At 40.9% G+C, this 72,089-nt stretch overlaps 1 pseudogene; it reads left to right on the top strand.

Moving 5' to 3' along the window:
* Positions 1 to 56,708: 56,708 nt before the first annotated feature.
* On the top strand, positions 56,709 to 59,563 carry LOC140198405 (uncharacterized; annotated as a pseudogene).
* The last annotated feature ends 12,526 nt before the right edge of the window (positions 59,564 to 72,089 follow it).

The raw sequence follows: 72,089 nt of genomic DNA, 5'->3' as shown, positions 1-72,089 counted from the left end.
CTGGATGTGGTACTCTAGTAGAGATACATCTGAGGTACCACACCCCAAAAAGGACAAAAGAGTGGCACATTGGCATAAACCATCTTTCACCCTTTTCCTTGATACCTCCAAGAATTTTTTTCTCAGTTCTCTCTCAAAAAAGAAAATCTTTTTCTTAACCCTTGGTCTCTTGGTCTTTCTCTCAATGCCTGTGAGAGGATTTTACAGAGGCCTGTTGTATATTGTGGCAGTGTGCAGAATGTAAATTACAACAGCTTATAAGTTCAAACTCACAAAAGGAAATTATAGAATTCTTATCAATAATTTGTCTTCACATGAATCAATACCAAGAGGCTGTTATAGAAAGCAATAAGAAAAAAATTACAGGAATCATTCAGGAATCAACTGAATGCTGCGTCCCACAGGTGCCTGTTTCTGAGTGTCATAGGGACGTTGAGTAATATTGCATAGAAACAGGCCCTTTGGTCTAACTTGTCCATGCCAACCATGAAGCCCATCTAAGCTGGTCCTATTTCTGGGTGATATGGATGGAAGTAAATGATTTTTTTCATCTACTATACATCATCTTGTGGTAGGCCACCTTTTTCATATCCACACATATCTCTTTGACTATCTTACAGAAATACTCATGCTTTAACTTCGAGACCTTCTGGAAACTGAGGTAAGACCGCCTGTGTAAATTGTTGTGAGCTGTTCTGAACTAGTCTCAGAAAAGGAAAATCATTGTTGTTATTTTAGATTTTGCAGCTTTAAGTGAAGACAACCATTAATTGTGGTTTATTTTCTTCAACTAAGCAACAAGCATTCACACAAATAATCTAACTTGATAAAACCATGTGACATCGACTCTACGGTAAGAACAATCCACTAACGTTACGTTAGCAATTCTTAAGCAGCTAAAATAGGTAAATATGAGAATAAAAGCAGCTAATATGAGAATAGGTTGAAGGAATTTGCCTTTTTCTCTTTGGAGAAATGGAAGTTGAGAGGTGACTAAATAGACGTGTATAAGATGATGAGGGGCATTGACTGTGTGGATAGCCAGTGGTGTTTTCTCAGGGCTGAAGTGGCTAACTGGAGGGGGCATGGTTTTAAGGTGCTTGGAAGTAGATACAAGGGGGATGTCAGAGGTAAGGTTTTCACACAAAGAGGGGTGGGTGTGTGGAATGCACTGCCAGCAAAGGTGGTGGAGGTAGGTAAAATAGAGTCTTTTAAGAGACTCTTAGATAGGTACATGGAGCTGAGAAAAATAGAGGGCCATGCGCTGGGGAAATTCCAGACAGTCTCTAGAGTAGGTTACATGGTAGGCACAACATTGTGGGCCGAAGGGTCTGTAATATGCTGTAGATTTCTATGTTCTATGTTCTAAAAGAGGTACACCACAATTTGGAACCCCATCCTATTGAGTCAAACAGCAGAAGTCCACTCTTTCAGTGATGTGGTAGCCATATGTGTTGTTCCTTTCACATGTGAGGTCATTTTGAAATAATGGTCAAGAATGAACTTTTCTTTATTACTTAGTGACTACTTTGTAAATAAGGTGGGCAAATGAGTGAGTATTGATCCTAAGGACTGGATAATCTTGTAACATGGTCACAGCTAACCAGAGATTACTGGAGCAACACACACAAAACGCTTAAGAAATTCAGGAGAATAGGCAATATCTATGGAGAAGAATGAACAACTATTTAAAGGTATTGGCCTGAATTGTCAACTGTTTATTCCAATCCATAGGTAATGCCTGAGCAGCATTTTGTGTGTGTTGCTCAAGATTGCCAATATCTGCAGAATTTTGTGCGTCTAAAAGTTTCCGAATCTAGAAGTGAAAGGAAATGTCTTATCAATATGATCATAACACTAACATATCCCATTTAACCCACTTTGTTACTGGTATGTTTTTTTTCCAATCCCCATCTTATTTTCATTTCTGTCTGGATTTCATATCGGGATGACCATTTAGTGATGCAGAATGGTTTTGCTCTGATGCAACCTGTTTTGTATAATTCCCTAAAATATGCACCTACTTAGACAAATCTCTGCTGTGAATTAAGGAAAATTATCTCTCTATAGATTGCAATCAATTGTGTCTATCTTAAAGCAAATTGTAAGTGGTTGACAACTTAAAAGTGAACATATTCTGCTCCAGAACTCTGGTGGATAATTGCAAAAGACACAATTCTCATTTTGTCTGCCCTGCAGAGAAATTCAGATCTCACTTTCTGCTAATACAGTTGAGGTTAAAAAGTCCTTGCAGAAAATAACAGTTTTAGCATATGAGAGAGAAAAAGGGAAAAAAAAAGGTAAGATTTGATCAGTATTTTAATAATATTTCTTTAAAATAAAAACCTTCAAAGTAAACACGGAGACTGCCCCTCAAGTCGACAGCTCTTGTTCAGGTATCCAGCGATTTGTTTTTGTGGGTGATGTACATCCAATTTAGAGAGATTTGTACTGCAGAAGCAAGTTGTTGCACAGAGAGCAACCAAAATGATTGAAAGACCACAGTATGTTCATTGTATAACAATGCACTTTGAACACATGGTTTGAAATGCAAACGGAGTAAAATTTTAGTTTAAATATCATTTATCACTCCTCATCTCATTTTAATGCATAGTATGATATTTAGCCTGGGTTATAGTTCTGAGCACAAAGGGAGATGGGAAAGCATATTGGGGTAGAGGGAGATAGAATGGGGATATGGTAAGACATTGCAATATTGCATCAGCAGGGATCACCACCACCCAGGTCATGTTCTTTTCTCACTGCTGCATCAGGTAGAAGGTACAAAAGCTCAGGACTCACACCACCAAGTTTAAGAATAGTTACTACCCCTCAACCATCAAGTTCTTGAACAATGGGGGGTAACTACACTCACTTGTCCCATCCATTGAGATCTTCCCACAATCAATTAACTTACTTTCAAGGACTTTATATCTCATTATCTCATGTTCTTGTTATTTATTGCTATTTATTTGCATTCGCACAGTTTGTTGTCTTCTGCATTCTGGTTGATCCTTCATTGATCATGTTATGATTACTATTCTATTGATTTGCTGAATATGCTCACAAGAAAATGAATGGATCTCTGGGTTGTATATGGTGACTTATATGTACTTCCATAATAAATGAACTTTAGTGGTCACTGTTCCACAAGGTTCATTTTTTGATCTACATTGTTCCTGCTTAAACGCATAAGTTTATTGGAGCAGATTCTGATGTGCTAAACTGGTTCCTACTGCCCTGCGTTACTGTATTTACATGAAAATACAGGAGAATAGCTGGTATCCTCCACAGTGTTTTTGGTAAGAGAGTTCCAAAATGGCATTTGTGGCATACAATTGCACTGGGCTTATTATTGAGGTCTATGGTCCACGCACATTAAGCATCCAATGAACTGCTAATTTGATCTTGGTTCCCAAACCACCAAGCAAACATTCAGCAATAGTGAACTCACCTCCTCCCCCCCCCAGCATCCTCCCATGATTTAAAAGATTAATCAAGTTTTATCAAGTTGCTTGCTGCTCATCTTTGCTTGAGAGAGTGTGGAGGATATTCATAGGATGCTGTCTGGACTAGAGGACTTTATTAACAAGGAGAGGATGGATAAACTAGGCTTGTTCCTTAGAGAGAAGGTAGCTTGATAGAAGTGAGTAAGATTATGAAAAGCATAGGGTAGATGGTGAAAATTGTTTATCGTGTTAGGTATATCAAAGACAGGAGGCTGCAGGTTTAAGGTGAGAGAAAAGAATTTTAAAGTATTATTTTTATATAGATAGGCTGATATCCAGAATATGGAATTAATGGCTTTGTGGCCAAGTTTGTGAACAATATGAAGATAGGTGGGGGGGCAGTTAGTGTTGAGGAAGCAGAGACGCTACAGAAGGACTTCGACAAATTCAGAGAAGAGGTAAAGAGGTGGCAGATGGAATACAGTTTCAGGAAGTGTATGGTCATGCACTTTGTTGGAAGGAATAAAAGTGTAGACTATTTTCTACATGGAGAGAAAATTTTTCAAAATCTGAGGTGCAAAAGGACTTGGAAGTCCTCATGCAGGATTCCCTAAAGGTCAATTTGCAGGTTCAATAGATTGTAAGTAAGGCAAATGCAATGTCAGTTTACATTTCAAGAGAATAGGAATGTAAAAGCAAGGATGTATTGATGAGGCTTCATGAGGCCTCACTTGAAGTATTGTGAGCAGTTACCTCACTTTATCTAAGAACGGATGTGCTGACATTGGAGACGGTTGAAGGGAGTTTCACAAAAATGATACTGGGATTGAAAGGCTTATCATATGAAGTGTGTTTGATGGCTCTGGGCCTATATTCACTGAAATTCAGAAGAATGACATGTGATCTCATTGAAACCTATCGAAGCCTTCACTTCAAGCACATAATTATCCGCAACTTCCACCGTCTCCAAAGGGAGCCCACTGCCAACTGCATCTTTCCCTTCCCCACGCCTCCCACCCCACTTCCTGCTTTCTGCAGGGATCGCTCCCTACGCGATTCCCTTGTCCATTCATGACTCCCTACTGATCTCCCTCCTGGCATTTATCCTTGCAAGCGGAACAAGTGCTACACCTGCCCCTGCACCTACTCCCTGACTACCATTTGGGCCCCAAACAGTCTTGCTAGGTGAGGCAACACTTCACCTGTGAGTCTGATGGTGTCATTTATTGTATTCGGTGCTCCCTGTGTGGCATCCTGCATATCGATGAGACCTGACACAGATTGGGAGATCGCTTCGCTGAGCACCTACACTCCATTTGCCAGTTCCGCCCATTTTAATTCCACTTCCCATTCCCATTTCAATATGTCTATCCACGGCCTTCTCCACTGTGGTGATGAAGCCACTCTCGGGATGGAGGAACAACACCTTATTTGGGTAGCCTCCATCCTGATGGTATAAATGTCGATTTCTCAAATTTCTAGTTATGTCCCCACTCTCCTTCACCATTCCCCATCCTCTTTTCCCTCTCTCACCTTATCTCCTTGCCCGCCCATCATCTCCCTCTGCATGCTCCTCCCCCTTTTCTTTCTTCCATGGCCTTCTGTCCTGTTCTATTCGGACTCCCCTTCTCCAGCCCTTTATCTCTTTCACCAATCAACCTCCCTGCTCTTTATTTCATCCTTCCACCTCCCGGTTTCATCTATCACCTTGTGTTTCTCCCTGCCCTCCCCCCCATCTTTTAACTCTACTTCTCATCTTTGTGGTGAGATGGTGGTCTTTTCCGTAGATGCTGCTTGGCCTGCTGAGTTCCTCCAGCATTTTGAGTGTGTTGCTTGGATTTCCAGCATCTGCAGATCTTCCCTTGTTTGTGAATGTTAAAAGGCCTCAATAGAGTGGATGTGGAAAGGATGTTTCCTATGGTGGGGGAGTCTAAGACAAGAGGACACAGCCTCAGAATAGAGGGACATCCACTTAGAATGGAGATGAGAAGGAATTTCTTGAGTCAGAGAATGGCAAAACTGTGGAATTCACTGCCTCAGGTGGTTGCGGAGGCCAAATCATTGGGTATTTGGAAGGGCAAATCAAGGTAGGACATACACAGTAAATAGTAGGGCACTGAGGAGTGTGGAGGAACAAGGAAATCTGGGAGTTCAGAAACATAATTCCCTGAAAGTGTCGTCACAGGTAGACAGAGTTATAAAGAAGGCTTTTGGCGTTCTGGCATCCATAGATCAGAGTACTGAGTATGGGAGTTGGGATGTTATGGGGAGGTTGTATAAGACACTGATGAGGCCAAATTTGGAGTATTGTGTACAATTCTGGTCACCTAACTATAGGAGGGATATCAGTAGGATTGAAAGAATGCAGAGAAGATTTACTAGGATGTCGCCAGGTCTTCAGGAGTTGAGTTACAGGGAAAGATTGAACAGTTCAGGACTTTATTTCTTGGAGCATAGAAGAATAAGGGGAGATTTGATAGAGGTTTACAAAATTATGAGGGGTATAGACAGAGTAAATGTGAATAGGCTCTTTCCACTTAGATTAGGAGAGATAAATATGAGAGGACATGGCTTTAGGGTGAAAGGGGAAAGGTTTAGGGGGAACATTAGGGGGAAATTCTTCGCTCAGAGATTGGTGGGAGTGTGGAACAAGCTGCCATCTGACGTGATAAATGTGGGCTCACTCTTAAGTTTTAAGAATAAATTGGATGGGTACATGGATGGGAGATGTCTGGAGGGTTATGGACTGGATGCAGGTCAATGGGACTAGTGGAATAATGTTTCAGCACAGGCTAGAAGGGCTGAGTGGCCTGTTTTCTGTGTTGTAGTGTTCTATGGTTCTATGGTTCTATGGTATATTCAGGCAGGGGATGATAGATTCTTGATTAGACAAGGCATGGAAGGATATATGGAGAAGGCATGAGATTGGGGCTGTGAGGGAAATGAATCAACCATGATGAAATGGTGAGGCAGATTGATGGGCCAAATGGCCTAATTCTACTTCTATATCTTCTGTTATTATGCTGTTATGGTCTAATGAGCTACCAAAAGTGGCTGTGAAATCCATTGCAATCGCAATATTTAACCGACATATCAGACAGGCACTTAAACAGGCAAGGCATAGAAGGTTATGGCCCTAATATGGGCAAATGAGACTAGTTTAGACAGGGAAAGAGGTCAGCATAAATATGATGGGCTGAAGGGCCATTTCTCTGTGGCTCAACTCTATCAATCAATCACTCTTTAATCCTGAAAATGGTCTGCTGTTCTCTATAATGTTCTAAGCATGCGATGGATAAAAAGGAGTGGTGAGGCAGAAACTGAAGCACTTTCGTGGATTGGTGGCATTGTTTGTAATAAGCTCATGATACTCTGGCATGGACTGCTTATTAAATTCACTTCCCAGAAACTGAACCTTAGAATATCATACACTCCCAGATGGCCCTGGTATGCTTCAAGCCATCTGAGTTCTGAACTCTGCTCAGACTGAACCCTTTGGCAGCCTCTAAGAACCAAATAATTGATTTTTTTCCCTTTGCTTTGTTCATAGCAATGAAAAGAAACAACAACAAAATCAGAGGACTTCGATCAGATAGCTCATTCTTCATAACAGATGAAGATTGTTACTTTGAGATTTGACTGTATCTAATGATGTAATTCTTCTGTCTAAAAACAGTCCCTAAATGAGACACTGTTAAAGATAATATTCTGGCTTTCTACTGTCCTAGGTCTAATCTTTGCACCTTTCTTCATCTGTGACATCAAAAGCTGCCATTCCATTTATCCCGTGGTTAGACTTTGCTGTCGATTAATTTATCCTTGAGCAGTAAGATGAGAGATTTGTACTGACATTAGTAACACCTTTTCTCTGAAGGACTTCTTTTTTTGCATGTTATTTTGTCAAGGAAAGTGTCATATACATTCACAAAGATTCGATAATTTATTTCAAGTGGCACATAATACTTCACCAACATGCTGGCAAATGGATCATGTTATCACTAGAAGCATATTACAAAACAGAATGCAAAAACTACAACCATTATTCATGAATAGTTTATGTATAATTACAACCATGATAGCATCATCCAGTGGGTTATGTTTCAGAGGTCAAGCCATGGCAAGCTTCCTAGCAGACCCTCAATATCAAATTCAATAAAAAACTAAAATGAAATGGTTGTTGACTCAATAATAATATACTATAGTTATTAAAGTTCTTTCTCCATAGCAGCTTGTCACTGCCACAAGAAATTATTTTTAATTGAGGGTCTTTCAGTCATTTGATAAACACTAACCACTTTAGCAAGGAATTATGATTTAATCTTAGGAAGTCTTTATAATTTAACATTTCATGCCCAGAGTGCACATCATGATTTGACATGCCATTTACACAATCATATTCTTTTATTTTTAGGGAATTCACAGTTCATAGGCAGCTCAAGCCTGTCATTATGTTTAATCTTTGAAATATTTAGGGGCATCTTGCATCTGCATCTGTCTGCATTTCTGACAAGGTATTTTTCTTTTGAAATGATGGAATGCCCCGGGAGTCTCTTCACAGCCTGAACACTTCAGGGGACTTTAATGTTACATTATGCATTTGAAGCACAAATTGATGCTTAAGAACATTATTTATTACATTTGCAATTTCAAGTTGATTTTTCTTTCCTCAGTGAACACAGTCAATGATCAGAATTTTTAGATTACAGTAATCAACATGCAAAATTGGATGCAGAGTCTATCACTTTTTCTAAGGCATGCATACTTTAGTATACCTGGTTACAACTATCCATTCATCCATTCAACCATCCATCATCAGTCACAGATTGGCCATATCAAGCTCCACTCTCAGGCATTTACTTTGAAATAACCCTGAAACTTATTTTTCTTCACTACCTACTAAATGTTTAAACTAGTACCCATAGCATTCCACAGTCAATTTTTCAACTTTGATAACTAAAGGGAGAATCTCATGAGATCTTCATTACTAAATTTTCTTGTCATTAGTAGACAGCACTCCCTAAATAATTTCCTCTCTTACTCACACTTCCATTCCTTCTTTAAAAGTCATTTATTTTTATTTTTATTTGTTACAAACAAGCAAAAACCCCCACAAAAAACAGCATTCTTAACCCCTCTTCTCCCAGTCGGAATGAAGATAGGATCCCCTTTGTCTTCACCTTCCACCCCCACTACCCTCCATATTCAATAGTCATCCTGCCTAATATCAGTAGGATTCCACTACTAGATATACCTTCACCCTCCTTTCTTCCTTATGAATGGTGTGCTAGCTCCATAATTCCAACCACCCCACGCCCCCCCCCCACTCATACCATTTGTCTAGGCAGCCATAAGTGATGCAATGACTGATAGTTCACCTCTTGTGCTCTCAGTATCAGGGACTCAAACAGTCCTTTCATTCCTTCCAGTTTCATGTTCTGCCTTTGGCTCTCTCAAGGCAGTCTCCTCTACATTATCAAATCAAACATAGACCGGGTGACCACTTTGAAGGGCACCTCTGTTCAATTGCAAAAGATACACTGAGTTTTTAATATTGTGTCAGAATCAGAATCAGGTTTATTATCACATTACAATATGATTACATACCCCATCATATACTGTATGCTACATGGTTCCTTATGGTTGCAGTACTGTGCAAGACATAAAAATTACAATAACTTACAGAAATAACCAAATATTGTAGTTAGGAACAGCGAGGTAGTTAATGTGTTCATGGACCATTTAGAAATCTAACTGCAGAAGGAAAGAAGCTGTTTCTAAAACATTGAAAATGTACCTTAAAGCTGTTCCTGCTCCCTAATGGGACTAACTAGGAGAGGCTACATCCCAGATGGTGAGGGTTGTTAATGATGGATGCCACCTTTTCGAGGCAACCCTCTCGGAGGTGTGATCAATGGTGGGAAAGGTTGCACCCATGATGGAGTAGGCTGAATCTATAATCCACTGCAGCCTCTTTCAATTTGCACTTCCATGGCCATGACACAACCACTGATGCGAATCTAAGAGACTGCTAGACAGGTATATGGAGGAATTTAAAGTGGGGGGTTATATGGGAGGCAGGGTTTAAGGGTCGGCACAACATTGTGGGCCAAAGGGCCTGTACTGTGCTGTACTATTCTGTGTTCTATGTTCTATGTACTTCAGAATACGCTGCACCATACATCTGTAGAAGTTTGCATGAATCTTTAGTAACGTCCCACTCCCACTCTTCCTTCTTTGTCCTCCTGTGTTGTCCCATTAATGCTTAACATACAGTATCCTTGAGAAACAGCACCTCATCTCCAGTCAGGCACATTGTAAGCAATAGGACTAACTTTCTATAATATTCTCTAAGTATTGCAAAAACTCAGAAAGTAGGTAAACTACTGTAGACTAAGAGCAAATAAAATGTGTAGTTATACACACACACACACACACACATTTGATTTATTTGTTTATTCATATATGTACATCAACATAAATCATATTGCTTAACAGGCTAGACAAGAAACAAGGCTGTTGGCAATTTAGTTTTTTTTTCTGTGAATGGAATTCACAAAGCCAGAATTTGCATGAATGAGATCAATTCAGAGAAGTGATGGATGGGAGATAGATGACAAGCAAGAAAAGATGATTCAGGTTTAATGTATGGAGTGCTTTGTGTTGTTAGACAAAATTTGGTTGATAAAGGTACAGGGAGAAAGCAGTAAGATGGAAAGGTGAATTAGAAGAAATAATAGCTGCAGGACAACACACACAAAATGCTGGAGGAACTCAGCAGGTCAGGTGGCATCTATGAAAATGAATATGTAGTCAACGTTTTGGGCCAAACCCCTTCTTCAGGACTGAGAAGGAAGGGGGAAGATGCCAGAATAAAAAGGTGAGGGGAAAGTAAAGGAGGTTAGCTGGAAGGTGATAGGTGAAGGCAGGTGGGTGGGAAAGGTCAATGGCTAGAGTATGTGGAATCTGATAGGAGAGGAGAGTAGACCGACGAGGTAGAGAAGGAGGAGGGGACTCAGGCAGAATCAATAGGCAGCAATAAGAGGTGAAAGGTTAGAGTGGGGAATAGAGAGAGGGGGATTTGTTTACAGGAAGGAGAAATCTATATTCCTGCCATCAGATGTCCTATGAAACTGCTGATGCTGGAACAATAAAATAGAGATAACAAGTATTGAAGGCACTCTGTAGGTTAATCAACACCTGTGGGAAAAGAATTAGAGTAATTACTCCAGGACAAAGTGCCATCAATGAAAAGGGGACAGTGAAAAAATCAAGCTTACTTTAAGATTCAGAGAAAGGGAGGTGGAGAGAACATGGCATGAACTCTTGCACATGATTGGCATATAGAGTTAATTCATTAGTAGACTTTTTCCAGAGAGCAACAGGCAAAACACTGCAATCATTGCCCGTTTAACAAGAATGACCTTCTCACTGTCACTGTTAATGGGGAAGGCAAACTTAGCATAATGAGAAAGGTTCTCAAATAATGGTATTATTATAACGTAAAACCTAATAAAGTATGTGCGCTTTTCCAGCCAAGTGTTGTCCACTTCAGACAAAAGTTGAATGCCAGTGAATCATAACTTGGCAGGTATAAAGTTGCAGATGCTGTAAAATAGGATGAACCAGAAGATTTGGAAGAGCCTGAATCATTTTGGCAAAGATCTAGTACTACAACAGTTTTATGAGATTTTGCTATCCTTACACCGCTTGCTTAAAAAGACGAAAAGTAGCTCTAAGGCAGGGGGTCCCAAATTTTTTATACCATGGATCCCTACCATTAATAGAGGGTCCATGGACCTCAGGATGGACAGCCCTGCTCTCAAGCCTTCAGTTGCATCCTTGATACCATTTGGAGTGCAGTAATTGTTAATTCTCTTATTCCAACACAACTTCATCATTGTTTATCTGTCTTCCAAACCAATCCCAATTGCAGAATATTTATCTAGGATGCCACATAAAGTTTTTGATATAAGTTGTGATATTTTCTTTCTATCTGACAACTAGTGGATGGTGACCTATTAATCATGTTGCTGGAAAATCACAGAAGGATAGACGGTCTGACAAATGTTACAGTAATTCTGCTAATTATCCACATGTGGGTTTGCAACCATTTTTACAATGGAAGATTCTAATTGTTTATTGATCAAGAATATTTGAAGAGGGCACATACAGCGGTCTTCTGCAGAGAAGACATACTTGAGGAGCATAATACAAGGAACATATAGGTTTACATATAAAATTTCAAAGTTGAAAGTAAATTTATTATCAAAATACTGTATAAATGTGTTACATATATTATCTTGAGATTTATTTACAGGAAAAATGAATAATGCATTAGAATTTATATAAAATATACATAAAACAAAAACTGATAAGCAACCAATGAAAGCTCTGCAAATAAAGATAGCTAATACAGAGAATACGAGTTATAAATAGTCCTCAAAAGTGAGTATGCAGGTCAAAGAATGGGTTTAGATTTGTGTTGACTGTAATTATCCATGGTAGTTCATAAGCTTGATGTTTGTAGGGTAATAACTGTTCCTGGACCTGGTCATGTGTGACCTAAGACTTCTGTACCTCCTGGCTGATGGTAGTACCAAGAAGAGTGTCTTTGATGATAGTTGCTGGCTTTCCTGCAGCAATACTCCATGTAAATTAACTCAATGGTGGGAAGGGCTTTGTCTGTGACGGACAGGGCTATATCCACCACTTTCTGTAGTCTTCATTACAGGATGTAATGTGCTTTTGTGTTTCCTTACCATGCCATGATGCAACTAGTTAAGATGCATGATACATCTATAGAAACTTTTCAAAGTTTTTGGTGACATGATAAATTTATGTACACTTCTAAAAATTAGAGGTACTGTCACGTGTCTTTATGATGATACTTACATGCTGCTACAGCACAAAACCTCTAATATGATAAAGCCTAGGAATTTAAAGCTACTGACCCTCTCCACTTCTGATCCTCTAACAAGGAATGGCTCATGGACGTCCAGCTTCTTCCTCATCCAGGAAATAATCAGCTTTTTCATTTTTCTGACATTTACTGTAGAGGTTGTTGATGTGGAACCACTCAACCAGATTTTCAATACGTTTATTGTCAAGAGGTTCATATGCTGGTCAAATATTAATAAAAGTTAGAAGACTCGAAGAGTGTACAATGGGATTACTAAAACTCATAGGTTTGGTAATACCCAATGAGACCACTTCAAAGTGAGGGTCAAATTATGCCAGAGAACTTCTGGTCCTTCTTGATGCTGAGTCTAAGTAGATCAATATTTAAAATAGCAAACGGTACAGTTGCAATTTGCTGGAGGAACTCAGCAAATTGCACAGCATCTGTTGGAAGGAAAGGAATTCTTGATGTTTTGGTCGAGAACCTGCATCAGAAATGATGATGCTGCAGATTTCAGCATTTGCAGTCTCATTAACTTCTTATTCCAATATTGTGTGTTGTCACATTCTGTCACTAGTTTGATTCCAATTGAGCTGTAGAGGCTTGGCAAATTTGAATGATCAGTTTAGAAGAAAAAGTGAAGAGACAACATTTGAAACAGAAGCATGATTTGTATCCTGCCAACTTGCTGGCAAGAGGCAAAGATAACCAGTTCAAACAAAATGAGAAAGGGAGAGTTATTAAGTCTGACAGACAGCTTGACAAGCAGAAGTGAGATGTTGACAGGATAGTACATGTGTGGAGTAGCGAACAGTATTTTGTTTGTAGGAGAAAAGTCAGAAGTGGGTACTTTGACCCAAATAGTTGCAACCAGAACAAGACATATTCCAGAATTCAAACATGCTTCAGGTTAAGCAAGAGCTGTAATGGTAGGCACCCAAACACAGTTAAGAAAGTGTAAGCATCTGAGAAAGGCAGTTAACAAAGCCTGCAATTAACAAAACCTGAAATTAACAGAACCTGAAGTTGTGAAACATTCTTTTCAAAGGGAAAAACAGTGTGGGGAGTTTGTATATAAATATGCAAACAAGTGACATGTGCACAAGAGCCAACAGGAATATCATACTTCAGAATGAGAGAGTGAGAGACCAAAAGACCCAATCACTAACCAAAACTGCACGAAGCACTTGCCCAGACTGCACCAGAGTATGTGGATCCTGGATCAGCCTCTGCAGCCACCTAAGGACTCAGCAAAAGACAAGCCCGTAGGTGAACATCATGCTCCACTCAAGCGATCACTCCACTACTGCATGTGGCATAGGCAGTGGTGATGTTTGTTTGAATGAAAGGAGTTTTCTTGTATCTTTATTTTTTCATTATCTCGAAGGGACTCTACACAAAGATTATACACAAAGGGAGACTTACACAAATAAAGTTCAAGGAAAAACTGGTGTCATGAGTTATGCCACTTAATGTAGCTAAGTGGTTTTACTAGTTCTGTTACCTTTCTGCATCAGTGCAACAGTGAAGTAGATCTACTTTCTCATTGCTCCAGGAATCTGGGTTCAATGCTGACCTATAGTGTTCTCTGTGTAGAGTTTGTACATTCTTTCTGTAGCAGTATGGATTTTCACAAGTTCACCCATTTTCTCCCACATCCCAAGATAGTCAGTTAATTTCTGAGCCCTCCGTCATTCAGAGTCAACCATGAATGTTGCATCCCAGCTGTCTAGATATGTAAAGCCAGGGCAGCAGAATATGGAGAGCAAGCTGTTGCCCATATAGCAAGCTCCTCATCTCCACACATCTAGTGAACACAAAGGAACAGTTGAGACCAATAGAGTTAGGCAACAGCAGCATCACAGCAAGTTGCCTGTCAGCAATGAATTGCCTTATGGACTATAGCTCCAGATTTTTCCCTCGGGATTTACGCCTGAATCCTTCCCGGTGAGTGGGTATAGCTGCAAGGCAACAGAGGTTTGAGATAAGAGTTTCCCTTCTCCTAAATGAACTGCCAACCACAGCTGATAAGCCCCATCTGCCCAAAGCAACTGGTTTTAAGGCACCAGTAACCCACCTTTGCCCCTTCTGCTGTCAGTAGCAACAGTTCCACCAGGCTCAGTAGCTAAATCACACATGAAGGCCAGGAGCTGGACTTGGTTGTCAGAGACTATTTGAGATGCAAGCCATTGGGAGCATTTAATAGGTACTGGGAGCTTGTCCCCATTACCTCAGCCAGCTATAACAACCGTAAAGTTAATAGGACACTCTACATAGTCACTCGTGTGTAGATATAATCTGAAAGGAGTTGATGAGAATATGGGAGGAATAAAATAGGGTAAGTGTAACACTACTGTAATTTTGTTCTTGAATTTCCATGTGGGGTGATAGAGTCATTGAATTATAAAGAGATACAACATGAAAAGGATGCATATGTCCCAATGAATCCACACTGGTTATCAACCATCTGCTTATATTAATCCGACATTAAACATATTATAATTCTCATCATATCAGGCAAGTGTAGATTGGACAGGTTGTTTTCTGGCAAAAGTACTTGGTAGGTGGGAGTCCTTCAAAAGCAAAATTTTGAGAGCACAGAGTTTGTATATTCCTGTCAGAATAAAAGTTAAGGATAACAGGTGAAGGAACATTGGTTTTCAAGACAGACAGAGTTCCTGCTTAACAAAAGAGGGAGGTGCATAGCAAGTGTAGACAGGTAGGAACAAATGAGATGCTTGAGGAGTACAAGAAGTGCAAGAGAACACTTAAGAAGGAAATCAGGAGGGCTAAAAGAAGGCATGAGGTTGCTCTAGCAGACAAGATGAATGAGAATCCTAAGAGCTTCTACAGATAAATGAAGAGCAAATGGATAGCAGGGACAAAATTTGTCCTCTGGAAGATCAGATTGGTAATATATGGGTGGAACCAAAAGAGAAGAGGGTATCTTATATGGTTATTTTTTGCATCTGCATTTACTCAGGAAATGGACACATAGTTTATAGAACAAAGGTAAAACAACAGCAAGACCATAGACCCTGTACTTTTTACAGAGGAGGAAGTGTTTGCTGTCCTGAGATACAGTAAGTTAGGGCGGATAAGTCCCCAGGGCCTGATAAGGTGTTCACTCAGACCCTATAGAGGCTTGTGCAGAAATTGTAGGGGTTCTAGCCGTGATTTAAAAAGAAACTTAGCCACAAGTGAAGTCCTGGAGGATTGGAGGATAGCTAATGTTGATCTGTTATTTAAGAAAGGCTTCAAGAATAAGCCAGAAAATTATAGGCTGGTGAGCCTGACATCAGTGTTGGAAAAGCTATTGGAAGGTATTCTAAAGAAATACACATATAAGTAATTGGATAGATGGGAACAGATTAGATATAGTCAACATGGCTTTGTGTATGATGGGTTGGGTCTAACCAATCTTTTAGAGATTTTTGAGGAAGTTACCAGGAAAGTTAATGAAGGCAAGGCAGTGGATGTTGTCTACATGGACTTTAGCAAAGCCTTTGACAAGGGCCTGCATGGGAGGTTGGACAAGAAGGTTCAGTCACTTCGCATTCAAGATGATGTAGTAAAGTGAATAAGACATTGGCTTAGTTGGAAAAGTCAGAAAGTGGTAGTAGATGGTTGCCTCTCTGACTGAAGGCCTGTGACTAGTGGTGTGTCACAGGGATAGGTGCTGGGTCTGTTGTTATTTGTCATTTATATCAACAATCTGGAATATTATGTGGTAAACTGGATCAGTAAATTTGTGGGTGACACTAAGACACGGGGTATAATGTACAGTGAGTAAACCTATCAAAGCCTGCAGTGGGATTTGGACCAGCTGGAAAAATGTAACGAAAAAATTATGGCTGGAATTTAATGCAGACAAGTGTGAGGTGTTGAATTTTGGGAAGACCTACCAGTGTAGATCTTGCATGGAGAGAGAGGCAGGGCACTAAGATGTGTGGTAGAACAGGAGGACCTGGGAATACAGATCCATAATTCCATGAAAGTAACATCGCAGGTAGAGTTGCAAAGAAAACTTTTGACACATTAGCCTTCATAAGTTAAAGTACTGAGTGCAGGAGATTGGATGTTATGTTGAAATTATATATGACGTTGGTGAGGCCTAATTTGGAATATTGACTGCAATTTTGGTCGCCTACCTACAGGAACAATGTAAATAAGGTGAAAAAGCACAGAGAAAATTTACAAGATTATTGCTGGGACTTAAGGACCTGAACTATAGGGAATGATTGAATAGATTAGGACTTTACTCTATAGAGTATAGAAGATTGAGGGGTGATTTGATAGAGGTATACAAAATTATGAAGGTTATAGATAAAATTCAAGCAGGCTTTTTCCATTGAGTTTGGATGACACTACAACTAGAGGTCATGAGTTAAGGGTGAAATATGTAATGTTTTAGGGGAACTTCTTCATTCAGATGGTAGTTAGAGTGTGGAGCGAGCTGCCAGATCAAGTATGGGTGTAGGTTTGATTTCAACATTGAAGAGAAATTTGGATAGGTATATGGATGTGAAGAGTATGGAGGGCTATGACCCATGAACATATTGAAGGGACTAGGAAGATTAATGGTTTGGCATGGACTGGATGGGTCAAAGGGCTTTTTTCTGTGCTGTAGTGTTTTATGACTGTACAACTCTATATTCTCATCAGCTTCCTCCAGGTTCTATCACTCACTCACCTGCACACTGGGGGAAGCTTACAATAGTCAATTGGCCTTCGAACCCTCATGTCTTCAGGACATGGGAGGAACATGGAACACCAGGGGTAAGTACACACAGACAAAAGGAAACTCTTCAGACTCTACACAGTCACAAACTGTACTCACAATTGAGACTGGGTCTTTGGCTGTGTGAGATAGTGACTCCACCAGTTACATCACTGTAACACTCAAATTTCCTGAGCCAAAGAGCTAATTACATAGAGTGTATCTTGTTGTATATGGCTATTGGAAGAATCATGTTGATTCAAATAAAAATTAAACAAGGATCCAACAACCACAATATTTCACCTCTTTATGAGTTAGCTGCTTTAAACATTGATTCCAAGTTCCATTTGACTTCAGTACTTATTGGCAAAAAGTTGAAACATTCTAAGAAGCTCAAAAAAATGGAAATTGCTTCCTCAAATGGTATTTTATGTCTCAGCAGCTTTGTGTAGGTCCCTGCAGGCAACATTTTGCAATATGCATGAAATGACCTTCATAGGCTGAAGTTCAGAGGAAAAGCTGTAATCACTGACTCTCCAGCTTTCATACTTACTTAGAGAAAGAATGATTCACTTAATCTACCCTGTAAAAGAAACGTTACATCTAATATTTATGATTAGAAAGTTGATCTACTTCTGGAAAACTACCAGTGCTTAGAATATTAATCCCAAATAATTCAGGCAAAAAAAAAGATTTCCAATCATTACTAATTTCTCCTTTAGTCTAGAAATTAAAACAGAGAGTTATGAGTTATTATACAAAGTTATTTGTGAATATTCCTGTAATTTTCCATAGGTAATTGAGAATTTGGACTGTTTTCTTCAATTTTCATTCACTTTAAATTGTTGTTTAATATGTAATACTTCCAGAAACAATAAACAATACCTCAACATCATGGAATATGAGGAAACAGTTAGTGACATTATCCTCCATACTTCAAACTTCAGATTTCAGAATCAGAATATGAATCAGGTTTGGTATCACTGGCATATGTCATGAAATACTCTATGCTGCTCTGGGGCAGCAGCACATTGCAATGCATAATAAAAGAAACTGTAAATTAAAAACAAGAAATATACATAAAAAAGAGAACTAAAAAAAGGAAAACAAACAGATCCTGCAACCCACCCTGTTGGTAGGGACATAGTAGAGATGAGCGTTGCACCCGTTGCCTCCATCTCTCACGGTTGTAGGTGAGTGTCTGGGTTGCAGCAAAGCTCTCTCCGATATGGTAGTGTATATGGGTTTCGTGCCCATTCAGAAATCTGGCGTCAGTGGTAAAGAAGCTGTTCCTAAAATGCTGAGTGTGTGTCTTCAGGCTCCTGAGCTTCTTCCTTGATGGCAGAATTGAGAAGAGGGCATGTCCTGAGTGATGAGGGTCCTTAATGTTGGTTGCCAACTTTTTCAGGAATTGTCCTTTGAAGATGTCCTGGATACTATGGAAGCTAGTGCCCATGATGGAGCTGGCTAAGCTTACAATGTTCTGCAGCTTTTTCCGATCCTGTGCAATGGCCCCTCCATACCAGACTGATACGCAACCAGTTAGAATGTTCTCTAGGGTACATTTGTAGAAGTTTGCTAGTGTCATTGGTGACATACCAAGGGTCCTTAGACTCCTAATGAAATATAGCCATTATTATGCCTTCATTGCAATTGTATCAAAATGCTGGGCCCAGGATAGATCTGCAGGGTTGCTGACATCCAGGAATATGAAACTGCTTATCTTTCCACAACTGATCTCTCAATTAGGACTGGTGTGTTTTCCTTCGACTTCCTTTCCTTGAAGTGCACATTCATTTTCTTGGTCTTACTGACATAAAGTGCAAGGTTATTGTTTCAACACCACTCAAACAGCTGATTTATCTCACTCCTCATCACCATCTCAAATTCTACCAACAACAGTTGTGTCATTGGCAAATTGATAGCCGGTGTTTGAGCTGCACCTAGCAACACAGTTATGAGTGTAGAGAGTAGAGCAGTGGGCTAAGTACATATTCTTGAGGTGAGCCAGTGTTGACTGTCAACGAAGAGGAGATTTTTTTTCAAATCTGTGGTGACTATGGTCTCCCAATGAGGAAATCTAGGATCCAGTGACAGAGGGAGGTACCGAAGCCCAGGTTTTGGAACTTGTTGATTAGTACTGAAGGTGTGATGGTCTTGGACACCAAGCTGTAATCACTAAACAGCAACCTGACCTAGCTATACACGGCAGTCCCTGATGTTTCATTTTCCAAAGAATGTACATTCGCTAGCAGGATAATCAGGAGTGGGAGTCTTAGACATCTGCATTTCAAGCTTACCAGTAGCCCAGCATGCCTTCTCCGCTTCCATTTTTGTGAAAGGGAATTGGATTCACATTCTGAGTATGCCGCTCAGGATCGATAGATTTTTTAAAAAATATCATAAAATGATGTTGTTATTGAAGTACCAATGGCTGTGTCTGTGGATTTCAGCTGGTAGTAGTCCTGAATGGGAATATTTAATAATTCCTATCAGCGCTGCATGTAAAGAGCCGCTACTTATTGGAACTATCTTGAGGTATGCTAAGGATAGACAGTCAATATGAAATGCAAAATACCAAAAGAGCTGTCAGAGATTTCCTTTGTACTTCACACTGGACTGCTTGTGATGAAAGGGAGAAGCCACTCAGGGATTTATGCATCTGAAAATGCAGGATGAATTCTAACCAGGCTTGCTCTGAGGTAATCAGCACTATTACCATTTAGAAAATAACAATTTGTAACCTGATGCAAAATATATATTAATTTCTATGCAAGCTGGAGAGACATATGGTAGAGCATCAGGCTGACACAAGCTGTAGCCCAGTTTATGTGTAACCACATCCTTGCACCAGCAATCAGAGGATTTGAACTGGTTGATGTATATTTCATGTTTCAGTAATATTTGAGTAAAATTGTAAATACATTTTTGATGAAGCATTCTTTGTTGCTTACATCATTTGTTAAGGGTTATACGTAAGGAGTACGTGAATGGCACACATCATTACTCCACCATGTCACATGTGCGCATCTTATTTAAAGTAAAAATGAAACTAAGACACGCATTCCCAGCTCTGTGTTTCCTATTAATTAGTCTTATGTTTAGAATAACAGAGAAAATGAGGAAGTTTTAAAATGAACCTGCAACGACAACCTACCGGTTGAGGTGAGAGTAAAAATAACAGCAAAAAATGTTCGAGTGAAAAACAGGACAGAACGTGCTTCTTTAGGTAGGGACAGAGATATTTGAGCTAATGAAAAGGAAGAAAATGAAACAGTAAGTACCAGGTGATAATAATCATAAGTAGAAAAAAGGCAGAAACAGCTAGCTCTATCAGAAAGATAGATGCATTCAATTGCATAACAGATAACTAGATTTTGTATACTGAGCAAATTGAGCAGTATTTTAAAGCAAATGGAATAGCCAATGAGAAGTGAGTACCAGTTTTGCTGAGTGCATTGTGTGGAACAGTTTGCTTAGAAAGATTAACTGCTCCAACCAAATCAGCTGCAATGAGCTATGCTACTAGCAATAACAGGGGAGCTTCCGTTACTGTCTAGTTACATGTCATAGTATAAAGGGCACTGCTTTCTCCAAACTATTCATGAGATTAAACTTTGATTTCACCATCCATCTGAGTCTCAAATTTGAAGCAATAAATCTCCCACATTGTCTAAAAGTTTTGAATATATTTGAGAATATTTGCTTGCAAAAAATGTTCTTCCTGATATTAACGAATATTAAAGTACATATTTGTAAAGACTACTAAAGCTGCTCTGGGGCATCTTCATAGCAATAGTCTTCTAGATTTCCAACACTTGCAGATCTGTAAAGCTTCAGCTTCTGAGAAGAATTCTCGAGAAGTTGTTGTTTTCTTTATTTACAGTTCCTTTTACCTTAAAAAAGTAGATTGGGTATTTCATGAAGTAGAACTTAAACAAGGTGTCACAAAGCATTTATTAATAGCAAGAGAACAGATACTGACAGCTAAATATTTACCATAGACAGACCTTTTCATTCCATATGTTTCAAACTGCAAATGAAGCATTCATGCACGAAAGCAAGAGGATGTGAAAGTAGCTTAGGACATTTTCCTTGAAGCTGATGCATTCCAGATGGCTTCAAGGACAACTAAAGGGAAAAGGAAAAATAATTAACTTTTCAGATGATTTACAGCAGTGAATATGTCATGTAGTGGCATCATGATATTGTGTTGCTAAAATTCATTAAATTAACTTCAATGGAAATAGATTTTTCAGGAAGTGTACAACATACTGATGCATCTTTTGGACTAAAGAAGCTGATGCAGTAACAACGTTTAAAACCAAATTGGGTAGGTTCATGGCCTACAAAGTTTAGATCGATTTGGGCCAAGAGCTGGCAAATGGGATTAGCTTTCATGTAAAGGATGTTTCCATTAGTTGGAGAGTCTAGGATGCAAGCGCATGGCCTCAAAATAACAGGGCTTCCCTTTAAAACTGAGATGAGAAGGAATTTCTTCAGCCAGAATGGATGTGACAATGCACTTTAATGAAGGTTTTTTTACACAGAGACCAATGAGTACATGGATCATTTTGCTGGGGGTAGTTGTAGGGACATTGAAGAATCTCTTCGATAGGCACGTGGAGGGCTGTTCAGGAGGGAAAGGTTAGATTGATCTTAGAATGGATCAGAAGGTTGGCACAACATCACGGAGCAAAGGGGCTGTTCTGTGTGTTGTAGTGTTCTATGTTCTAGAAGGTGGTGAATCTGTGGAATTTGGTGCCACAGAGAGCTGTGGAGGGCAGTCATTAGGCAGAGGATGTCAGATTTTTGATTAGGAGGGTGAGGGGGTGGTTAAAGGTTGTGGGGAGAAGTAGGAGAATGGGAATAAAAACGATATCCGTGATTGAATAGTGGAGCAGACTTGATAGGCCTAATTCTGCTCCCAAATCTTATGTTCTGAGTATCTTGGTCAGCATAGACAGCCTCTGTCTGTTTTGTATAACTCCACGACAAAAATTATCTTTGATAAATTTCTTGGCTAAGCTTTTATCAAAAACTGGAATGGAGAGTGATAAATAAGCCTGTCAAGTGCCGTGATTGTTTCCTGGACTTTCTGTTTTCATTTCAGTTTTGTTTAGTCTGTAACAGTTTTCATTTGTAATTATCATGTTTCTGCTTCTCATTTATTTATTTTGTCAATTGTCGCTACTTTATTTTTCTACCATTCTGTTCTTTAATCTTGCCACAGATGTTGCTGGCTGTATGGATTTTCAGCTTTTATTTTAGTTTAGTTACAGCACTTCCAGTATCTTATTTTTATGTCCTGTACAATGCAATTGCCTGCATTAGTAAGTGTTCTCCTTGGAGTACAATATCACCTGGAAAATATGCCAAACAGAACATACTACTGAGAAGAGAAAAAGAATAGCAGCAGTTCCCAGCAGGAGGACATTTGTGTCCAGTTGTTTATCATGTTAACCTTCCACATACAGTAACTCTCGATGAGGAACCATGTATGAACTGTTTAAATTTTATTATGTGCTTCTTCATTGAAATCCCCTACTTGGTTCTCCTGTAAATGCCACATGATACGTGGGGAATTGTCAGTGTATTTCAAGGTAATTGTCAACAAAAATAAATTACAGAAGTGGGCAGGTTGCTCTCAGGTCATCACCTGATCTTCAAAGGAAACAAATGTTCTGTGTAGCCTGTGATTCTAAGTTGTAAATAGAACTGGTATGTCAACCTAAACATTTGCTCCTTAAACATTTGTCCTTATGGTTCATTGTCTGCCTGTCTTATATACTGAGGGTCCAGTATGGAAGAGCATGTATGGGACTATTCTGCATTGGTTAATTTTTGACTCATCTGTGAAAACTATTACTTTGGAACAGTTCATTCATTGTTCCCAAGCAAAGGCTTTCAACAGCATTGACAGCATGTGACACCTGATGCTGAACTATTTGCATCGTGAAATGTACTGAGACACTCATAAGAAGCATTATGGAACAGGTTTGACACTGAACCAAACAAGGCTTAAGGAAACTTCTGTCTCACGTTGCAAAGACTTCTGATAAAAATTAATACTAGGTATCTCAATCTACCTTCTCATGGCTCTTGCATTTTATTTGTTAATGTGCACTGCGCATTCTCTATGATTGTAATACTATATGCTGATCCTATTTTGTTTTCCTTTTATATGACGCTGATGTATTAATGTATAGAATGATACATCTGGATGGCATGCAAACAAAAGCTTTTCATTCTATCTTGGTACATATGGCAACAATAAACCGATTACAATTACAAGAAGTTACCAGGTACCCAAAAATGTAGAATTGGATTTCAATGAGTGTCTTAACGAAGAGATGAAATTGAGTGTTGGGGAGTTTTAAAGAGGTTAATTCTAGACTTGTATGTAATCGCCATGTTTTTTTTAAAACTGCATTCATCTGTTCATATTGTCACACTCTCTTTCCTACTGCAGTTGTTTGGGAAAATTCTCTATGGAAGAAACCTTCTCTGTCCCTTGAAAATGACTGGGGAAACTAAAGGACTCTGGGCTATTTGCAATTATCCAATGTTTTCATATCCATTGGCACAGATCCAGCTGCCCTTCAGAGATTAACAGGAGGGGCCATAGCACAGAATTCTTGGACATCCCTCTAGTAATCAAACCCTTTGAGAAAACACTTGATATCTACTGCACTGCAGCAATTGAAACAATACTTTATCTGTTAAGTGTGATCACCATGCTGTGTGTACAACTGACCATGTTGAAAATCACTTTAATTTTTTTAGAGTACTGCTTTTTAGATTACAGTGCAATGGCATACAACGGCAATGCCCATGATATGAATTTAGCCCAATCTGTGAATGAATTGTTAGTATCTGTTGTTTAAAAATAGCTACACATTCATAAGATGAAATTTGCCAAAATCTGTGTTGATAATTGTTTCGATTTCAAAAGGTCAGTAAGAAGTGTACTTTTCATAAATACATACATATTTATTGAAAGCTTCCATTTCATACAGAGAGCTCTGCACTGTAGGTAATGTTTTAAGCAGTGAATGTAATAAGACTGCTGGGATCATAAGGGAGGACAGAATTGAAGTGAAAATGCATGTGCACAAATTTAAAATGATGAATTACAGCATTAAGCAATGTTGGTTTCTAGAACAAATTCAAGCATGCCTTAATCTTCAAAAAGAAACTCAGTGAGCCACACATAAAAACAAATTAAACTGCGCAACAGAAGAATTTTAAATAAGAGTACAAGAAGATGAAGCCAATAAAATATATATAATGTCCACATAAAATACTCAGCTCTACTAAAATGTAAAGCCTGAGGTACATTAACCCATGACATAAAACAATGAATGGTTTATAGCAGGATATTTGCAGTGAGTTTTATTTCCATGGTCTACTGTACATAATGGCATTGCTAGCAACCCTGGAATGACACAAAACAATAACCTCGGCATTCTGGGAACTTGCAAGTCACCTAGTTATGATCAAGCAGGCTTCAGTCACATCAAATACATAAGCTGATACAAGAATATTCCTATTGCAGATACTGGAAAGCCGTCCTTTATCTGAACACTCAGCAAAAGCCTGTAGCATTTATAGAGATACTTGAGTCAATGTTGTGGTGGAGAAGGGTTTCGACCTGAAGCATCAACTGCGCTCTTTTCCTGGATGCTGCCTGGCCAGCTGAGTTCCTCCAGCATTTTGTGTATGCCCTCTGTTCAGGGATGGGTTTTCCAGTTTGATAAAGATGTCTTCTTTAACCCTTCTTTCAAACCACCGGTCCTCCCTGTCCACCATGGTTAAGAACTGAAGAAGTTTCTCGAATGAGAGGCAAACGTCTTCCAGACAACATGGCAAGTCCAGTTGCCTTGATTTACAACTGCTTGATATACAATGACCTGGATGACTGAGATCCTTCATAGATATTCCACTTGAATGTTTTTTGGGCTTTAATATACTCCCAAAGCATTAACCCATCTGCTTTTCACATAGGATGATACCTAAAATAGGAGGAGGGAGGGGAGGGAACGTCTACTCAGACCAAGAGAAGCCTGTGTCGGGCATTTTCCTGCCTTACATGGTGCAGATTGGAAATCTGTGTCGGGCGCCACTCCTTACACAGACACTAGAGCAATGTGTGGTTAAGTGCCTTGCTCAAGGACACAAACACATTGCCACAGCTCAGGCTCAAACTAGCGACCTTCAGATCACTAGACAAACTCCTTGACCACCTGGCCACGTGCCCAACACAAATATCTGATAATATTTCAAGTAAATTTAAAGATTGTTGATCTTAGTGGGAATTCAATTAATAACACTCATATTCCTGTGTTTGCGGATCCAGTTTTCAATCTCACTCCAGAGACATGAGTGTACAATCTAATCTAATGCTTTAATGCAGTGCTGAGGAATTGTTTTTTTTCAGTAAAATGAATATGCAAGAGATGGTAAATGTCGGAAATCTGGAGCAACACCCAAAGGTGTTGGAGGAACTCAATGAGCCAAGCAGAATCTATGGAGGGAAATTGACCTTTCATCAGCACTTTTATGTGTTGCTGTCTTTCAGTGTTGTTATTGTATCAGGCTTCGATTGCGTTTGCCCTCTCAAAGTAAAATTAACTATCGCTTAGCTCTTTTTAAAGAGGTTGTAATCTTTGCTATCCGAGTTGATTAATTGGTCAGAATCTAAGTCGCTGTTTCTTGGAGCTTTCTGACTGCAGATTCTTTATTTCAGTTTCAGATTATATCAGTTGACTGCCTTTTAAACTTACTTCACCAAATATAATTTTTCCAGGTGCCATGATGTTGTGGAAACTGCTATAAGAGTTTATAACATACCTTTCATTATATTAGCGTCAAAGCCGATTCTTAGCAATATAATGCAAAAAACCGGAAGCAAAATTTCAACTAATTTTCAGTACAATGGGTCCCCTTTGGTTCAGTGGTAGCATCCTTGCTTCTGAATCAGTTGGATATGCCAAACTGTAAAAACGTGAACTCCTGGCCAATAATGTGAATAGTTGTGGAAGCATTCTCTGTGAAAGCTAGACAACCCAATCACTGGATTGTTTCACTTGTGTGGCAATGGCACATATTTATTTATTTCTTTTCAAATCTTTTTATTATTATTATCTAAAATTAACAAGAGTACATTGGAGTAGGCAACACTTACAATGTCTCAAGAAAAAAAAAACATTGTTTTAAAGATTGAAAAAAATTTGGTGACAGAAAAACCCTACTAAGCAAGAAAAAGTGAGAAAAAAAATCATTAGATGTTCAACCACGAAGCCATGCGTCCTACAAAAAGCTTCTAGAGATAAACATCAAACCGTCAACAAGAAAAAAAAACAAAAATTTGCAATTAGATCATGGAGGAAATCTATCAATTAACTCAAATGATAGTAACGAGCAAGTGAACCCCATCTTTTCTCAAAATCAAACAGAGGTTCAGAAGTTCGACTTCTAATTTTCTCCAAACTAAGACATAGCATCACTTGAGAGAACCATTGTGACAAAATGGGAGCCGATGTATCCTTCCACTTCAACAAGATGGCCCTCTTAGCTATCAATGTAACAAACGCAATAACACGTTGGTCAGACAAAGAGATACCACGGATATTTTGAGGAATTATTCCAAAAAGCACAGTTAACTTGTTAGGTTGTAAATTAATTTTAAGTGCTTTAGAAATTGTAGAAAAAACTGACTTCCAGAACTGTTCCAGTATAGAACAGGACCAAAACATGTGTAGCTATCTCAGTTTTACATCTATCGCAATAACTATCAACATTAGGAAATATTTCAGACAATCTTTCCTTCATCAACTAGTAACAATGTACAATTTTAAATTGAATCAGTGGATGACTAGCGCAGATTGAAGAAGAGTTAACCAGCTTCAGAATCTGCATCCAGTTTTCCATCATAAACGTCAGATTAAGTTCCTTTTTCCAAACTTGTTTAATCTAAAATAAATGACGCTTATCCCATTGTAATAGTAAATTATAAATTCTTCCAGTGGAACCCTTCATCAAAGTGTTCATACTCATAATAATATCTAACAGGTCGGCATCCAATGTGTAAGGAAAATTACTTGAATACTTTTGTAAGATATGTCTAACTTGAAGGTATTGTAAAAAGTGTGAGCATGAAAGAGAATATTTATCAACTAATTGTTCAAAAGACATCAGTCTATCTTCTTTAAATAAATCCAGAAAATAATTAATACCTTTATTTTTCCAAAATAAAAAAATTGGATCACTCAAAGAAGGCTTTAAAAAGTAATTTTGATAGATTAAACTACAAACTTTAAATTTTTTAAGATTAAAAAAATTATGGAACTGGAGCCAAGTTTGTAAAGAATGCTTAATCACAGGGTGTAAATTTAAATTAGCAACTTTGGCTAATTGTATAGGTAAAGCAGCTGCCAATAACGAGGTTAAATAAAACTGTTTCACAGCTTTCAATTCCAAATCTACCCAAATTGGCCGATCGTTCTTATCAACCCAGTGTAACCAAAAGGACATATATTGCACATTAACAGCCCATTTTTAATTATATTCTTAATATATTCTTAAATTAGGCAAAACGAGACCTCCATCCTTTTTTAACTTTTGTAATTGTCATTTACTAATTCTTGCTCTTTTATTATTCCAAATAAAAGATAAAATAATAGAATCAATGCGATCAAAAAAGTCTGAAAAACAGGGATATTCTGAAATAAAAATAAAAATTTTCGTAAAATCGTCATTTTGACTATATGGATGTGACCAACATGTCAAAATGTAAGTGGGTTCCATCTACTAAATAAGTGCTTCATAGAATCTACCAAGGGAACAAAAGTAGCTTTATAAAGATCCTTAAATATTTTAGTGATTATAACACCTAAATATCTGAAGGAATTCGTGACTTTGAAAAGAGTATTATCATATATAGAAACAGATTCATTTAAAGGAAATAATTCACTTTTACTAAAATTTATTTTATATCCTGAAAAATCTCCAAATTCATTAAATAATTTTAGCAAGGCAGGAATAGATTCCTCGGGATTGGGTATATAAACCAGTAATCATCAGCGTAAAGAGAAATCTTATGAATGGTCTCATTCACAAAAGCTCCATAAGTACCTTTAGCTTCACGAAGCGCAATAGCATAGGGGTTCTAGAATTAAATTAAATAACAAAGGACTTAATGGACAACCTTATCTTGTCCCCTGTGAAAGCCGAAAAAAAGGGGATCTACAGTTATTAGTAATAACAGTAGCAATAGGGGTTTTATATATCATTCTAATCCAATTATTAAAACTAACACCAAAGCCAAATTTCTCTAAAACATTAAATAAATATTTCCATTCGACTCGATTGAACGCTTTTTTAGCATCCAAAGAGTCGACGCATTGTGAAGTTTTAAAAGAGGACGAATATATAATATTAAATAATCTCCCAACATTTGAAAAAGAATAATGACCCTTTATAAGGCCTGTTTATTCTTTGAAAATAATTTTACCCAAAATATTCGCCAACTGATTGGCCATTATCTTTGACAGAATCTTAGCATCGACATTCAATAATGAAATAGGTCTATATGAGGCAAAATCAGTAGGATCTTTATCCTTTTTAAGAATTAAAGAAATAGAAGCCTCAGAAAAAGTGGAGGGTAAATCATCATTCACAAAAGAATCCTTAAACATTTCCAACATATATGGAGAAAGCAATTTTCCAAATTTTTTATAAAATTCTACAGGATAGCCATCAAGTCCAGGGGCCTTACCAGATTGCATTGAAAAAATAGCTTTATGAATTTCCGCTTCAGTAATTTGGGCATCAAGAGTTTTTTGATCCTCAACAGAAATTTGAGGAAAAACGATCTTTCGTAAGAAAGCATTCATTTTAGAAGAATCTACTGGACATTGAGATTTTTAAAGTTCAGTGCAAAAATATCGAAACAGAATTGTTAATTTCTTCATATTCCCAAGCCAGGGCACCACCTTTCCTACGGATTTGCAAAATTTGCTTTTTGGCTCTGGCTGTTTTTAATTGAGATCAAGCAGTTTGTTATTTTTATCTCCAAACATATAAAATTGTCTCTTTAGCTTAAGCAAGTAGCCTTCAATAGGATGAGTTAATAATAGATTATATTCTGATTGAAGTTCCACCCTTTGCTTGAATAAATCATTATTAGGGGAGAATGCATAAATATTATTTGTCTTTAATTTGTTTTGAAATCTTATCTAATTCTACTTTAGTCTGCTTTTTAAGCTTAGCTGAATAAGAAATGATCTGACCACGTAAAAATGCTTTAAATGTATCCCATATGATTAATTTAGACATACTCCCTACATCATTAAAAAGAAAAAAATTCTTTTATCTGGGTTTCAATGAAGCTGACAAAGTCAGAGTTCTGCAAAAATGTCTGCGACATGTGCCATGGTGGGCGGACAAGAATGACATCAAATTCGAAAGACAAACTCAGGCGCATGATCAGATATAGCAATAGCGTCATATTCGCAATTCTTAACACTAGGCAAGAAGCGAGGATCGATTATAATATAATCATGTATTTTCCTGGAGTATTTTTTATAAACATGTGAAAAAAAGAATATTCTCTGCTATCAGGATGCAAATATCTCCATAATTCAATCAATCCAAAATCAGTCAAAAAGGAGTTAATAAGTGACGTGGATTTAGAAGTCGCTGGTTGGTAGAGCTCTTGTCAATCAAAGGATTTAAATAACAGTTAAAATCCCCACCCATTATCAACATATATTCATTTAAATCAGGCAGTAAAGCAAATACCTTTTTTAAAAAAAGAAAGATCATCTAAGTTAGGACCGTACAAATTTATTCCCTAATCCATTCTGCCATATCTACGCAGCACACAGAAACTTCAGCACCACTGTTTGTGTCATTTTCTAGTTGAGAACTTAAATTGAGGCCCTTGTACCTGCTGAATGAAATGGAACTCATCCTATTACTCTATTCAAGCATTCCTCTGGTCTTCTGACCAACAATTATCAGTTGTGGTGACGCAGTAAGCATGTTTTAGGCATGACCATGGGTCATATAAAATTGACAACCACATATGTATAAATATGCAACACAGAGTGTCATAGGAAGTCATTCCTGCCTGTGGCCATCAAACTTTACAACTCCTCCCTTGGAGGGTCAGACACCCTGAGCCAATAGGCTGGTCCTGGACTTACTTCCTGACATAATTTACATATTACTATTTAATTATTTTTTGGTTTATTACTATTTAATTATTTATGGTGTAACTGTAATGAAAACCAATTTCCCCCGCGATCAATAAAGTATGACTATGACTATGACTATCAATGTCCTGAGTTTATAGAAAATGCTTTATAACAGCAAACTTTAGCTTTGGAATACTATAGGGTAGAAATTATTCCTAATGATTTGCATTGAATGAAGTGGTTGCAGTTCTTCATGAATTTTGGAACTGGGATAAAGCGTGGGACAGTTGTTTTACGGATGTTTGGCATTTCTGGCCACAGCGGAATTTCTTTCCTATAGCTTTTTCTTCCATTGCTGTCAGAAAGCATTAAAGGTACAATGGTTTTATTTAAAGGAGGACAGGTACTTTGGTAACCATCCCTCTCAGACAACAGCAGAACAATTGAATTATGTGATCACTCATCTCACTTTTGTTTTTGAAATTTGCGTACTGGCTGTGCCCACTTGAAAACAATGAACACTCAAGCACATTCTTTCATACTTTATACTTTATACTTCATACGTATGTTGGTAAATTGAAGTAATCCGTTTGAAGTTGAAGTCTTTTAAAAGGTTTGAAAGACATGGGTTCTTTTTACTCTGATTTGTCAAGAAGGTTAATAAATTAATGATAAAAAGGAATAAGATACTTGAATTTTGAGACAATATTTGATAAAGTTCTGCACATGAGACTTCTAAAGAAATGAATAGAATCAGTGATAAATTAGCTTGCCAAATTGAGTGCTGTCTGGCAACATAGAGCAGAAAGTGGTGATAAATGGACACATCCCTCCACACATATTCACTGGTGGTTCCATGAAAGTTCATTCTGAATCCCATGCTCTGCTCATTACTCATATTCACAATGAGAAGGACATATATCATTATAGAAGCAAATTATGTAGTTGGCTACTGTTGCATTAAAGATTGATTGGAGGATAGATGTATGCATGGGGCTGTAGGGCTTTTGCCCAGGACCCCAAAGCAACGCTGCAGTACCAAAAGAGCACGCACAATTGCTGACTCCGTTTCTTCTGTTTCGTCGTTCATGTTGTGTACATAAAGACAGGCCAATATCTTCTATTAGATAGCAGGAGAGATCTGCAGAACTAAATGTGCATAAGGCCTAAAAATATATAATGTGGCTTCGAAGTTTATTTTAAGTGAAAGGGTTGAAGAGATTTTTTTTGCAAGCATGGCAAATGGATGTATAATATGACTAAAGGAGATGTTATGTATGTTTAGTTTAAATTTCACTGACCTTGAATGCCTAAGAAAGGAAAACATAAATTGAAGGTAAGATTCAGGGCTTTATGGTAATGGGATAAGGATAATATATGCCTTTGAACCAAGTTATATTTGATTATGGTTATTAACTGTGAGACTAAGTACATTCTGTAATCTCTTCATATGTTTTTCAGGTACAAACGTGATTTCAATTGCACGGAGTAAATTAGCATATTGGTTTATTACTGTTACATGTACTGAGTTACAGTGGAAACCTGTCTTGCATACAACCTGTCAGAATGTTCAGAAAAGACACAAGTATGGAGAGAGAGAGAGAGAGAGAGAGAGAGAGAGAGAGAGAGAATGTATACAATATACATCCTGAAATGCTTTTCTTCGCAAACATCCATGAAAACAGACAAGTGCCCAAAAGAATGAATGACAGTTAAACGTGAGAACCCCAAAGTCCCCCCCAGCTCCCCCCTCCTGCGCATAAGCGGCAGCAAGCAACGAGCCCCCCTTCCCCCACCAGCAAAACAAAAGGCGCATGAGATTCTCCCATTTTGACAGCGAGCAGGAGACATAACAACAACCCGCTGGTTTACGATGTTAAAAGTCCATTTCATTGCTTTTTTTGAGCTCTGTGTCCAAAGATCGCAAAGACCTCAGGTCTTTGGGCCCACAATGAAAGATTTTCCAGCCTCCCCGACAACACATGAGTCTCCTGCCGTGACACTGACCCTCGATCCGCCCGTCTCCAGAGCCCCGAGATCTTAGACTTCTGAACATGATCGAGACTCTCAGGCCAAACCCTTGGCATGTCGAATAACGGCAAGACATGGAACCCTGAGAACGGGTCCCATTTCCCAAAGAACCAAAGCCTGCATGTAACTTCAGGTCAGTGTCTTCAAGAGAACCCTGAAAGGGAAAAATAAAGAGATTAAAGGTAGAAATAGAGCTGTTTCCGAAGATGCAAGCAATGAGTCGTCATTAAGCCCTATTATCCCTCCTAAGCTCCGCCTTTAATGCAAATTTTGGAGAATTTTAAGGGAAAGGCAAACAATAAACATCAGGGCCATTAACTAAAACTCTCAAACTGAAAGTAAAATGCCAACACCACAGCTGAAAGCAATATCTAAATACTAAACGAACGCCAGCGTCAGTTGAAACAGTAGTCCTCTTTCTCAGACAAGAACGAAAGTAAGGAAGGAACTTAATTTTACTGCACTTTGCTCGGGTCTCAACAGAGTACAACAAAAAGATGGGAATTAAATTCTGTTATAATGAAACATTAATTAGCTGGCACATGCATATTCATGAGTGCAATTGCTGATCTTGATGCGCTGCCTGCCTGCAGGGGGTGTGAGACCCCAGAGCAGAGTCTGTGGTTGTGATACCACCCATACAGGTCAGTTCATTACAAATATGCATCGTCCTAGTAAAAGGGAGATAAACCAATACACGAAAACAGAACAGTACAGTACAGTGAATGTGCAGTGCAGGTAGACAGACAGATGAAAATTCAGAATTGATTGCTTATGCAATCCAGAAGTGCATGGAAGTGTAAAATCAAATGGAGGAATACAAATGGCATTTGTGCACACGCACACACAGGGTAAAATTCAGTCTCATTGCTGTACAATTACACATCTATCCTCAGAGGCCCTAAAGTTAATTGGCACATCATGTAAATTTGTCATAATTATTAGACACTGGAATTTTTGGTTTGGAATTACCATGGGCTTTCACAAAGAAACCTGGTCTTACCTGTGGGATGAAGACTTGCCAACTGGCTTCATTGTGAACTTGTGACTTGAAGCTCCCAGACCAATAGGAGATTAAACAAAATACATTATTTAACTTCTGACCCCTGAAATGGTAATTGCAGAGCAGAATAGTTCTAAAGCAGAGGAAATACACCACTAACTTACCTGCTCCTCTGTAAATTGTCTATGTACAATAATCCTTCCTCAGTGACCCAGGATGTTCATATTAGCATGCATTTATTACCATCTCTATCTATTATGGTGGAAGGCTCAAATCCAAGATTTACGATTAAGGGCAGATCAACAGTGGCACATTGAATGTGATCAGATTGTCTATAATTATGAAAATTTGCAAGGTAATTATTAGCCCAAAGCCATTCAATAAGAGAAGCATCCAGATGATAGCTTTTCAGAATGCTATGATTTCAGGCTGAGCTAACAGTTTGGATTCTGGAAGACAGTCAATTACGTGGAGTGGAAATAATGGTGAATACTTGCAGTTGTTTGCAGCCACAGTGGGAATTTTCAGGATACTTTATTATGGCAGTGTTGAATGGGGAAGGGTTAATAGAGCATTAGCTTTCAAATCCTCACATTCACTTCTCCATCAGAACAATACCCAGATGGGACACCGACATCCATTTCCTTGAAATAAACAGCAATGAAGCATGACAAAAGAGAAGCAAGCCTACTTTTGTAGATGTAGCCACTGCCAAGGTTGCCTGCTAACCCATTTGCTACATGACTCACTAGGTGTCACGCAGCAGGAACTGAGGAGAATTTTCAATTTCACAAGAAGGCTTAAACATTTGCTTAAGGAATAAAATAAAAACAACTCTGTTGATATAGATAAGGCAACAGGGAGCCATGCAAATTCGCAAAGAGAAGGCATTAGATCATAGGAAGAAGTGTTTCTAGATAGCTTATAATCAAATAAATGACTCTGCAATTAACCATGGGTGATAAGAGTACCTTTCATTTCCATTTAAATTTGTTATGTTTTCGGAATGTACTAGCACATCAAATGCACGCTACAGCAAGCCTTTTGGTGTATGCCAGGTTTTTGTTTCCACATGCCTAGTGTTGGTGGATGGAGCTCTTTGAATGCAAGTGATCCGTCTAGTAAAGTAGCCATACACATAAAGGAGAAGGCTGCAACAAATAATTCAAATATTTCAATTCATGATGTGTAAAGTGAGAAAAAAATCTGTTGACCAGTTGACCATTGCAATGAAGACACAACAGCACCTCGACTTTTCTTAGTTCTTTGTTCAGATTTGGCATATTACCTAAAACTTTGACAGACTCCTATAGATACACAGTGGAGAGTATCCTACCTCGCTGCACCATGGTCTGGTAAGGAAACACCGGTGCCCAGGAATGAAAAATCTCACCGGAAGTGGTGGATGCAGCCCAAGCAATACACACAAAATGCTGGAGGAATTCAGCAGGCCAAGCAGCATAGTACAGTCAATGTTTCGGGCTGAGACCCTTTAGCAGGACTGGAAAGAAAAAGATGAGGAGTCAGAGAAAGAAGGTGGGAGGAGGGAAGGAAGACATACAGAGTGATAGGTGAAACTGGAAGGGGGAGGGGTGAAGTAAAGAGCTGGGAAGTTGATGACTGAGAGAGACACAGGGCTCGAGAAGTGGGCATCTAATAGGAGAGGACAGAAAGCCATGGAAGAAAGAAAAAGGGGGGAGGAGCACTAGAGGGAAGTGAAGGGCAGCCAAGGAGATAAGGTGAGAGAGGGAAAAGGGAATGAGGAATGGGGGGGGGTATTACTTGAAGTTTCAGAAATCAATGTTCATGCCATCAGATTGGAGACTACCCAGATGGAATATAAGGTGTTGTTTCACCTACCTGAGTGTGTCCCCATCACAATAGTAGAGGAGACTATGGATGGACGTTTTGGAATGGGAATGGGAAATGGAATTAAAATAGGTGGCCACTAGGAGACCCCATCTTTTCTGGCAGGTGCTCGGCGGAGTAGTCTCCAATCGACCTCAGGTCTTGCCGATATACAAGAGGGCACACTGAGAGCACTGGATACAATAGATGTCTCCAAGAGACTCACAGGTGAAGTGTCGCCACACTTGGAAGGACCGTTTGTGGTTCTGAATGGTAGTGAGGGAGGAAATACCCAGCTCTTCATTTCACCCTTCGCCCCTCCATGTTTCTCCTATCACCTTGCATTTCTTTCTCCCCTCTCGCCCACCTTCTAACTGTGACTCATCATCTTTTTTCTCCAGTCCTGCTGAAGGGTGTCAGCTCAAAACTTTGACTGTTCTGTTCTTCGGAGTTACTGCCTGGGCTGTTGAGTTTCTCCAGCACTTTTGTGTGCTGCTTGGATTTCCAGCATCTGCAGATTTTCTCTTGTTTGTGAGTGGATACAACCCAGTTCACCACAGGCAAAGTCCTCCCAACCACTGAGCACATTTACAAGGAGCACAGCCACAAGAATAGCATCAATCATCAAGGACAACCACCATCCAGGCCATGCTCTCTTCTTGCTGCTACCATCAGGCAGGAGGTCCAGGAGCTTTAGGTCCCACACCACCGGGTTCAGGAATGGTTATTACACAGCAGCTATCAGACTCCCGAACTGGCATCGATAACTTCACTCAGCTCAAAACTGAACTGACTCCCCAAGTTGCAGGCTCACTCTTAAAGACCCCAGCGCTCATATCCTTGGCATTAGTTATTTGTTATTTGCACAATTTTTCTTCTTTTTCACATTGGTTGGTTGTCAGTCTTTGTCCATTTATAACTTTTCATAACTTCTATTCTGTTTCTTTATTTTCCAATAAGTGCCAGCAAGAAAATGAATCTGAAGATAATATATGGTATTTAGTATATACTTAACCTTGAAAATAAATTTACTTTGACATTGACGTTGACCAAACTGCAAAGATTCGAACAAAGTTTTTCAGCATCCTTGAAGCTGATTTAGTAATGATTTTCCCTTGCAGTGAAATTACTAGCATTCAAAATCAGCAAAGCCAATGCAGCTTTTCTTTCCCGAAGCTGGTCTATAAAATTACAACACCGAGAAGGAAATTAGACTTTATTTATAACAATAAACTACATTGGTTTAATGTCACAGCACACTGCATCAAGACTACATATGGTTCTTATTAGTAGGTCGCACAGTTTCCAGAATGAGTTTTACCTCATATATAAACTCATATGGGCTATCGAGGCAAAGCTAAGGTTAGAAACTGCATCACACAGGAACAGATGTACAAAACGATACAGGGTGGGCGTGTTCCTGCCAGTTTCATCCAAGGCCATGTGAGAGAGCAAGGTTTTATGATTCTGGGGACTTTATCCTAATGACACATAACAAGAATGCACAACTTTAAGAATTGCACAATGCCATTCTGTGGGTGAGGTCACTCTCAAATGGAACCATTACTGCAAATGACATCGACCACATGGCTGGTGATCTGATGTGACTGGGATGGACACGGCATTAGAAGTTCTGCTTCTACGACATTCAAGTAGTTTTCAAGTAATCGATTTCACCAATCTGCTACCTCAGATTCCAGTGATCGGTCTTGGTTTTTGGGTCAGGCTGTCTTTGAAACTGTTAGTGTCAGGATGAGGGTTAGATTAAGTCCTTGAGTTCAGGCTAGATTGAAAAGGCCAGTCCTTTACAAATCCAGAGAAATGCACAAATGCTGGAGGAACTCAACAGGTCATGCAGCATCTATGGAAATGAATGAGCAGCCAACGTCTTGGGCAGAGACCCTTCATTGGGATTGGAAAGCAAGGCGAAGGAAACCAGAATAAAAAGATAGGGGGGAGGGGAAGCAATACAGGTGAAAAGGTAATAGGTGAAAACAACTGAGTAGGGCAGGAAGTATGAAGCAGGGAGGTGATAGTGGAAATGGTAAAGGAGAAGAAAAACCTGATAGGAGTGGAGATTGGACCATGGAAGAAAGAGTAAGAGGAGGAGCAACAGTCGAAGGTGATGGGCAGGTGAGCACAAGAGGAGAGGTGAGAGGTGAACCAAAGTGGGGATGGAATTTACCAGAAGACAGAGAAATCAATGTTCATGCCATCAGATTGGAGGCTACCCAGGTGGAATATGATGTGTTACTCCTTCAACCTGAGATCCATTCACTTAAAGAATTTTATAAATAGATTCACTTCTTTATGAATAAGTAAGTTATTAGTGGAGACCCATAATGGCCATTTCCAATATTCCACATGTCTGGAGGAGGCTGAGATTTTGAATGATGATGGGTGGGTCAGGCACTATATGTATAATACACACAAGGCGTGATTGATAAGTTTGTGGCCTAAGGTAGAAGGAGTCAATTTTAGAAAACTTAGCACATTTATTTTTCAACATAGTCCCCTCCTACATTTACACACTTAGTCCAGCGGTTGTGGAGCATACGGATGTTGGACCTCCAGAAAGTGTCCACAGTAGGGGTGATTGATAAGTTTGTGGCCTAAGGTAGAAGGAGATGATTTATACAGCTCTGGTTACATGCACATGCAGTTCAACACTTTGAGTGATTATGCAGAAAGTTTGAGGTTAATAACTCATCAGGGGTGATTGGTAAGTTCGTGGCCTAAGGTAGAAGGAGATGAGTTGGGAACCTCTGCCTCGAAAAGTTCTGATGGTCTTTTGAACCAATAAGTTCAGAAACATAGGAATTGCATTAGTTATTTTTAATTAGAAACTGGAGGTTACCACGTCTAAAGGGTAAAAATTGTTGCTTTCAGGGCATGACAGCCTCATAGCAATCATTGTTATCAGGATGGTGGCGTTTGTTTCATGGCTTGAATGGCTGCAATTCAGTCAAGTTGCCTGCAAGAGATTCATTTTAAAACAGGAAAGATTGCTTCTTGCAAACGCCTGCAAACTAAAGGCACCTCCTCGATTAGAAAGAAAATACTTCGTAGTGTCGGCGTTAATGAACTGTAGTAGAGTTGCTTACACTGAGTCAAATTGCAACTCTTTAAAATTATTGAGTAAATTAAGCATTTTCCATTTCTTTAACCATTACTTTCCTGGTATAGCTTGCACTTTTACTAACACAAGAGAGACTGCAGATGCTGGAGATCTGGAGCAATACAAACACAATGAACTCATCAGGTCAGACAGCATCTATGGAGGGAAATGAACAGACAATGCTTTGGGCCGAGATCTTTCATCAGAACTGGAAAGAAAGGGGCATAAATCAGAGTAAATGAGTTGGGGTGGTGAGGAGCACAACCAAACAGAGGATAGGTGAGACCAGGTGAGCAGGAAGGTCAGAAGGTGGGGGAGAGGGGAGACAGGGCTGACGTGAATACTACAAGGAAGCAGAATCACGGGTTTGGTAAGTGAGACAGAAAACACCGATTACAAAGAAACACATTAATCATTTATTTACAGACAAACAGTAAAACAATCGACCAAACACGTAAGCCACCCTAAGTAACACAAGCTACGATACAAAACATTCATTAACACTTCAAACTCAACAGGTGCCTCAGGAAGTCTTTGCAAGTTACGCAACTACAAAACTGAACATTCAACAGATAGTATGCTCAGTAGGCCCTCCAGTTCTGTAGCATACTTTCCCAATGGTTCTTCAGCACTGCTTGCAATGTCAGAGTGATGATGAGCACCTGGATGCAAGGAAAACACCCCCCAATCTCTCGCACGTGCTATTCTTATACCCCTGAGGCACCTGAAGTTGGACACTGGTGCCGTGGCATATAAGTCAGCCAAACGAAAGGATGCCTCATCCTTTGAATGGGCCAATAGATGACTGGCACTGCAGAAGAAGCTTTCAACTGACAAGTAAACTAACTCTTCACATTGCAGTGAGAAGATGAGAAGTAATGGGTAAAAAAAGCAGAGGGCTGAAGAAGAGGGAATCTAATGAGAGTGAGCAGTAAACCATTAAATAAAGAGATAGAGGTGGGGAACCAGAGGAGGTGAAAGTGATGGACAGATTTCTTGAGGGCAGGGAGGGGAAAGAGAAGGGATAAAGGAAAACAAAGGGAGGATGAGGACAGAGGGGAGAGTTACATACAAGGCAATCTCTCAAGGGACAAGCATCTGCATTTGGAGACACAAGTGATTGCAAATATTTTTCAATTTACGCCCTTCAGCTTGAGTGGAGACATACACTCTAAAATGAATATAGGTGAGCTAGTTTAATGGTAGTTTGGTGTCCAGAGGAGGTTCAATATGATGATTCCAGGAATGAAGGGGTGGCATTTGAGGGGCATTTGGCAGCTTTGGGCCTGTACTCACCGAAATTTAGAAGAATGCATGGGGATCTCATTGAAACCTACTAAATGTTGAAAGGGCTAGGTAAGTTGGATGTGGAGAGGATGTTTCTTATGGTGTGGGTATCCAGAACTAGAGGGCACAGCCTCAAAATTGAAGGGTGACCCTTTAGGACAGAGGTAAGGAGGAATTTTTTAGCCAGAGAGTAGTGAATTTATGAAATGTTCTGCCACAGACTGTGGTGGAGGCCAAGCCCATGTATATATTTAAGGTGGAAGTTGATTGTTTCCTGATTGGTCAGGGCATCAAAGGATTTGGCAAAAGGCAGGTGTATGGGGTTGAGTGGGATCCAGGATCAGCCATGATGGAATGGTGGAGCAGACTCGATAAGCTGAATGGCCTAATTCTTCTCTTATGTCTCATGGTCTTATAATCACACAAAAAAAAACAGGAATTATTTTGGTTGATGACTTGAACTTACACTTGGTGACCCTGTTTCAGACATTCTGAGAGTAAAAATATGGAAAATTCTTGGAACAAATATACCTGCTAGATAGTAAAATGAACCTACGATGATAAAAAAAATGCCACCATATCTATGCATCGATCAAGAAATGCGAGCAGAAAAATGATAAAAACAGGTGAAGTTAGGGTCTCGGCCCAAAATGTCAAAAGTTTATTCATTTCCATAGATGTTGGGGGACCTGCTGATTTCCTCCAGCATTTTGCGTGTGTTGTTATAGGTGAAGTTTGCTGTTTCTTTTGCAGTCTCTATGAATATACTTAATTTGATCTCCACATAAATTCCATAAGGGCAAACTTTCTCGCATATCTCAGCTTTTTGTGTAGTGATTTGTGAATTCTGTAAAGGAGAATGACCTTGCAACTGATAAAGATGCTTTTTTAACTAAATGTATTGACATTTTTAGTTCTAAAATTTCCTACCACTGCCTGTAGGAATGTATTTGTTCTGCACATGATCACGTGGGTTTTTTCCAGGTGCTCCAGTTTCCTCTCACAGTCCGAAGAAGTACCAGTTCGTAGGTTCATTGATCATGGTAAATTGTCCCGTAATTAGGCTCAGCTTAAATCTTGGTTTTTCTAAGCAGTGTGGCTCAAAGCTCTGGAAGGGCAGATTCCATGTCAAACCAGTTCGAGCCCAGCCGGGTCCGAACCTGGGCAGCAGCAATATCTGTGTGAAAGAAAGGCCTGGCAATCTACTTTCACATCTTGCCATGAAAACCCTATTGACTCTATGGTCCATCGGGTCACGAAAAGTCGGACTCAACTTAACGACTGACTAACAACAACATATAACTCCTATTGGAGTCTTTTTACTCTTGCAATTCCTTAGTTCTACCCCCAGTAATTCACCAACTTTGAACCCTATGTCACCTCTTTCTAATGATTTGATTTAATTTTTTACCTGCAGAGCCATGCCACCCCCTCTGCCCACCTGCCTATCTTTTTGACACAATGCGTATCTTTGGACATTAATCTCCCAGCTATACTGTAATCTTGTTTCAGCTATGATTCAGTGATGCCTACTACATCATACATGCCAATCTGTAGCTGTGCTACAAGTTCATCTACCTTATTCTGTATATTGCACACATTTAAATATAACACCTTCAGTCCTGTATTCATCCTTTTCATTTCTGAATACCGTGCTGAATTGCGCAAATTATCAGAACATTGTCAATTTAGAGCTGGTCCATCGGACGCATTGAGGGACGGGTTAGTACGTGGCATGCACTGTGAAACTATACAGAAGAAGCTCCTGGGTGAAAAAGAAATTACATTAGAGAAGGCGCTGAACACTGCAATATCAACAGAAGCAGCAGCAAGGGGTGCTTCCAATTACAAAAAGTCTTTGGAATATGCCACAAATAAAATGTCGCTGAACAGAAATGAAGGAAAGAAATGATACCATTGTGGGAACAGGTCACATGACCGGATGACTTCTGGTTTAAAGACAAAGAATGCAGAAACTGTGGCAAACAGGGCCACATTGGCAGAGTATGCAAAGCTAGTCAACAGCAGGAAAAGGGCAAAATACAGAAAAACAAGAAACCCCAGAAAGGAAAATACAACAAGGTACACAAAATGAAAGAAGGCAGTTCTGATGAAAATGACTCCAAAGTGAATTGTCTTGTCGGCAACTTCACAGCATGAAAGAGACAGATGATCGAAGAGTAATAAGGATCACTTCACAAGAGGCCGGTGTGAGACTGAAAATGGAGTTGGACACAGGGTCAGCTTTAACAGTGATCTCTGTACACAACTACAAACGACTGTTTTCTCACATACCTCTGACATGAACTAAACTACTGCTAAAGACTTACACAGGACAGAAAGTGCATCCCAAAGGCAAAATTAAAGTGACCTACGGAGACAAAACACAGCAGCTGAACCTCTACGTACTGAAAAATGTAGGAACACCGTTGCTGGGACATGAATGGATCAGGAAAATCCAGCTGGACTGGCACACCATCAAGGGACCAGATGTGTCAACAAAGGAGGGCAGCTCGGCGGGGAAGATGTCCACAGCTCTCCTCTCACCCATTGTCGACTATTACAATGACGAGGAGGAAGTAGACAGTGTCGACGATGAGGACAAACACAGTATCCGTGGCCGCGACTCGGATGAACATACAGGGGATGCAAGGAAGACATATTGCCAATAAGCAGGATAATGAAGACTACCTGGATGTAAAAGAGCAGCTGTACCAGGAGAAATTGACATCTCTCAAAGGACAGCTACAGCAGTTAAGGAAGGCACTTTGCAGGAGTATCAGAAAAGGATAAAGAAACTAGATCAGCAATACAAGGAAAGAATACAAAATGCAGCTGGAGACAGAACAAGTGGAAAGGAATTATATTAAAGAGAAGAAAACAGCAGTGAAGTAATTTGAAGATAAAAAGATTGAGTTAGAAGTAAAGAAAAAGATGAGTGAGAATGAAAGGTTAACAGAGGAACTCACAGGAGATTCTATGGAGGTAAAGCCAATAATGACTAGGAAACGAAGGAGGAGACCTAATGACCCTGTTCCAATTACAGACAGAAGACAAAAACCTGCACCTGTGCAGTTAAATTACTTGTTAACAGATGAACAGATAATGGAAGATCTGCAAACTCTCAATAAGCTTAAATCTCTGAAAAGACCAGCATCTCTGTCTTCTCCTGAGCATCTTCCCAGCACTCCTGCTGAACCACCAGCACAAAGGTATGAAGCACAAATAGAAGATGGAAAGTTATATTACGATACGAGATGGTATCATAAAGGTCAGGCTATCTATTTGGAATCTATGGAGATTACGAAGATTGGCTGTGTAATTAGCTCAGTTGAATCAAATGAGATATGGGTAAGGAAGACAATTGATAGCACAAAAATGCCTATATGTCTAGGACAGCTGCACAGAGGAGTTTTCATTATGTGGAGACGATCTGCCGCCTGGAACTCTCAGCAAGTTGGAGGCGCACATCTTCTTAATTCCCCATACTCAGAGGTCAACTTTTCATGACTGTTATATGGAAATCTGTATTAAAACAAATAAGTTTTTTGACAGAAGTTACATAGAGAGTCAGCGAAGACACCCCCCCCCCCCAGAGACTTGAGTTATAAATGGATCTTAGACCCAAAGTTAGAAAAAAAGACGAGTTATGAACGGGCCTTAGACCAAAAGTAAAAAAAAGGTTTGTTATAATTTGATATTATTAGGTTACTTTGTTATAATTTGATATTATTAAGTTGTTAAGTGAACAACTGGTAGGCGTTTGTATGTTAAGTGTAAACATATTTGTTTAGCATCATGCCCCAGTAAAAAAAAGTTGATACACTATTAAGATAAAAGGGGAGGAGTGTACCATATAGCCTACATTAAAATAAGGGACTACTTTATGTTTTAGTAACACGTCATTGCATGTGCTATTAGGCGTGTATTGATCTGTACATGTGTGCCAAGTTTGGTTTCTGCCAGTAAAGAACCATGAACCTCAGCTCCCATCTCCAGTGTGTTTATTAATAGCATTGTTGTGTAACCAGGCCACAAACACAACACACAGTATAATAAAGTGGATTCTGATTTTGATCCCATACCTGTAGTTTTTTTCATAAAATTGTATCACAGTAGCCACCAGATATAATTTAAAATTAGAAACATAGAAACATAGAAAACTTACAGCACAATACAGGCCCTTCGGCCCACAGAGTTGTGCCGAACATGTCCCTGCCTTAGAAATTACTAGGCTTACCAATAGCCCTCTATTTTACTAAGCTCCATGGACCTATCTATAAGTCTCTTAAAAGACCCTATCATATCTGCCTCCACCACCGTTGCTGGCAGTCCATTCCATGCACTCACCATTCTCTGAGTAAAAAACTTACCCTGACATCGCCTCTGTACCTACTCCCCAGCACCATAAACCTGTGTCGTCTTGTGGCAACTATTTCAGCCCTGAGAAAAAGCCTCTGACTATCCACACAATCAATGCCTCTCATCATTTTATACACCTCTATCAGGTCACCTCTCATCCTGAGAGGTATCAATAATCTCAAAATCATGACTGCACATTAGTTACATAAATGGACTGCTCTGCTGAGATTTGCATCACTCATAAACGAGTAAATATCCTGCATTTAGGCACTCATTTTCTATTAAATTATTATCCACTCAGATCTACTCTGTATCCTGTGCAACTAATTTAATTAAATAAGCAAATAGCTTTGTACTCGGTTGTTCGAATCAGCTGCCTTGTGTAGTGAACAATAACAGATACATTGCAACAAATGTAACAGTTGTTGAACAAATTAAAAGAGAGACACGTGAACCAAAACTCACTTTTTTGTGTGTGTGTGTGTGTGTGTGTGTGTGTGTGTGTGTGTGTGTGAGGGAGATATCCTCTTAACTATTGGAAACTGAGGGCAATAAATTGATGTAGAAAGATGGAAAATAAATAGTAATGATGGATTAACCTTGGGTGACTTTTTCTGTTCAATTGGTAAAATTAAATTTGTGTGTCATTGGCAACTTTGTTGCTTCTGAAGACTAAATTTGATTATAGAGCACCTTGAGGCATTTGTGTTATCAGACTTACGGCGGTGCTTATTAGTGCTTATTAGTGGTGCATTGTTATCAAGTAAATGCTGTGTTGTAGGTACTCATCCCCTGTACCATACATTAGATCCATGTATCTTGTAACAGGCACACATTTAACTTTAATTCCAAAATGTATGTTTATTGACTTCAAAAGTATCATTTTTCAGAAGCCAGTACAATATATTCAGTACTACTGATTGTGGACAAATTTCTACGCAGATCGATATGTCAATGCACATTTTGTAAGTTGATAAAATTAACTGCACATTAGAACATTTTTGTGCCTATTGAAATTAAACAATTCAAATCAATCTTAACTCAATGTACACGCTCTCTTGCTCTTCTCTCTCCCATCTCTGTCTCTCACCCAACTCTGAATTTCTCTTCATCTCTATCTTTCTTCCCATCTCTGTCTCTCTTTCTCCAGGCATGGCAGCGGTAAAATTTTCAATTAATATGTTTCAACATTTAGTCAGCTATGACTGAACATGTACTGGTCATCATTTCTTCTTTCAAATTCAGTATTTTCTACTGATAATATCTGGGATAATAGAAAGATAGACATCCCAAGATTTAGTGAAACATGCAGCAGAGATAGATATTGCCTGACCTTTAAATTTGTGCCAATTGTTCCTATTTGTCTATTACTTGTCATAAGCCTGGAGGTATTTCCTTTCCAAGTTTATATTCTATTAATTTTTAAAGTTAATATTGAATCTCAGTCTAACACCCTGAAGCCATGACAATCTATGATTTCAAGTCATGAATCTGTGTTCTATTACCTTTGCCTTGAACCCTCCCCACTGGCGTGAGGATGTGCTTTCATGGTTTTATTTAATTATTTCCCACAGGTCACAGGGTCTCCAGCAATGATGCTCAGTGCTCAAATCAGAGTGGACATCTAAATGGAGCTGAAAGGCCATCACCTGAAACAACTTTTCACTTCTTCCCACAAACTACTGCATAAAAAGCAATTATGTTTACCAACTTTCTTGGGATTTTTCGGCTGTTTTACCAACATGTCAGCAGCTTCTCTACAGGGCTAGTGCAACTATGGTGGAGGATCAAGTCAAAGGCTAGCTTCAATTGCAGAAATTAATTTCTTGAATTACTGATCCACATAGTGGGAATGAAGAGCAAGATGCAGTTTCAGGAGTAAAGAGTCAAAGCATATTCAGGCTGGAGGGGCAGCACCTTATATTCCATCTGGGTAGCCGCCAACCTGATGGCGTGAACATCAATTTTTCAAACTTCCAGTCATGCCCACCCACCCTCTCCTTCACCATTCCCTATTCCCATTTTCCTCCGTCACTTTATCTCCTCACATGCCCATCACCTCACTCTGGTGCTCCTCCTCCATTTCTTTCTTCCATGACCTTCTGTCCTCTCCTATCAGATTCCCCCTACACCAGTCCTGTATCTCTTTCACCAACAAATTTCCCAGCTCTTTACTGCACCCCTTCCCCCCCCATCCACCGCCTCGTTTCACCTATCATCTTCTTGTTCTTCCTCCCATCCCCCCATTTTCTTACTCTGACATCATGTTTTTTTTCCCAATCCTGATGTAGAGTCACAACCTAAAACGTCCACTGTACTCTTTTTCATAGATGCTGTCTGGCCTGCTGAGATCCTCCATCATTTTGTGTATGTTGCTTGGATTTCCAGCATCGGCAGATTTTCTCCTGTTTAAGTACACTCTCCCTTAGTTTCGCCTTCTGCGGATCTTCAAGCAACCATTCTCTGGAGAACCACATTTCTATCAGTGGTCTGTCAGAGTAGATGTCAGTGACGAGGGCAGGGAGCTGGATGCAGCACTGGTGAGGGCAGGAGGTCGGTGGCAGTGGTGCTGAGAACAGGTCATTAAATGCAGCAGCATGGCAGCGACATGAGTGACAGCAGCTCATTGGATGCAATACCAACAGGATCAAAGGGCAAGGAACCATCAGAAATATCAACTGCCTTGGATAAATATCATCCTTGAGCAAGTGTTTAGTCAGCTTTATTAGGTACTGCATTTTTCAACCATTTATGTAGTGTGAGAAGTGCTGGCAGAAGCCTTCTTATTATTGTGGTCCACTCCCACAGTTTCAGGATGCAACATACAGACCTAAGCCCATTGCGTCAACTGGAGGCATCATTTCCTGCAATGTTTGGAGAGAATATATATTTTGTAAAAACTATTTCATACTTACTGGAACTCTGCATCCACAACTCGTCCTGTTGCAGAAGAAATTGCCAATAGGGCACTGCCAATGTGAAACTGTTGCCTGAGCAGAATCAACCAAGCCCAGGTTTATCATTGGCTAGGCCATATGATTCATTATATTTCATTTTAAGTGTTGCACATTACCCTTTTAGGAAAGTGGTTACTCTGCACAAAATAATCTGCAGATGCTGGCATCAAAGCAACACTCACAACACACTGGACGAAGTCAGCAGCTCAGGCAGCATCCGTGGAAACGATGAGTCGACGTTTCGGGCCGCAACCCTTTGTCAGGACTGAAGAAGGAAGGGGCAGAGGCCCTATAAAGAAGGTGGGGAAGGGTGGGAAGGAGAAGGCTGGTAGGTCCAGTTGAAAAACCAGTAATTTGAAAGACAAAGGGGTGGGAGAGGGGAAGCAGGGAGGTGATAGGCAAGAAAGGTGAAGAAGGAATAGGGGAAAACACAATGGGAGGTAGAAGGAGGCAGAACCATGAGGGAGGGGATAGGCAGCTGGGGAAGGGGGCAGAGTGAAATAGGGATAGAGGAAGGGAGGGGGAGGGAATTACCAGAAGTTAGAGAATTCTATGTTCATACCAAGGGGCTGGAGACTACCTAGACGGTATATGAGGTATAGCTCCTCCAACCTGAGTTTAGCCTCATCATGGCAGTAGAGCAGGCCATGTATGGGCATATCTGAATGGGAATGGGAAGAAGAGGTTACTCTGCATATTGTATAGAGCATAATTTTAGACTTGTACCCTTCATGTGCACTCTCTTTTTCTGCATTAGCTCTGTATTGCAATGAAAAGATATTGATGGCAGTTAATGGCCAGATAACAAGGAGGGAAACTTAAGTGATAGACAATTTAAGGTCTCAGATGCTCTGTTGAGCCATCAGGGTTGGTGATAGGTTTAGGAGTTGGGGTTCCAACTAGCTTCTGGTGGGTGGAGCAGTTTTGGGACAATGTCAGTGAAGCAGATGGAGTAAAGGGCATGTCGGATGTTACAGCTGTTATGTTTTGCAACTCCAAAGCATAATACTAATCGAAAGAAAAACACAGAGATGGGGAAAATGTGTCTAACTTCATTTTTACCTGACTGATATCTGCAATTATTATATGGTGGTGTAATGTCTCATGCCTGTCACATATGTTTACATATAACTTGTAATGAATTATGTAAAAAAACAAAGAAGGCTTACTAAACAATATATTTACAATATTACTCAAATATTACTAAAATGTTAAATACACAACACTTCTCACTGCTTAACTATAATCTCTAACTCAAGACAGCACACACAAAATGTTGGAGGAATTCAGCATGCCAGGCAGCATCTATGGAAATGACTAAATAGTCAACGTTTCCGGCTGAGACTTTCTTTAGGACTGGAAAGGAAGGAGAAATATGACAGAATAAATGGTGAGAGGAGCGGAAGGAGAATAGCTAGAAGGTGATAGGTGAAGCCATGTGTGTGGGAAAGGAAGGAATCTGATAGGAGATAGGAGACGAGAGTGGACATAGGAAAAAGAGATGGAGGAGCAGATCCAGGAGGGGGTGATAGGTAGGTGAGAAGGGGTAAGAGTATAAAATGCATCTCAACTTATATGTAGATATATAATATAGTATACTATTATAATACAACCTCTATACACACATCCACAGCATAGTAAATTTTAAATTGTCTCATTCAAGCCTAAAGTTTTAACAATTGTGGAGGATTTCTTACTTTTGTGGGATAATATCTTTCCAGACAAGGGGTGGTCATTTTGCTTGGCAGGTGAGACTTGCAGCTGTGAAACAATCGAAGGGTCTGGGGCCTCCTCCATAGTGGTTGTAGGAGTTGTCTCTGGGACTGCAGGAAGTGGTTCTGACAGCTCTTGACACCTTTTTCTCCAACATTTGACTCTGCTTTCCTCAACTGATCAATGTATTGTGAACAGATGTCATCAGATACAATCTTCACTGTGTATGAGAATGGTCCTGTTCTGTCCTTAATCTTTCCAAGTACCCACTTTTGATTACCTCTTTGGTCACTTGCCAGGCCTGCTTGTCCAGGAGTGAAACATTGAACATCCTTGTTTGAGGAGTCCCCACTTTGTCTCAGTTGTTTCTCCTGCATACTTCTTCTGAGGTTGGGTTTGAGGACATGAAAATGACAGTGCAAGGGACTTCTCAAGACAGCATGGTGAGTTGTTTGTTGTCTAGGGTGCTACATTGCAATATGCAAGGAGGAAATGGACAAGCCTTTTCACCAAGCCATTTGAAGCTGGATGATACAGGGCAGATGTAAAATGTCTTATTCTTTTCATTTTCAGGAAAGACTAAAATTGTTCCACAAACAAACTTGGTCCACTGTCACTGACTGTGTTCTGAAACACCAGTCCTTGAGAAAAGGGTTCTCAACACACCAACATTGTATGAGCCCATTGAGGAGGCTTTTGGGAACACTTCTGGCAACTTTGTAGCTGCATCCACAGCTACAAAGAAACTTGTGCCCATGAATGATCTGGCAAAATCTACATGAATCGTCTGCCTGGGCAATGCATACTATTTCCAGGGATGAAGAATTGCTGCTCTTGGACACGTTTTGAATCCCAAACAATCCATGGAAAATTATTCAGTCTGTTGACCTATTGCAGGCCACCAAGCAAAGTTTCAAGACAATTCTTTTGTTTTGACTGCACCTAGATGACTGACATGTAGCTTCTCCAACACTTTAGCTCTCAGCTTGGATGATACAATGACTATCAATCCCCACATATGGCAACCCCTTGTCGACAGCAAGTTCATCCCCACAATGGTAAAAAGAAGGGTGCTGGAAATTCTGCTGTACATGACAGCCATTTTGGTGGCCCCATAGATCTGAGACAGTGTGGGTTCTTTTCTGATTTCCCTTTGGATCGTCTCTACCGTAATAAGGATTGCATTATGGAGGATGCTTCAGAAGAAATGTTCTCTGTTGTAAATTGTTCAGTTGTTTCCTTTTACACAGGTAAATGGGACAATACATCTGCATTTTCATGATTAGTTGTCCTCCTAAATTTGTTCTTGAAATTGTGTCCTCCAAGAAAACAAAGGCCATCTCTGCATTCGTGCTGCTGCCGTTAGTGGAACACCCTTCAGTGGATTGAAATTGGACACCTGTGGATAATGATATATAATGAGTGTAAACTCTCTCCCATAGAAGTAATGATTGAAACACTTTACACCCAAAAGCAGACGCAAGGCCACTCTGTTAATCTGTGTGCAACAGTAAGGCAACATGATACAAAGGGGCGTTCATTTCCATTACACATAACATGTGATATGACTGCTAATATAGCATCAGGTGAGGTGTCACAGGCAAGTTACACTGAACGATGTGGATCATAATGTGTGAGTGCAATGTCTGATGTCACCATTTCCTTTACCTTTTGGAAAGGCACCTCTCCATGCTTTGTCCTTGGCCAGTTCTTCCCGTATGTTCAAGGGGTGGAGCACAGTAGCCAGATTTGACAGGTAATAGTAATTGAGAAATCCTAAAAAGGACCACAACTGTGACCTGCCCTTTGGCCTTGGGTCATTAGCCAATGCTTGAATTTTTCAGCATGCTTGTCTACTCTTTGTGTGACAATAGTGTGATCACATTAAGTGATGCTTGATTTAATGAATTCACGCTTGTCACGTTATGCTATAAGCGCAGAATTTTCTGAACTTTTAATACTGTCTTGAGAATTTTGGAGATGTTCCTTGTCATCACACCAGTAACAATGATGCCATCCGGGATCTCTTCTGGGGGAGCTATGACCTGTTCAAAAGTGACAGGTAACACCGGAACCTGAGGGAGACCAATATTTTTGTGGGCAGGTTTGTCAGAGCTGTTGGGGAGGGTTTAAACTAACTTGGCAGGGGGGTGGGAACTGGAGTGAAGGGACTCATGATAGGACAGATGGTAAAAAAGTGAAGATAGCAAGCAGGCAGATTGTCAGGAAGGGTAGGCAGGTGATGGGATTTAGTTGCAGCCAACGCGCTGAGTATCAAAACATTAGAGATGCAGAATCAGGAAGGATAACAAATACAGTACTCAAGCTGCTGCATCTAAATGTGTGTAGTATAACAAATAAGGTGGATGATCTTGTTACACTATTACAGATTTCCAGGTATGATGTTGTAGCTATTACTGGATCATGGGTGAAGGATGGTTGTAGTTGAGAGCTGAATGTCCAAGGTTACACGTTATATTGGAGGGATAGGAAGGTAGGCAGAGGGGCTGGTGTGGTTCTACTGGCAAAGAATGGCATCAAATCAGAAGAAAAATGTGAAATAAGATCAGAAGATGTTGAATGCTTGTAGGTTGAGTTGAGAAACTACAAGGGTAAAAGGACGTTGATGGCAGTTATATTCAGTCCTCCTAACAGTGGCTGGGAGGTGGACCACAGGTTACAACATCTTCACTGTAGAAGACACTAGCAGTATGCCTGATGTTGTAGTGAGTGAAGGAAGAGAAGTGGGTACAGTTACTATTACAAGAGAGAAGGTGCTCAAAAAGCTGAAAGAACTAAAGGTACGTAAGTCGCCCGGACCAGATGAATTGCATGCTAGGTTTCTGAAAGAGGTAGTGTTAGAGAGTGTGGTGGCATTAGAAATTGCAAGTGTCACTCTACTCTTTAAGAAAGGAGGAAGGCAGCAGAAAGGAAATTATAGACCAGTTAGCCTGACCTCAATGATTGGGAAGATGTTAGAGTCAGTTGTTAAGGATGAGGTGATGGAATGCTTGGTGACACAGGACAAGATAGTACAAAGTCAGCCTTGTCTCCTTCTGGGAAAATCCTGCCTGATGAACCTGTTGGAATTCTTTGTGGAGATTACAAGTAGGATAGATAAAGGGGATGCAGTGGATATTGTATATTTGGACTTTCAGAAGGCCTTTGACAAGGTGCTACATATTAGGCTGCTCAACAAGTTAAGAACCCATGGTATTACAGAAAAGTTACTAACATGGTTAGAGCATTGGCTGATTGGTGGGAGGCCGTGAGTGGGAATAAAAGGATCCTATTCTGGTTGGCAACCAGTGACTAGTGGTGTTCCATAGGGGATGCTGTTGGGCCAATTCTTTTTAGGTTGTATATAAATGATTTAGATGATGGAATATAGATGGCTTGGTTGCCAAATTTGCAGATGATACGAAGATTGGTGGAGGGGCAGGTAATGTTGAGGGAACAGGTAGGATGCAGAAGGACTTAGACAGATTAGGAGAATGGGCAAGTAAGTGGCAAATGAAATACAATGTTGGAAAATGCATGTCCATGCACTTTGGTAGTGGAAATAAATGTGCGGACTATTTTCTAAACGGGGAGGAAATTCAAAAATCTGAGATGCAAAGGGACTTGGGAGTCCTCATGCAGAACTCCCTAAAGGTTAACTTGCAGGTTGAGTTGGTGGTGTGGAAGGCAAATGCCATGTTATTATTCATTTCAAAAGGTCTAGAATACAAGAGCAAGGATGTGATGCTGAGGCATTAAAAGGCACTGGTGAGGCCTCACCTTGAGTATTGTGAACAGTTTAGGGCCCCTCATCTTAGAAAAGATAGGCTGGCATTGGAGAGGGTCCAGAGGAGGTTCACAAGGATGATTCTAGGAATGAAAGGGTTATTATACAAGGAACATTTGATGGCTCTGGGTCTGTACTTGTTGTAATTAAGGATGAGGGCAGATCTCATTGAAACCTTTCGAATGGTGAAAGGCCTAGACAGAGTAGTAAGCAGCTTTACTAGAGGTATTGCATGTTCTTCCAAACTACCCTCTGCATCACTGTTATTCATTTACTCATATAGACAGGGGGTTTCAGAAAAGCTGAACCTTTAATTGTACCAGGTAGTCTTCAGCTGACACAAGACACATCTCCAAACTTCAAGTAACATTTTCCCTACAAGTTAAGAGGCACTCAGTGGCCTGTTCACCTGCTCGTTAATGCAAATATCTAATCAGCCAATCACGTGGTAGCAACTCAATGTATAAAAGCATGCAAACATGGTCAAGAGGTATTGTAGTTCAGACCAAGTATCAGAATGGGGAAGAAATGTGATCTAAGTGATTCTGGCCAAGGAATTGATTGTTGATGCCAGGCGATATATCTCAGAAATTGCTGATCTCTTTGGAGTTTCATACACAACAGTCTCTAGAGCTTACAGGAAACATCCAGTGAGTGGCAGTTCCAAGAGCAAAAACACCTTGATGACGAGTGTGGAGAATGGGCAGACTAGTTCAAATGACAGGAAAACAACTGTAATTCAAACAACCATACATTACAACAGTGGTGTGCAGAGGAGCTTCTCTGAATGCACAACACGTTGAACCTTGAAGTGGATGAGCTGCAGCAGCAGGAAACTTTAATGGCTACTTTATTTGGTACAGGTGTACCTAATAAAATAGCTACTAAATGTATATCACCCTTATAAAGTTTGTACACTTCTACATTACATTGACCTGGAATTAGATATTCACGCATTGCAATGCTTTTGGTCATTTTAGTGGACTATCTAATTTAGCCCCTCTGTGATCCGTCAGTCATCTGTGGATTATTAGACTACGTAACACAGTGTCTGTAAAATACCATTGATTTTGACTTTCAGAATTGATTTGATTTGCTTCTTCACAGGGGACTAACAGAAAATGTGAAAACTCTTGATGTAAAGAACATTGTAATGAAGTATATAATTAGTTGTTACTGCATAATAAGAAGCAAAAGATAAGTGGAGAATTTCCAAATAAATGTATATGAGCTGTGAAGTACCCCTTCAATGTTAAGCTTTTCATTGTGTTCAGATGTCCGTGACTTCCCTGCAGGAACTGATAGACAGTGACATTTTGCTCTTCAGCGGGTATGCATTTTGATGTTCACTTCATCCTCACAGTGCATGCCAATATTCTGCCTTGCAAATGTACTGGCCTCCAAGGGGAGCACAACCTTTTTGTAGGGTTTGGCGGCTTGCATGCCTCAATGATCTGGAGAGTTATGCTGGCTGGAGTCAGGTACTTGTGCTTAGGCTCTTGCTAGGGTCACACTGTGCCAAACAGGTCAAAGGGTAGAGGAGTGGGCCATTGGTCCTTCAGGTCTGGGGATTTAGATCAGGTCTAACACCCCTGACTAGTAAAAAAAATGTTACGGAAACAGCAATGAAGAATCCTTCTATATCTGTGTGTGACTGTATGGACAAATAGAGGTTGAGGACCTTACTTGCTGTCCTAAATGCCAGCGATGTAATGAGCAGTAAGTACAAAGTTACCAAAACAATTAATGATGCATTGAAAAATATTATAAAATTTATTATCAGTTAAACAGGACATTCCAGAATAACTGTTGTGATATTAACGACTGATAACTTCAAAATGTTTATTGAAATCTTGTGTGACTAATTTGCGTTCATTCAGCACAAATTTACATTAAGTATTCTTTGCAATATTGCCATGTTCTTCTGACTTGCAATTCTTCCAGGATATCGCAATGAATAACCATTCATAATTCCTAGTGGCTGTTAGCTAACAATATAAAGCCATGTCAGTATGTTCTTCCATTTCCAATATGCCCCCCGAAAGGATATGCATTAAACTGTGATATCTGCTTTTGTGAATTCATGACCTTTGATTCTGATTGGGTGATTTGGACGCTCAAACTAAGATGGAAAAAATACACTTAAACAATGACTTGTTCTTGAACAAATGAAGGAATTTAACCTCTGCCTGCCAAAATAAAATGGACTAACAGTCTTTTAAAATGCACCTGGTTATCTACTCACAGGAGAGAGACCACAATATTTTATCTGACTCAGCTAAGCAGGCAGCACAGAAACTCATCCAAAGCTAGTAGGGTCATATTTAATACACTCAGTCTTGATAAAGTCATCAGCAACTGCATGCAATAACTTGATTTCCTATCAGCAGACACAGTTGTGTTCTGATCAGGCTAACTTAGCTAAGAAATGGATAGGCAACAGAGAAACTAAATGGCTTTAGAAGTGATAGAACTTTCTTTTGGGACCAGACAGATTACGATTGTTGGCCAAAGTAACAAAATATACATTGGATAGTAGAACCTTCTTCTCCCTTTGTCATACTTATGAGTCATCGAATTTCTCCCAAAAATGTGTGAGACGTCTCCAGTTCTCCAGTGGTTTGTACTGAATGATTCCACCTTGTCTCCAAATAGCCCAGACCACATTCTTTTGATTTCTGTAGTTAAATGCCTGCAGCAAGAACAGATGCTGAGAAACATCTTAGGATGCACTTGGACACAGGAGGCAGAAACTGATGAAAAAATTGAAGCAATTCCTATCCCAATGTGCTGAGAGGCCCAGTAAATTAGAGAAGAACTTACAAACAGACTATGACCTAGAGGGAAAATCCTGAAGTATTGGCTTACTTAAAGGATAAGTTTTGCGTAATGTCATCAAGTAACAAGGCAGGCAAAGTGGTGAAGAAAGCACATGGCATGTTTGTTTTCAACAGAACGGGCAGGATTAGATGGGTTGGGATTATATGTTACAGCTCTTCCAGGACAATGGTGAGACAGCACTTGGAAGCATATTGTGTGCTTTTTAGTCCCCGTACTACAGGAAGGATGTGATTAAGCTTGAGCTGGTGCAGCAAAAAAAAATCACAAGGATAATAATGAAATGACTGACATGTGTCTAGTTCTGTCCTCAACAAGCATTTGCAGATGGGAACATTTGTGGAAGAAATCATTAACATGTTCTAGTTCACTAAAATACAAAAAAAGTCTGAGCATTCAATCAAAGCATCTTTGTTGAGCTAATGGTTCAACATACAGAATGAAGACTGTACAATTGTCTGTGAAATTATCGCAGCTGTAATTTTCAGATTCTATATAAAAAGTGCTTAAGGAGAAAGGGTGAGAGAGTGAGAGAGAGGGAAGTAACAGCAGTTAAAGGATTAGGTATTGCAAAGAATCAGAGGCAGAATAACTTGAGTGGTCATCATTAGTGGGTTCCATTTAAAGACATTCAGATGAGAGAATTAGTAATGTTTAGAGTTAAAGGGATAACTTGCAACTCAGCTGGAAACAGAATGGGAGAGAGGTCAGCATCGGCATGTGGGGTAAAAACATGTACAGTAAGGTGTATTATATAGAGGTTCTGTTTGAATTCTATATTTTCTAGTGTTTTATGTTATAACTTTTATAACTTCATGTCGCATTGTGTGTAATATCAATTGTGGTGGTTGTCTTTATATTAGTGGCATTTGGTTAGTTTAAAAGTGTCCTGATCTGTACTGAGCTGTGAACTTTATTTAGCTTTTTGAACCCAGATGGGTTCTGACTAAACTGTGCAATGAAACAGCAGAAGGAGAAACTATCTACACTGTCCTGAGCAGAATTCAGGCCATCAGCGGGAGGGGCAGAATCAGAATTAGATTTATTATTACTGACTTATAGATTTGAATTGAATTGAATAGGCTGAAGCTACAGCTTATTACGCCTACCCCTCTTACTTATACAACGTATTTGGCGTCAACTATGTTTCTTTTTGTTGTAATTTTGTCTTACGAAATTATCGTTGAAAGTAATGCTTTCTGTTATGTTTGTACTGACCGAGATAAATTTCACTCAATTGAAACTGACTTATAGAAAGTGAAATTTGTTGTTTCAAAGCAGCAACACAGTGCAAAGACATAAATAATACAATAACTTACAAAGGGAAGTAAATACTGCAATAAGTAGGATTAATGCAATATCGGTCATGGTTTCATGGACTGTTCAGAAATCTGATTATAGAGGGTTAGAAGATGTTCCTAAAATATTGAGTATGTGTCTTCAGGCTTCTGAACTTCCTCCCAATAGAAGTAACAAGAAGAAGGCATGATCTCGATGGTGAGGTTCCTTGACAATGAAGACTGTCTTCTTAAGGATGGTGATATCTTGGAGGTTAGCAGGGCAGCCCAGATCCACCAACTGTGCCAAGAGCTCCGGTCCCTGGCATGGCAGTTCAAGGTAGCAACGGAGGAGGAGAAGACTCCCATGGTTGAGCTCTGGAACATCTGCAGGAAGAAGCCAATGACCCTGCGCAGAGCAGAATGGCACAGGTGGCGAGGGGGAGAAAGAGCCAGGAAGTGAATTGCCTTCATAGCCAATCCGTTTGGTTTTACAAAACAGCTCCTAGGGCAGAAACGCAGCGGCCACCTTATGTGCTCTACAGAAGAGGTAAACCATTTCCTTCCTAACATCCTGAGCGATCCTGCAAAGGAGCAAGAGCTGGGCCTCCACAGAGCCCTTACAAGCCAACCACTCCCCATAGTGGAGTTTGATGTGAGGGAGCCCACCTGGAGGAAAGTCCAGGAGGTTGTGTCTTCAGCCAGAGCCAGTTCTGTGCCAGGACCCAGCGGAGTACCTTACAAGGTGTACAAGCACTGCTTGGAGCTTCTCAAGATCCTGCAAGTGATCTGGCGCAGGGGAACAGTGGCAGACCAGTGGAGGTACATAGAGGGGGTCTGGATCCCCAAGGAGGAAAATTCGTCGAACCTGGAACAGTTCAAATCCATCTCACTGCTTAGTGTGAAAGAGAAAATCTTCTTTAGTGTCTTGTCCTGCCGGATGACAGACTTTCTCCTCAAGAACACTTACATCGGCATGTCAGTGCAGAAGGGTGGAATTCCTGGAGTGCCTGGGTGCCTGGAACACACTGGAATAGTCACCTAGCTGATCAGGGAGGCAGACATGAGGAAGGGAGGCCTGGTTGTGCTTTGGCTAGATCTCGTCAATGCGTATGGGTCAATACCCCACAAACTGGTGGAGTTTACACTGGACCAACACCATATTCCAGAACTCATAATGAACTACTATGGGAAGTTCAGACATGGAGTCACTTCTGGAGCTATGACATCAGGCTGGCATAGGCTGGAGAAGGGAATTATAACTGGGTGCACAATCTCCGTTATTCTCTTCACCCTTGCCATGAATATGATAGCCAAGGCAGCTGAGGCAGAATGTAGAGGCCTGATGACCAAGTCTGGTGTTCGGCAGCCCCGACCAGAGCCTTTATGGATGACCTCATTGTCACAACAACATCGGTTCCTGGCAGCAGGTGGATCCTTCAGGGCCTGGAAAAGCTCATTGCATGGGCAAGGATGAGCTTCAGACCAGCTAAATCCAGGTCCATGGTGTTGAAGAAGGGCAAAGTAGTGGACAAGTTTTGCTTTACCTTGGATGGTACTACAATTCCATCTATCACCGAGAAGCCAGTCAAGAGCTTGGGGAAGGTCGTCGACTGTAGACTGAGAGATGCAGCTGCCGTCCGATCAACCTCCAAGGAGCTTGAGATCTGGCTCACCACAGTAGACAAGTCAGGCCTACTTAGAAGGTTCAAAGCCTGGATTTACCAGCATGGCATCCTACCCCGAATCCTATGGCTGCTACTGGTATATGAGGTGCCTGTGGCAATTGTGGAGTTGCTGGAGAGAAAGGTCAGTAACTACCTTCAAAGGTGCCTGAGCCTACCTCATAGTCTGAGCAGTGCAGCACATAACGGAACGTGCAATAAGCTGCGACTTCCCTTCCGCAGCCTGGACGAGGAGTTCAGGGTTTCCCGCACAAAAGAGGTGCTGCAGTACAGGGCTTCCAAGGACCCTAAAGTGGTTGCAGCAGGCATCCAGGTACGGACGGGTAGGAAGCGGAAGGCACAGGAGGGGCTGGTGATAGCAGAGTCCTGGATGAGACACAGGAATCTGGTGGGAACAGTGTCAACTTGGCAAGCAGAGCTGGGCTTCGTTTCACAACCTCACTATGACAAGGTCAAAGGCAAGGAGAGACACCAATGAGTCCTGGAGGAAGTGCGGTCTAGCATTGAAGAGGAGAGGAATAGCAGGATGGTGGGCATGCGGCAGCAGGGAGCATGGACAAGGTGGGAAGGTGCGCTGGAGCGAAAAATCTCCTGGTCTGACATCTGGCAGGCAGAATCCCAGCGCATTAAATTTATGATCCAGGCTGTCTATGATGTCTTATCAAGTCCTGCAAACCTCCATGTCTGGGGCAAGAGTGATACACCAGCATGTCCTCTCTGTACAGGAAGAGGATCACTGGAGCACATCCTTAGCAGCTGCCTTAAAGCCTTGGGGGAAGGTCACTACCAGTGGCGTCATGACCAGGTGCTGGAGGCAGTGGCAGAGAGCACTGCGATGGCCATGACCACCAGCAAACAGAGTGGTCAGAGGAAGAACATCTGCTTTGTCAGAGCCGGAGCACAGCCCCTACATCAGCCCAGAGCATCATCATCATTGGGCCTGCTTAGCACCGCAGCAGACTGGCTGCTTCAAGTTGACCTGGGGAGGCAGCTGAAGTTTCCCGACCAAATAGCAACAACTTCACTGAGGCCGGATGTGGTCCTATCTTAAGTGTCCTCGAAGCAGATTGTCCTCATCGAGTTGACAGTTCCCTGGGAGGACCGCATTAAGGAGGCAAATGAACAGAAGCGAGCCAAGTACCAGGAGCTGGTGGAGCAATGCTGGAGGCAAGGCTGGAGGGCTCGCTGCAAGCCCATCGAATTCAGGTGCAGAGGTTTTGCCAGCCACTCACTCTGCAGAGTCTACACCCTACTTGGCATCACTGGGGCTGGCAAGAGGAGAGCTATCAGGACCATCACAGAGGCCGCTGAGAGAGAATCCACATGGTTATGGATCAGGAGAGGAGATCCGTGGGCCAGTGCTGCTGGGACACAAGCTGGGGTCTGATCAACCCCGGCTGGGTCGCCTGGGCGAGGGTGTCTGATGTTGAAAGACCCGAAACACCCGACGACCCCAGGTTACATCACTGATATGTGTCCCAGCGCATTCGCAGGATGTATCTCAGAATCATTAGGTCAGCCATGGTAAGTGGTATGGTCCTGGGGAGGGATAATGAATGATGTGACCTTAGGATAGAAATCCATAGTTTCCTGAAAGTGGCAACAAAAGTGCACCGGGTGGCAAAAAGGCATGCGGAATTACTCTTCATCAGCTGAGGCATAGAAGATAAGACTTAGGATGTCATATTACAATTTCATAAAACATGGGTTATGTTACACTGGTTGTTGCCTAGATTGGATGACCTTGGTTATGAGGAGAGACTGGATAAACTGGGTTTGTTTTCCCGGGAGAAGGCAGCTGAAGGGTGATTGGTTAGTAAATATATAATAATTATATACATTATATATATATATAATTCTGAAATGCATTGGATTACAGAAATAAACTTTGTGCCTTTTGGTCTGAATTCATCGGAGAACTGCATATTTAAGGGCCTTTGATTGACTCTTTAAAATGCAATATGTTTCAGTTATTGATTTGTTCAAACTAGATGTAAAATAAATAAAGAATTGCAGTAAAAACTTATTTTAAACAGCATTGAGGCTGAGGTATTGGGGATTGACTCTTCAGAGTTTCTTTGAAGGCATAAGATACCATCTGAAAACAATGAGATCACAGCCAAAGCAACATCAGAATGTAAATGATAACCAGTAGGCTGGGACTTCCTGAAGATTGCCTGACAGAGAGATTTCCTTCTGAAGGGTTTTCTTTATTGTAATTTGTTCCTGAATTATGTTTCTCTCTATAGAATTGCTTATCATAGGGCCAAGTGATTGTGTACGAGTCCAGTACTATGGAACAAGCATACACATAACACACATGGGTCTTCATCCCTTTTCCCACTTTTACTTAACTTAAGGTAGATTAAAATATGTTTACATTTTTTTATTTCACCATCCAGCTGTGCTCTTTCTTTTCCCACTTCTATCTTAAAAAACATTATGGATTCTCCATTCACCACTTTTTCTGTCCCTCCTGGTGAAGCTGTCCTTAACCATATACTCACAATAGCTGAGAGTCATCAGGCAGTTAAGATGTCTGTATCTGTAGCACTATATCCAGATTAATTCCAGCAAACTGAAAATTCAGACTAATTATCCTATCCTCTGCTTTTTGAAAATCAATATATTCCTTGCTAATGGCAGGTGGGACCTAAGTTTCCAGTTTGGAGTTTGCCAAATCTCCATGGTTATTATTCACAGCAAAGCATTTCCTTTATTGTTATATTCGGCTTATTTTGTCATATAATATTAGTATCAAAATAATATTATGTCTCATTATTCTCACAGAACTCAATTGATTATATGATAATCATCTTTCTAAGCCATTTTGCTGACAAGAAGCTTAAAGTAAATTTTCTTATGTTCCAAGTAATGCACTTGAGGGAATTATTTTTAATGAATGATCTATGACATGTCTTGCAGTTTAGAACTTCTAAATATGAAGCTGCCAGAGGTCTTTGTCTGCTTTAATGGAAGAGGACAATGAGCTTGATACTCAGCTATTTTCAAGAAACGAAACTGTTCTATCATTGTCATCATCTGACATCTGCACTGCAGCAAAACAGATGCTTAAATGAAATTCTATATTAATTCTGTGCTTCCTTATGATAAATTTCTGAAATTTAATTCCCTAAGTTTGCACATGAACAGCAACCACTCTTTCTAATTGGCTTGTAGTTCCTACTCAAAAGGATTTGGGGGTAGAAAGGTTGGTTAGAACATAGTTGTTTCTACTCTGACTTAGCTCTGAATCTGAACTTGAGTGATAGATTGAATTTTCATTCTCTTTGGCTCGTGGAGACAAACCCAATTAGTTGCTGATGCCATCTATAAATTTGCCGAAGGCAAAACTATCGTTGGTAGAATTTCAAATGGTGAGAAGAAGAGATAGATCAGTTGGTTGAGTCGTATCACATCAACAACCTTGCACTCAATATCAGTAAGACCAAGGAATTAATTGTAGACTTAATTACTTAATTCTTTGGTCACACACACACACACACACACACACACACAATTACAAAGGAAGCATGCCAGTGTCCATATTTCATTCAGAGTTTGAGGAGACCTGGTATGTCACCAAAGACTCTCACAAATATCTATACAGCAAATGTATCATGGAGAGCATTCTAACCAGTTGCATCTCCATCTGGCACAGAGGGGCCACTGCACAAGGTCAGAAAAAGCTGTAGAAAGTTGTAAACTCAGCTTGCTCCTTCATGGGCACTAGCGTCCCTAGCATCGGGGACATCTTCAAAAGTTGATGCCTCAAAAAGGCAGCATTCTTCAATAAGGACCCCCACCACCCAGGGTATGCCCTCTTCTCATTGCTATCAGTAAGGAAGAGGTACAGGAGCTTGAAGATACACACTTAACATTTTAGGAACAGCTCTTCCCCTCTGGCATCAGATTTCTCAATAGAAAATGAAACCATCTCCACTATCTCACATTCTTTTGCTCGTGCTTTTGCACTACTTCTTTAATTTAATTTTTACCTCCATTTCTTATTGTAATTTAAAGTCTTTATTATTATGTATTATAATTGTAATTTCTTGGTTCATATTTTTACTGTTATGCTGTATGTATTTCATTTGGCAGTTCTGTACGAGCAGTCTGTTCTGTTTTTGTGCTTGTTTGGGTTACTGTTGAAGATAAGAGAGAGGAGAAACGTGAACCATCCAATTAGGGCGGTAGGATTAAGGTTAGGTTTCATGGGTGAGGGACACTAAGGCTGGGCATGGAGCTTTTGCTTGAGAGGAGATGAAGAGAGAAGATGCTGGGGAGAACCAGTCGTAGCATACGATCCAGTGGGAGACCCATTTGCTGAAGATGGATAGCGAGCGACGTTCGGAAGGTGGTGTGTGCTTTCACTTTGACCGAGGGCCCAGCACGTGAGTGACAGGGAAGTTCAAGATGAGCTCCAGCTTGTGCACATTTGACTGTTTAATTAGAATGGGCCTTTTTCGTTTTGTTATTCTTTACTAACCCTTTAGTGAAGATTCATAAATATAATTCCTTTAGTCATATGCAGTGTACTGTGCATTGTTTCGTGGCATTAGTTTATAACAGGGTAGCAAATGACACAGCATCCACTAAAACAAGGGTTTGGGGTGGGATCGAGAGCACCTCAATCTCATGAGTTTGGTGGGGCCTGAGGTTGTCTTCCCTAGACTTGCGCAGCCAAGGAAACCAAAGCGTTTCACAATGTACTGCTGCCACAAAACAACACATCTCATGACATATGCCAGTGAAATTAAAAGTGATTCTGGTCCTGTTTCTAATATGGGAAATTGAAATGTTTTACTTGTAGATAAAAGGCCTGTGGTACTGCCTAATGCTTTTTGATACAATGGACCAGAAAGGATTTTACTTAACATTTATGCTGTGCTAAAATTTACCTCAAAATGCTTCAGGACCTTTTCACCTGAAATGCCACTGCTTTTTTTTTCACCAATGAGACCAATTATCCAATTTATACTGCACATTTATTTGGTTATGTATGCTTTCTATTTATCCAGATTCTGGTTTTGATGTGCTTTGTTTGCACAAATCTCTATTATTATACTCATTCTGGAGACCACAACTTCCTCAATGGTTAAGGCAACTTTTCACACCTATTCATCACAAAGTCAAAGGGTAGAGGTCAGACTAAGAGTGAACAACCTATCCTCCAAGTTCAGGGCTTCAACTCATGGTTAACAATTCTGACAGGTAAAACAACATCGTTATGGAAACAGCAATGAAGAATCTTCTGCATCTGAGTGTGACAATATTCCTGAGTCTCCACCTGGGACATGCATGACTGACAGTAGTAAAAACCAAAAAGAAGCTCCTGACATGATGATGGATTCCCTGAAAACTACTAGATCTGGAGGACCTTCATTGCTGCCCTATATGCCAGGATATGGGAAGAAAGTTCTGATTTATTGATTACAGCTTGGCATTCAACATGACTATTCCCTCAATACCAATCACCAGTCATCAAAACCTGGGCCTCTGTCCTCCCTCTAAAACTGGATCCCTGGTTTCCTTATTGAGAGACTGAAGTTAATGCAGATTTGGTATTGACATCTCCTCCTTGCTGACATCTAACACAAGTGCAACTCAAGGATGTGTGCTCAGCCCACTGTTTTGCTATCTCTATGCTCATGACTGTATGACTATACCATCAATAACCTTGCTAGTGATACCACTGTTGTTAGCAGAATCTCAGCTGGTGATGAGGAGGCGTACAGGAATGAGACAGATCAACTGGTTGAATGGCGTGGCAACAAAAACCACACACTCAGCATCAGCAAGAGCAAGGAGTTGAATGTGGACTTTAGGAAGAAGAGTTCGGGAGAATGCACACCAGTCCTCATCGAGGGGTCAATGGTGGAAAGGGTAAGCAGCTTCAAGTTCCTGAATGTCAACATGTTTGTTCATCTATCTTGTTTCCAAGACATAGATAAATTCAAAAGGAAGCACACCAGTGGCTCGAACTCATTAAAAGTTTGAAGAGATTTGATATGTCACTAAAGAATCATGAAACAGTCTAGAGATGTATTGTGGAGAGTATTCTGACTGGTTGTATCACAGTTTGGGATAGAAACTCCAGTGCACAGGATCAACAGAAGCTGCTGATAGTTGTAAACTTAACCAGTTCCATGAAGAATATTTTCAAGAGGCAGTGACTCAAGAGGGTGGCAGCCCTCATTAAGAACGTTCACCATCTCAGGCATGCCCTTTTCTCATTACTACCAATGAGGAGGAGTACGGGAGCCTGAAAAACCAGAACTAACGTTTTAAGAACTTCCCCTCTGCCATCAGGTTTCTGAACTGCCAATGAACTTATAAAAACTGCGTAAACTCCAGACAGAGTTGCAGCAACTTCTCCTTCTGCAGTCGAAGGGGGTGGATGTCAGGGAGGAACTGCGAGAGGTGAAGGGCCGGCAAGCCCAGCACCTCGCCGCCGAATCCTCCAAGATCATCTTCCGATCAAGGGTCCGAACCGTGGAGCAGGACGAGACGTGCTCACGCTTCTTCTTCCAAAAGGTGCACAGGGGGAGCTCTGTGATCCACAACCTTAAGGAGGAGGACGGCTCAGTCGCGACCTCGCAGACCGACATACTGAGGATCTGCAAGTCCTTCTATGCCGGTCTGTACGACGAAAAGGCCACAGAATCCACAGCCTCCCGCAACTTCCTGTCGTCTATCACGCAGGTCTTAGACGACGGTAAGCGGGAGAGTCTGGATCAGCCACTGACCCTGGACGAGCTGACAGGCTCCATCCGTTCCTTTGGGTCGGGTAAGACTCCCGGAAGCGACGGCTTACCGGCTGAGTTGTACTCGGCTCTGTGGAACTGGATGGGCCCAGACCTGCTGGAAGCGTACAACACTATGCTTCTGGCGGATAGCATGTCTGAGTCCATGAGGAAGGGCATCATCACCCTCATCTACAAGCAGAAGGGGGAAAGGGAGGACATTAGGAATTGGAGACCCATCTCTCTCCTGAATGTGGATTACGAGATCCTGTCCAAGGCTATCGCCAACAGGGTCAGGTCTGCTCTGGGACAGGTGATCCACCCGGACCAAACCTGTGCTGTACCGGGCAGGAAGATCTCAGACAGCCTCGCGCTGCTGAGGGACACCATCGCCTACGTGCAGGACAGGGGGGTGGACGCCTGCCTGGTCAGCTTGGACCAGGAGAAAGCCTTCGACAGGATATCGCACACGTACATGGCGGACGTGCTCTCCAAAATGGGATTTGGGAGGGAATCCGGAATTGGATCAGACTGCTCTACGCAGACATCCGTAGTGCAGTCCAGGTCAACGGGTGGGAAACAGACAGCTTCCCCATCAGGTCTGGAGTCAGGCAGGGCTGTCCCCTCTCCCCTGTCTTGTTTGTCTGCTGTATAGAGCCCTTTGCCGAGGCCATCAGGAGGGATGGGGGCATAAGAGGGGTGACACTGCCAGGCAGTGGAGGGACCCAAGTGAAAACCTCCCTGTACATGGACGACGTCACCGTTTTCTGCTCTGATCCGAGGTCAGTTCGCAGGCTGATCAGCATCTGCGAACAGTTCGAGCTAGCGACGGGGGCCAGGCTCAACCGCACGAAGAGCGAAGCCATGCTCTTCGGCAACTGGCCAGACCGATCCAGCATCCCCTTCACCATCAGGTCTGACCACATGAAGGTGTTGGGGATCTGGTTCGTAGGGGCCGAGGCGTGCAACAAGAACTGGCGGGAGCGGACTGCCAAGGTGAAACAGAAACTGGGACTGTGGGGAGCGCGCTCCCTGTCGATAACGGGCAAGAACCTGGTCATCAGGTGTGAGGTGCTCTCAGGGCTGCTGTACTTGGCGCAGGTCTGGCCCGTCCCCCGCTCCTACAGCTCGGAAATCACCTGGGCTGTCTTCAGATTCGTCTGGGGATCCAAGATGGAGCGGGTGAGACGGACCGCCATGCACAAGTCCCTGGACAATGGGGGCAAGAACGTCCCCAATATCGCCCTCACCCTGATGGCCAGCTTCGTGTGTGGCTGCATCAGGTTGTGCGTGGATCCCAGATACGTGGGCACAAAGTACTACTATGTGCCCAGGTTCTACCTGTCGCCCTGGCTACGAAGGATGGGTCTGGCCCCACTCCCGCGCAACGCCCCCGTCAGCTGGTCGTTGCCCCCTTACCTGTCAAACGCATTTGACCACAGGGCCATCAGGCAGTGGTCGGCACGTAGTGTCCTGCAGGCACTGCAGGAGAAGGACGTGATGGACACAGTGGCGTGGTTCCCTGAGCAGACCGTCCAGTTCATCTGGCAAAATGCCTCATCGCCAGATCTCACCAACAGGCACAAAGACCTCGCCTGGCTGGCGCTGAGAGGGGCCCTTCCAGTCAGATCCCTCCTGTACGCCCGGAACAGTTCCTCCACACCCCACTGCCCACGGGAGGATTGTAATGGGGTGGAGTCGGTGGCTCACCTCTTTGCACACTGTGGGTTCGCAAAGAAGGTGTGGAAGAGAATGGAAGGGACAGTACTAAGATTCATGCCCAGCAGCTGCGTTACCAAGGACTCCGTGATCTACGGGCTGTTCCCGGGGACGCACACGGAGACCAACATCCGGTGCTGCTGGCAGATCATCAATTCGGTGAAAGACGCTCTTTGGTCGGCCCGAAACTTGATGGTCTGCCAGCTGACGGAGATGTCCGTGACTGAATGCTGCCGACTGGCACACTCTCGTCTGCAGGAGTACGTTCTGAGGGATGCACTCAAACTTGGTGCAGCCACCGCGAAGGCCCGGTGGGGAAGGACCACAGTTTAACGTTCATCACCCGTAGGAGGGGGAGAGGTTGGGTGGGGAGGAGACCTACCCTCATCAGCGGTGTGGACAGATAATCAACATGGTGCCCAAGGAGTGGGTGGAATTGTTAATTTGGGAAAGTATTAGAGCCATTGCCTGCCTTTATTGTTGAAAATTTTGATTGTTAATAAGTCTTAACACTTGACCAAGAGTTGAGAGTAAACACATGATTTACTGTAAACATCTTTCATTTGTAAATGAACAGAGTCAATGCAAAATTTTATTGTTAATAACTGTATTGAATAAGGACTCACAGTCAACGAATGGTTTTCTTTTTCTGTATGTAATTATTTTTATTTTGTAATATTTCTGAATAAAGTATTTTTGAAAAACAAAAATAAAAAATAAATGCTACTTCATTATGCCTCTTTTACACTATTTAATTATTCTTGTACCTTTAGGTCATTTTTATATATTTGCACCATATTGCTACCACAAAACAACACATTTCATGACATTGTGATCACACATCAGTGATAATAAATCTGATTTTTTTCTGATTCTTACTGGAAGTAATACATCAATGCAATTTAGCACAGTCTAACTTGTTAAATTTGTACGGCATTTCTGAATATATCTTTAATCCTGGATCCAGTTGTTCTCTTTATATCCATATTCAGGTGTCCATATCCATATTGTGATCCTGTCGGCCACATGAAATATCTGCTTCTCAACAATGCAGCAATTTTGCAAATGATCAGTCTACACTAGGAATAAGCATTGATAGATTTTTAACAACATTACAAATATTTGAAAATGTTGATAGTCACAGTCATGAAATAGATTTCTCCTCAAGTAAGAGGAGTTCTGTAGCTGACTGCCCCACAATGAAATGTTTAATCAATCTTGCAGAACTGGAAGAATGTGTTAGACATGCCCTAATTTCAACGAGTCTCAAACAGATCACTGCCTGATTTATGAATATACTGGATTTATTATCACATAAATCTGCATGATTGACCCTGCGACTTAAACAGTTCAAAGAGATTTGAGTAGGTTTGCCTGGAGCTCACTGGAGATTAGAAAAATAAGGAATGGTCTCATTCACACTTTAGAAGATCCTGAAAAGAACTGCAGCATCAGACCTGATAGGCAGTTTCTTCCAAAATAAGAGTCCACAACGAAGGGGCTGAGTAAGAGAGTGAGAGTCACCATGAGATTTTTGTGAAATGTGACAGGTTCAAGAGCTTACATAACCTTCAGTTCCCCTCTACCACCACTCTGCTCCGTCTAGCGGAATTAGTCCTTACTCTTAATAATTTCTCCTTTGGCTCCTCCCACTTCCTCCAAACTAAAGGTGTAGCTATGGGCACCCATATGGGTCCTAGCTATGCCTGCCTTTTTGTTGGGTTTGTGGAACAATCTATGTTCCGTGCCTATTCTGGTATCTGTCCCCCACTTTTCCTTCGCTACATCGATGACTGCATTGGCGCTGCTTCCTGCACGCATGCAGAACTCGTTGACTTTATTAACTTTGCCTCCAACTTTCACCCTGCCCTCAAGTTTACCTGGTCCATTTCCGACACCTCCCTCCCCTTTCTAGATCTTTCTGTCTCTGTCTCTGGAGACAGCTTATCCACTGATGTCTACTATAAGCCTACTGACTCTCACAGCTATCTGGACTATTCCTCTTCTCACCCTGTCTCTTGCAAAAACGCCATCCCCTTCTCGCAATTCCTCCGTCTCCGCCGCATCTGCTCTCAGGATGAGGCTTTTCATTCTAGGACGAGGGAGATGCCTTCCTTTTTTAAAGAAAAGGGTTTCCCTTCCTCCACTATCAACTCTGCTCTTAAACGCATCTCCCCCATTTCACATACATCTGCTCTCACTACATCCTCTCGCCACCCCACTAGGAATAGGGTTCCCCTGGTCCTCACCTACCACCCCACCAGCCTCCGGGTCCAACATATTATTCTCCGTAACTTCCGCCACCTCCAACGGGATCCCACCACTAAGCACATCTTTCCCTCCCCCCCTCTCTCTGCATTCCGCAGGGATCGCTCCCTACACAACCCCCTTGTCCATTCGTCCCCCCCATCCCTCCCCACTGATCTCCCTCCTGGCACTTATCCGTGTAAGCGGAACAAGTGCTACACATGCCCTTACACTTCCTCCCTTACCACCATTCAGGGCCCCAAACAGTCCTTCCAGGTGAGGCAACACTTCACCTGTGAGTCGACTGGGGTGATATACTACGTCCGGTGCTCCCGATGTGGCCTTTTATATATTGGCGAGACCCGACGCAGACTGGGAGACCGCTTTGCTGAACATCTACGCTCTGTCCGCCAGAGAAAGCAGGATCTCCCAGTGGCCACACATTTTAATTCCACGTCCCATTCCCATTCTGACATGTCCATCCACGGCCTCCTCTACTGTAAAGATGAAGCCACACTCAGGTTGGAGGAACAACACCTTATATTCCGTCTGGGTAGCCTCCAACCTGATGGCATGAACATCGACTTCTCTAACTTCCGCTAAGGCCCCACCTCCCCCTCGTATCCCATCTGTTACTCATTTCTATGCACACATTCTTTCTCTCACTCTCCTTTTTCTCCCTCTGTCCCTCTGAATATACCTCTTGCCCATCCTCTGGGTCCCCCCCCCTTGTCTTTCTTCCCGGACCTCCTGTCCCATGATCCTCTCGTATCCCCTTTTGCCAATCACCTGTCCAGCTCTTGGCTCCATCCCTCCCCCTCCTGTCTTCTCCTATCATTTTGGATCTCCCCCTCCCCCTCCAACTTTCAAATCCCTTACTCACTCTTCCTTCAGTTAGTCCTGACGAAGGGTCTCGGCCTGAAACGTCGACTGCACCTCTTCCTACAGATGCTGCCTGGCCTGCTGCGTTCACCAGCAACTTTGATGTGTGTTGCTTGAATTTCCAGCATCTGCAGAATTCCTGTTATTTGTTGATAACCTTCCAGTTAGCTTTTGTTCTGGTAGAAATTTGGTAGAGTACCGAATATGGCCCAGTCCATTACAGATAAAGTGCTCTTCACTATTGAGCGTGCCTACAAGGAGCATGTTGCAGGAAAGCAGTATCCATCAAGTATCTCCACTATCCAGGCCATGCTCACTCCTCACTGTTGCTGTCAGGAAAAAGATGCAGGAGCCTCAGGATTCATACCACCAGGTTCAGGAACAGTTATTACCCCTCAGCCGAAAGGTTCTTGAGCAAGGGGGGAATAACTTCACTCAAATACCCTCATCCCATTACTGAACTGCTCCACAACCTATGGGTGCATTTTCAATCCACTTCTTCTCATGTTCTTGATATTTATTGTTTATTTATATATGATTATTACTTTGTTTATTTTCTTTTGTATTTGCGCAGTTTGTTGTCTTTTGAACATGGTTGCTTGTCCATCTCATGCGTGATTTTTCATTGATTCTACGGTGTTTCTTTATACTCACTGTGAATGCCCACAAGAAAATGATCTCAGGGTTTTATATGGTGAAGTATATGTATGTTGATAATAAATTTCATTTCGAATCTCTCACAAGAGCCAAAAATCCGTTTTGTTTCCAACATTCTATTTATTATTCTCACAGTAATAGTCCAATTAAAGTGTCAGATATATACCAAAGTATTGCATCATTAACATGGGTATACCACTCGGGTTTGAGAAAAAATATTGATAAATATCCATCAAATAGGACAAATTTATTGGCAAAAAAGGTATTATTTAGTCCGCTTTAAAAGAGAATCTCATGTCCCAGCTCAGGCAGGAGTTAATTCTAATAATGACCAACCTCTCAATGCACTTCATCACAATAGATGAGAGTGCTACTGATCGATAGTCATTAAGACAGCTCACCCGGCTCTTCTTGAGCACCAGTATAATTGCTGCTCTTTGGAAGCAGGTTCGAACCTCCAAATGCAGTTGAAGATGCCCTTGTTGTGGCCTACTGCTTTGCCTTGTGAAGTTTGTTCTTGCATTGGCCTCCAAGACAGAGATGAGGTTGCCAGATGCTTTGGGGCTTCACACAAGTGTAATCTCATTCGCCCTTTCAAAGTGTACATAAAAACCATTGAACAGGGAATGAAGCATCACCGACATCACTGTTAGGTTTCGCCTTATGAAAAGTAATGGCATGCAAACCTGGCCATAGCTGTTGTGCATCTGTTTGTGTTTCCATGATTCACACAGAATTGCCTTTTCATTCTCTTGATAGGCTTCATGATGGTTGTACTTGGATTTCTTACTGGGTTCTGTATTGCTGGTCTTGAATACCACACATCTCATCCTCAGCAGACTGAGAATCTCCTGGTTCATCCAGACTTCTGGTTTGGGGAAATTCGGTATGTTTCCAAAGTCACATACTCATCCACAAAGGTCTTGAAAAAATCTGTGGTGGCAGTAGGATATTTATTCAGATTGGGTGATGAATCCCTGAATATGGTCTAGTTCACCGATTCAGCCTTGTAACCACTCCTCCACATACCTTGATCATACCTTTGTGGACACCACCACTGATATTGTGGTCAATTGAGCAAGAAAATGGTTCTGCTAATTTCATTTCTCTATAGATTTGACATTTTCTTATTCGCTGTCATTTACCTTTTAGTTCAGAGGGGTGCTTAAGTACATTTCTGTTAGGCATAAGTTAAAGCATGGTGAGAAGAGGAAAATTAAAACTTTAATTAATACCTTTTGGAGCAAGTTTCACATGAATTATTTGGTTTATGTCGTAAAAAAGCATGATGAAAAAAGCATATTACCCAATAGTGTTATCAAGTATTACATGTAGGTAATGGATGGTGTTAGCAAGATTGCCATAATTTTGCACACATTAATTTTTTTTTATTTGAATTGCTGCTTCCCACTGATTTATGCATTTTTTAATCCTCTGTTCCCACTGAAGCAACACAGACTGTAGAATTCGATACACAGCACCAACTGTCACAGAACGTTACTTTAAATATTAAACATATCATTGCCTTCGTACTGCTGCATCCACAGCAGGGCAGACAAATTTCATTCTGGATAAAGCATTTAGGAAATGTACAGTCCTCAAATAGAATTTAAAACATTTTATTACTCTGTTAGGAATGGAATAATTATATTAATTAGGCAT

This window comes from Mobula birostris, chromosome 5 (genome assembly GCF_030028105.1).
Source record: "Mobula birostris isolate sMobBir1 chromosome 5, sMobBir1.hap1, whole genome shotgun sequence".
In the NCBI taxonomy this organism is placed as follows: domain Eukaryota; kingdom Metazoa; phylum Chordata; class Chondrichthyes; order Myliobatiformes; family Myliobatidae; genus Mobula; species Mobula birostris.
The sequence above is the reverse complement of the archived record's forward strand: the minus strand, read 5'-3'. Positions and strand labels throughout refer to the sequence as shown.